The 71,786-nt window shown below is 35.1% G+C and overlaps 4 protein-coding genes and 1 long non-coding RNA gene across 37 annotated transcripts in view; 3 read left to right on the forward strand and 2 right to left on the reverse strand.

Moving 5' to 3' along the window:
* Positions 1-9,868: 9,868 nt before the first annotated feature.
* On the reverse strand, positions 9,869-29,122 carry LOC18442300 (Endosomal targeting BRO1-like domain-containing protein). Its single transcript, XM_006852523.3, has 8 exons — positions 28,286-29,122; positions 26,401-27,351; positions 25,498-25,587; positions 23,811-23,879; positions 22,454-22,594; positions 11,420-11,468; positions 10,797-10,900; positions 9,869-10,577 (listed from the first exon to the last, which is right to left on the reverse strand). Exons 1-8 carry the CDS (start codon positions 28,952-28,954, stop codon positions 10,074-10,076), a joined length of 2,577 nt encoding a protein of 858 aa, XP_006852585.1. The 5' UTR covers positions 28,955-29,122; the 3' UTR covers positions 9,869-10,073.
* Positions 29,123-34,730: 5,608 nt separating this feature from the next.
* LOC18442301 (uncharacterized) lies at positions 34,731-44,277 on the forward strand. 27 transcript variants are annotated; one of them, XR_016056840.1, is made up of 13 exons: positions 34,962-35,012; positions 35,137-35,299; positions 35,518-35,746; positions 35,849-35,929; positions 36,446-36,523; positions 37,211-37,308; positions 38,614-38,749; positions 38,899-39,006; positions 40,054-40,429; positions 41,026-41,180; positions 42,444-42,690; positions 43,171-43,289; positions 43,975-44,277. XR_016056840.1 is itself a non-coding variant. In XM_088868625.1 (12 exons), exons 2-12 carry the CDS (start codon positions 35,195-35,197, stop codon positions 44,164-44,166), a joined length of 1,677 nt encoding a protein of 558 aa, XP_088724751.1. In that variant the 5' UTR covers positions 34,731-34,890; positions 35,137-35,194; the 3' UTR covers positions 44,167-44,277. The 27 variants fall into 27 exon arrangements, 18 of the variants coding, with proteins under 18 accessions (XP_088724751.1, XP_088724762.1, XP_020527847.2 ...); XR_016056843.1 differs by having other exon boundaries at positions 38,902-39,006; XM_088868625.1 differs by lacking the exons at positions 34,962-35,012; positions 42,444-42,690 and adding an exon at positions 34,731-34,890.
* A 4,042-nt stretch (positions 44,278-48,319) lies between these two features.
* LOC18442303 (uncharacterized) lies at positions 48,320-54,164 on the forward strand. 4 transcript variants are annotated; one of them, XM_011627991.3, is made up of 3 exons: positions 48,320-48,462; positions 52,217-53,216; positions 53,512-54,164. In XM_011627991.3, the coding sequence occupies exons 2-3, from the start codon at positions 52,249-52,251 to the stop codon at positions 53,963-53,965; spliced, it is 1,422 nt and encodes a 473-aa protein (XP_011626293.1). In that variant the 5' UTR covers positions 48,320-48,462; positions 52,217-52,248; the 3' UTR covers positions 53,966-54,164. The 4 variants fall into 4 exon arrangements, with proteins under 4 accessions (XP_011626293.1, XP_011626294.1, XP_006852588.1 ...); XM_011627992.3 differs by having other exon boundaries at positions 52,227-53,216; XM_006852526.4 differs by having other exon boundaries at positions 52,235-53,216.
* Positions 54,165-59,629: 5,465 nt separating this feature from the next.
* Positions 59,630-71,786, forward strand: part of LOC18442304 (alpha/beta-Hydrolases superfamily protein) — a 12,196-nt gene continuing 39 nt past the window's right edge. The window contains exons 1-10 of one of the 4 annotated variants that reach the window (XM_088868721.1): positions 59,630-59,744; positions 60,015-60,252; positions 60,406-60,488; positions 60,635-60,740; positions 62,392-62,487; positions 66,679-66,732; positions 69,868-70,016; positions 70,242-70,359; positions 71,025-71,112; positions 71,218-71,786. The exon at positions 71,218-71,786 is cut by the window's right edge and continues 39 nt beyond it. In XM_088868721.1, the coding sequence (XP_088724847.1) occupies positions 60,645-60,740; positions 62,392-62,487; positions 66,679-66,732; positions 69,868-70,016; positions 70,242-70,359; positions 71,025-71,112; positions 71,218-71,336 (720 nt within the window). In that variant the 5' untranslated portion in view covers positions 59,630-59,744; positions 60,015-60,252; positions 60,406-60,488; positions 60,635-60,644 and the 3' untranslated portion in view covers positions 71,337-71,786. Of the gene's footprint in view, positions 59,745-60,014; positions 60,253-60,405; positions 60,489-60,634; positions 60,741-62,391; positions 62,488-66,678; positions 66,733-68,437; positions 70,017-70,241; positions 70,360-71,024; positions 71,113-71,217 lie in introns of all 4 variants that reach the window. The other 3 variants (XM_006852527.4, XR_016056864.1, XR_016056865.1) reach the window with 3 other exon arrangements.
* On the reverse strand, positions 61,298-62,142 carry LOC148783881 (uncharacterized). The gene is made up of 2 exons (XR_016056872.1): positions 61,792-62,142; positions 61,298-61,701 (listed from the first exon to the last, which is right to left on the reverse strand). It is a non-coding gene; the product is annotated as an uncharacterized LOC148783881 (long non-coding RNA).

Here is a 71,786-nt window from a genome sequence, read left to right on the forward strand (position 1 = left end):
TTTATGAAAATATACGCACACAGAAACTTATATTTAAAAAATCGATAATAGTTATTTTCCCAGATTTTAGGAGATGTTTCTAATGTACACAAAAATCAAAGTGTGTCACCATTACATGAACTATTATTTTAAGGGAAAAGTTTATATAGAGCCGAGGCTTAAAACAATCAAATTAGACCTTACCTCAAAAATTTAACTAGATGAGGTTATTTTGATACTCAAATATATTCAAATTGATCATCTTGATATCAAGATGCATGGGCATAAGAGAAAAATGGATTTCAGGTTTTAGAAATAGTGTATTTTGTAACGATTTTTGGACCGTCAATTTTCAAGATTTTAAGTTTTCATATATCTGTCAATCTACATTATTTTTAAACTTTTTAAATTAAAAATATATTTTCAGTATTGAAACCACATTTGTGGATACTATTTGAAGATAGGCTCTAATTTAATTGTTTAGTGCCTAAGCTCTATACAAACCGCACCCTTGTTTTAAGGGGTATGATGGTCGTAAGGAGAAAACGCGTGAGCATTTGTACTCTTTCTCATCGGCCGTGATTTTTGTATAAAGCGTCAATTTTAAAATAAGGTGTACTAACCAAATGATGTCAAAAAAATATTATTTTGGTAATATTTTGATGATCTGATTACCTATTTTTATTCTTAATTAAACAATTTAAAGCTTAAAAAATGATGCTGATAAATTAAATGCATAAACAGTTGAAAATTTAAAGAAGGAGTTATACAAATAGTACATTTAAAGATGCACTATTTTTTAACATGTAGTTTTCTTTTTCATATCCATAAATCTTGATGTTGAGATGATCAATTAGAGGGTTTTTTAACCAATATTAGACAAACTAACTGGGTCTAACTGGACTCAGCCTATGGTCAGGTTTGGTTGAAAAAAAATCACAAAAAATTACTAAAATTAAAAAAATAAGCAATTTATTTGAATGTGATTTTATATGTTTTCCATCATTTTAACAAAGATTAGAAGGTATTTGAGCCATAAATAATTATTTTTAAATTTTTCCATCTTTTTTAGGTTATTTTTTAAAATAAAAAGTTTATATAGAGTCTAGCCTCTAAACAATCAAATTAGAGCCCACCTCAAAAATTTCATTAGAAGAGATTGTTTTGATGTCCAAATATTGTCAAATTGATTATCTTGACATCAAGATGTATGAACATGAGAAAAAAAAAGAATGGTTTTTAAGTTTTGAAAATATTGCATCTTGTAATACATTTTTGGACCGTCCATTTTCAAGATTTTCAAGTTTTCATAGATATGCTCGATCTACACTATTTTTTTAAGATTTAAATTTTATAATTAAATATAAAATATATATTTTAAAGCTATCACAAAGATTTTAAGTATTGAAACCATATTTCTCGACACTATTTGAATGTTTACTTTGATTGTTTAGAGCCTCGGATCTATACAAACCGCACCCTTTCTAAAATACCCCTATTCACAAATTGATTTTTCAAAATCTATTTTTTCACTGCCTTTTTAACTTCATTTAGATATGTTTGGTTGAATTTTGCTTTAAACATATTTTTTATATTTTGGGCGTTTTTTTTTTATAAAAAAATTGTATATAATGAGATCATTTACTTTTGGTACAAGGAGGTCACAATTATTTACAACCATCCGATGTTAAATCTGATAGCTTGGGTGCGTCACAAATTTCGAAAAAAAATATTTTGAACTTTGGGCATGGTCAATTAAATAAATACAATCACTTAATGGTCAAGAATAATTATGACCACCTTGTATCAAAGATAAATGGTATCGTTATATACTTTCTCTATGTTAAAATCTTTTTTGCTTGGCCGGTACCTAGATGACCTGGGCCGGTTACCCGGATCAGTTTTGGGTTACCTAAACCCAGCTCACGGCCGGGTTCCTTTCCCGGGTCGAATTTTCCAACACTGTTTTCAACATCAAAAAACAACTTTTTTCAACAGTTTGTTTTGAGATGTACCTTATTTCACAATTATAAAACGTTGACACCTTATACAAACGTTTTCCTCTTCTAAAATAGCCATTCACAAAGTGTACCTGAGTTTGGAATGGGTCACGTGGATGTTCCATTTTAGTTGCTAGGGCATCCAAATATCTTAGTCATAAATGCATTTTTGGTGGTTTTCCTCTTTCTCGTCCATTATGAAATAATTATCATAAATGTGTTAAAATGATGAATTGACAATAATTTCAAACAATATATAAAAAAAAATAATCACCATCCAACCTAATAGCATTAACTTACTTACATAATCGTTGTCAATTCCATATCCGTTACTCTATCATTTGTCATACTAACATTTAGCGCTACTTTTAGGTAATTGCATGTTTCTTCTAAGGCTGAAATTAATAATTTTAATTACACGCATGATATTTTCGGCAATGTCCTCTATTGCGATAATAACGCAAAGCCTTAAATATCATAAAAATTTGATTTTACTAGAATATTAATAGAGTTATTATCAGCAATAGAACTTATCATGACAAAATAAAAATAATGTAGGTAATTGTCACTTACTCAGGTACCATGTGAACTCAAATTTTGATAAAAATGACAGCATTAATGCCATAAACACAATTTACGGAAAATTTATCAAAAAATACCTAAGAGATAAACTATTTAACATCTCAAGAATTATAGTTATGTAGATCGGGGATAGTCGATTCAAACAATCGGATGGCCGATCGCTACCTTGGTTGGTAATGTTGAAAGAAAAAATAAGTTTTGATTGGAATCCAACCAAAACCATTGTTTAAATGTAGGATGGGCATGGAATTGCTCGGTCGGACCCGAAAATTCGCCACCCCGTGCCGATTATATTAATCTTTAGGAAACTGTCTGCGTCTAGAAGAGAACCGGCGATTTGCTACAATAAAACGGTGTTTTTCTATAGTAAAAAAAGTATTTTTCTATAGCAAAAATGTCGCTTTGCTATAGTAAAAACGTTGATTCACCAATCCATACTAGTTCTTGGCTAATTCACTGTTTTTGCATACGTTTTTTCGACGGTTCACTATTTTTTCCACACAGTAAAATGGCGATTTGAACCGCCCATTCACCAATTCAGCACAGTTTTTGCAATGCCCAATCCTAGTCATTGATCCATTTTTTTAAATCACTAGTTTAGCTGAATTTGAAGTGTTGTCTAATAAGTTTTAGTGTGGTTTACATAAGGTGCCAACCTTATACAATAGAAGAAAGGTGCATCTACAAAAAAATTCAAATAACAGGTTTTTTTTGGTGCCTGAAACCTTTGTTAAAGATCAATAAATCTTTTTTTACCCAATTATGAAATGTAAAGTTCTAAATATGGTGCAGATCGAGTATAGTTATATACGCTTGAAAATCTTAAAAATTGATGGTCTAGATAATGCCTTACAAGATGCAATATTTTTAGAATTTGAAATCTATTTTGTTTTATACATTGTATATCTCAAGGACTAGATGATCAATTGCAGGGTCTTTTAACATCAAAACAACTTGGTGGATTTTGGAGGTGCATCTTATTTCCACATTACAAAATTGGGTTACCTTTTATAAACCTTTTCCAATAAATTTTAGAAAAAAATATAAAAAACCCTTTGACTTAACCTTCTTTACATTCTCCCCCAACCCCAAAACTAAATTTTATGGCAAAAAACCCCTAGTCAAAAAGTCACAGTTTGGGGGATGAAAATACAGTTGCCTATACATGAAGGTGCCACATTCTTGTAGACACTCAAGCACCAAAGACGATCCGACACATATTACTGCCGGACTGGAACCCATAACATTAACTGCCAGACCGCAGCAACAATCTGTCGGACCGCATGCAACTTATGCCAGACTGAGGCATCATAGTGCCGGATCGACAAAATATATTGCCCGACAGACAAAATATATTGCCAGACCATAGGCCTTACAAGAAACACTGCTAAACCATACGGGACATAATGCCGAACCGTATGGAAAATATTGTGCACAGTATGGCACACGTTGCCGAATCGCATTTACATGTGCCAGACCGACGGCATTCAACGACCAACTGCCGAAGAGAGGTGTGGACATTACTAAGGGGAGGGCATTTTGGTCCAAAAAACTATGATTTTTTTTATTTCAGAGGTATTTTCTATAAAGGTTTGTTTTGGAATAAAAGTTACAATATAAAAAAAATAAATAAATTAAATTGGTTGTAGAGGTTGTCTAGAAAATCCAATTTAGGGGTATATGTAATTTTTTCTAAATTTTATTCTTTAGATATAAGATGGGATACACAAAAGCTTCGCAAATCTCCTGTTACTATTGATCCACCACCCAAGGAAAGTCCTCTTTCTGGTGCATGGAATTTTGCGTGCAAGAGAGTTGGCGTAAAGTGATGCCCTTCTTGCTTTTAATTGATTGTTCCGTGCCCTTGCAAAAGTTGCAAAATTAATTGCCGTAAAATTGTGCCATCATCGATTCCGTATTATGAGATGCCAACCTTCCCATCTAATTAAATATCATTAATGCACAAGTCACTCATTTTCGAGAATCACCGAAATCATCAACATTCAACTAATTGGTTTCTACCAACAAATTGGTCTCAATCTTGAGATATATGAATAAGAAAAAAAAATGATTTTGTCATGAAAATTATGTATCTTGTAACATATTATTTTGTTCACCTATTTTTAAAATTTTTAGTTTTATTGATTTGCTTGATTTGCATCATTTTTTGAGCTTTAAATTTCATAATCAGGGATAACAATAGATTTTGATGCTATCATAGAACTTTCTAGCAATGAAACTTCATCTTTCAACACAATTTTGAGGTGCACCTTATTTTAATAATATAACATTCATACCTTATACAAATCTCGCATAAGGTTAAAACGTCCAACCATCCAAAATTCCATAAAAAAGCGACGAGTAATATGACTACTCCAAAAAAATTACGAGGGCATATTTCACAATAGGGCTAGGTTTGGCTCTTGTCAAGCCGTCTCCCATATGTTTAGTTAATACATGTTTGACAAAGGAAATTAGCTATCCTTCAAGTGTATACTTTTAAGAGGGTGCCTTGCTGCTTTCTCTTTAATTTTCAAAAAATAAAGGAAGAAGCAAATAATCCATGCCTCAATAGCATTCATCATTATCGTCATCTAAACCTTATCCCAACTATTTGGGATGAAGTACATAGATATTGTTTTATCATTCTGCTCTATCAAAGGTCACACCTTCAGTCAAATTAGGTTATCATATTTTTTCTTACTATTCTATCTATGTCCTTTTGGGCTTTTCTTTTTGTCTTTTTAGAGCTTTCCACTTGTACCGAATTATCCCTCTTTACCGTAGTTGTTCTAGGTTGACGTTTTATATGATCAAACCACCTAAGTCTACTTTATCTCATCCTATTGTCTATTCGACCCTTAAATTCTCTCGGATGTATTTACTCCAAATTCTATACTTTCTTATTTTGCCTCTCATCCATTTCAACATCATCATCTCACCTACACTCATTCTATGGATATATTATTTTTTGACCACCTAACATTGTATACCATAAAGCTTGGATAGTCTCATAGCCGTCTTATGGAATTTTCCCTTTAATTGCGTTGGTATGTGACAATCACATAAGACTCCAGAAGCACATCTCTGTTTTGTTCGCCCAGCTTTAAATCAATATTTGACATCCTCCTCAATCTTTCTAGTCTCATAGATTAACGACCTAAGATATAAAAAATAATCTCTTTTAGGTACTTCTTGGTCATCAGTTTTAATCAATTCTTCATTTCTACTCCTATTATTACTAAGTTTACATTTCATATATTTTGTCTTTGTCCGATTTTTAAAACTTTTAGAATGTAGACCATCCATCAAAAGCTAAAGCTTTGTATTAACACCATCTCTAGCCGCATTAATCAAAGCTATATCATCTGCAAACAATATACACCATTGTATCTTATCTTGTCAATGTCTAGTTAATACGTCCATAATCAAAACAAAGATATATGTGCTTAACATTGACTCCTAATTTAGGCCCATTGCAACCGAAAAACCATTTGTCTCTCCACTAATGGTCTTTACATTAGTTAGAGCTCCCTCATACATATCTTTCACTATGCCAATATATCCTCTAGAGGCTTATGTTTTATCAAACACCCACCAAATAAGCTCTCTAAGTACCCCAGCATATGTTTTCACTTTGTAAATAAAGACATATGGTGGTCTTTTCTCTTCTCCCTAAACTTCTCAATCAATTGCTTAAGTAGAAAATCAGTTTTATACTGCTTAAATTATAAATAAAATTTCAAAACTCAACTATAAGTGAAAAACCCAAATAGAATCCCCATTTAAAATACAAGGCCTTACTTAGAAATCCATGAAACCCTAATTCTAACAGAATTAGAAGTCCCAATTAAAATAAATTTCATAATGATGCTTATACCTTGGTAAAACAAATATTTAGTTTAGAACTAAAATGCTATTCCACACAACCCTTAAAATCATAAAAAAATTCTTAAATCCTTAAAAAAAAACTCTACTAACCTGAAAGTGTAACTCTAAAAAAAATCCAATAGATACATCCTTAAAATTCAACAAAAAAATTTCAAAAAATAAGACCCATCATATCTTCATCAGGAGAGGAGGTCTTCTCCCATTCCCAATTTTTGGGGCCTGGCAGAACCCTAAAATGATAACACGTCCCAAAATAGTATAAGAACCAAAATCCCAAATCCAAAGCAGGTCTGAGCCAGAGAACACTCAGAAAGTCTAGCATGTGAGAAAGGCTGAGGCCTAAATTGACTTGACCTGGACTTCTAATCCTTCAAATCTCACACCTCAAACCTTCAAGCTCAAACCCGCAAACTCTGACCCGGAATTGAAACCAATCCAATTCCATAAGCCTAGAAGAGCATTTAGAGCCACGGGCATCATGGGAATTCAACCAACCAAACTTCATTTGCAAAACTCTGACCACAGTTAAGCTGCACCAGCAAGATTAGCGTGGACCGCTCAACAAAAGAGCGCTCCAAATCCGGCCAAGTTGAAGTCCTCTTTGTCTTGATAGCATCACCTTCTGACAAAATTTAGAACTTGGTTGGAACCGGTTTCTATGCGGCCAAGCTCGCTTATGTAGAAATGCGGGTCTAGTAATAAATCAATTTTTGAGATGGATTTTTGTACTTAATCTATAACATGAGGTCATGAATATGAAAAAATAAGTAAATTTTTAAAAATAGAAACAATAATTCTTAGTGAGAAAACATTTGGACTATTAGTTTCCGTTGTTTTTAATTGGAACACCTACTTGCATCTATCCGGATAGATGCTTTACACTGTTTGGACTGCATATGTAGAAATGCAGTTCAGCCCGCATGAAACAATTGTCCAACTTAGTTTCTTTGAAAATTAGCACCATTATTAAGGTACACCGGCAGGACCAGCGTGGACCTCCCAAAAGCATGGGCCAAGTTAAGTCTTACGGATCTTAATAGAGGCACCCACTGATCGTTAGCGTTAGGCATTAAGCTCTTCTACTTTCTAATTATATCTTTTTATTATCTGGTGTCTCGAGTGTGTACTTCTTTGTCACTCGTGTCATTCAAAGTGTGCAATATGGGTGCAAAAAGGGACAAATAGGGACAACTGCTGGCATCCTATTTTGGCTAATACATACCCATAAACTCAAACTATAGGGTCTAAACCTAGTCACCTTCCCAAACCCATCCTTGAGCTAAAATTGAACTTTTGCCCGATCCAATTCTCTATTCCTAGCCTATTACTAGTGTACCATGACCCATACTCCATGCACCCTATGGGAATGTAGAAATTCCATAAAGGACCACTAAAAGAAAAATGAAAGGCCAACCTTCTATAGTCCATAATTTGACGGTTATCTACCTTTAACCAACATTGTTGAAGAGCTGTTGGGTTTGGTGATAGTCAAAATCACCACACCTCTATTTCATTCAAAAATTGAAGGTGTTATGGAAAAAAAAAAGGGGTCTTCTTTGGTTAACAAGAAAGAAGCCCAAGTGATATTTATAAAAGAGAGTCAATGAAGGCATAATACTCATCCTTTCGAAGGTCGCCCCTTTAGGGGTTATAGGAATGAATCTCCAAATATGGAGATTGATTTTCAAGAGAGAGACATGACCTCCGGGAGAGAGGTGGTATTCCCATGAATTTTGGGTTGGTAAGGCTTCAACTTCAGTTGCTCTCGAGGTTATCTTTCCCACTGTGGTATTGCGGTGGGAAAGAAGGTATTGATCATCGATGTTGCTTGGTAGGAAGAGCGAGTTTAGAAGGGAAGATCAGTGATGCTCTTTTACCGACGTTTAGAGAGAGATATATCTCTTGTAACCCAAAACTATAATTTTCATTGTGATAATGGATTTCTAGTTGTTGAGGCCGTGGATGTAGTGATGGTGTGTTTTTTTATGCTTACTTTATTTCACGCACTCGATTTATAGTTGTATTCATCTACTTCGCATTTAGCCAATCATGTATACAATCTTGAATAGGATCCTGCTATTTAGGATTCCCGATTCTGCAAGCAAGGGTTCCCGAGAACCCTTCAAGAGCAAACTTAGGTGGAGAGGTCTCGTGTCCCCTCGGCCCAGCTTTGGGTGTAAACACAATGAACTAGAAATTCCAGGTTCCAAGGAAGCCCCAGCTTCCACTTATTAAGAGTTTTTTCTTGCTTTTCAATTTCTTTGTCTTTTTTTTTGAATGCTTGGAATTTTTCCTAGATTTCTCTTAATTATTGATCTTTTGGAATACTATTTCGGGAGATGCTTTGCAAAGCGTGCATTTCTATTTATTCAAACATGATCTTCAAGAAACGGTTTGTCAAGAATTTCGCTTTGGGTAACATTAATCAAACACAATGTTTAAATATGTGGAAGGGTGGATGGAAACGAGGTCAACCGCCTGTCCGAGTTGAGTCACCAAGTTGGCCAATTGCGATATTTTAAAAAACCAAAAAAAAAAAAAAACAGAAATGGGAAAAAAATGCAAAAAAATAAACCAAAAAAAGAACATAGTGATGAATTCCAAACCACCTATTTGATTTCATCTAACAATAACTATAACAACAAAGTTTAAAGCAAAATGGAAAAAAATAGAAGACAAAATTAGCAAAACAAAAATCGATCATGAAGATTTTTTGTTTGGATTCAAGAAAGTTCATTCGGACTTTTGCACATCAACGTGGTAGGAAATTTTTGGGACAAATTTGAACAAATCTAGTGCGAAATAAAAAATTTTCAATTTAGGTTTCCAAAAACTCCGCAAATTTCAATTATAGATCTCTTTGAACTAAGGTTGTAATCCATCAAATTATTATATGTTTCCGTTTCAAAGGTTACAATCCAACAAATTATGATATGGTTTCGTTAACAGGGATTTCATTAAACAAAATAAAAACACTTTGGTGGGGAATGGAGAGAAAAATCAAAAGAAAAGCAGATATGGCCTCAAAAAATGGCAGGAAAAAAAACCAAATTTTGGTCTTAATATTTCATAGATTTGGGCTTTGGTAAGAAAAATATTTTTTTAAGGTTCTTGTAGATGAGCGAGATAGGAACAGGACAACTTTGATGAAGTGAAAAAACAATCAATACCATTGCATATTATGTTCATGACATAAGAAATAAGAAACGAAATATAGACCAAACTCCCACGAATTCCAGGAAACTTGGGCCAGTCCCACATCTGCCCCTGTTCAACTCAAGTGCGTCTGAGTCGAACGGCCACTTTTTATTTTGAATCCATGATCAAAGTTAAGGTTTTAAAACTTTCAGACAAACAAAACCTCATCAATGCCAAAAAAGAATGGATGCAAATCCTCAAAGAATCAAAGAACCGTGTAGCACCAAGATAATTCCAATTCTAAAATTATTAAAGCGCCTTCAAGAACAAGATATTTCCAATCTAATATATACAAAGAACATAAAACACACTATTGCAGCATACAATGGAGTCCACAAAGTGCATATATAAGTGTCTACAAAGAAGGAAAAAACTCAACAATAATTAGCACAGGTCCTCTTAATAATAAAGAGGTATTTCATTCTATTGGTGCTTGTAATAACCACCTTGTTGAGGAGGATAAGATGGTGGAATATGATACGGAGGTGGAGGGTGAGAACCAGGTTGTGGAGGAGTTGGAGCATAGTATGGAGCACGCCATGTTGGGTAAGGTGGCTGACCATAGTTTTGGTTTTCAGGTTGTTGAGGCATTGGAGCACCTGTTGGGTGGTGCGCGAAATGGGAAGGGGCTTGGGTATGGTGGTAAGGGGGCTGTTGAGGATACGTATGGGGTGGCGTACTGCTAGAGAAAGGTTGCGAGGGCTGAGAGGATGGAGGAAATCCAGGCATGGGTGGTGTACTCTGGGGGTCTGGAGTATGCTGCGTGGACCTCTGTCCTGGAGCAGGGTAGTTAGTGAACCTGGACTTAGAGTCGTTGAAGTTGAGACCTGCCATTTGCCTTTGAACATCCTCCATCATTTCTCGGCATTGGATGTTCCTGGTCATGATGAAGTCGCTGCACTGTTGTTTGATGTTGGTGATAGCATCCTGATTGAGAGAAAATAACAAAGTAGAGTTACCCCTGATATTGTCTCTCTCACACACGAACACAAATTTTGAAGTTGAGTTCTAGGAAGCTGATATTTATGAGAATCTACAACATCTCTCTCTCTCTCTCTCTCACAAACACACACACACTGAAATACATCTACAAAATGACAACTGTAAGTGTCTAGAACAAATAGAGCAAGTACAGACGGTCACTACCTGAAGGGTAACATAGAACTTCAGTCCCTCATTTATATTCTCCCTGATCTCACGATACTTCGTGATTGCTGCACTTATCTGCTTATAACTCTTCTCGCGAGCAGCTGAAAGAAATTTTGAAAAAGATCAATCACCAAATAGATACAACTCGAACGCCATTGTAGTGCTGCATGTAAGATACAATATATCCTGAACATTTGCCGTAAATGCAACAGCATTGAAGTTGATCAAAGTGCAAAACTCTGTAATGGAATGACGAATAAATACAATATTGATAATCTAAGAACACAATGCAACAGGATGTAGTCAGTAACGTGCTTAGCAAAATAAAATGACACCTGAAACTTCTCTTCATTTCCTATAAGGATCATCTAGATTTTATTTTCTTATATTATCTCAAAACTCACAACGTAACAGGTCAAGTATCTGTGAGTTTGCGAGAAGAATATAGACCTCAATGGGAATAAAAAAAGGGTACATAACATGGGATGTAAATACTCAAATACAACTTTGTGTATAGTGAAATAAACCAAAACTAACTAAAAGTCCCAATCGAACAAGCCAATTATTCCTTTAAATACTACATCCCTTAAAAGAACTAGGGACGAAGGTTTGAAACCGACCTTTGTAGTCTTCAAGATTAAAAACTGCTGCAAAATCATCATTTTGAGCCTGCAAACCAAAAAAAAAAGGGAGCTTGTTACCACAATTCAATCAATTTCAACAAGTATATACTAAATTCAATTGGAATCATAAAAAAGAACGTTACAAAAACAAAACAAAAATTACCAGATTATTTACAACATTTGGGATGAATTAGGTGACATCTTTCCATTTTCCATATAGAAATATGCCAATTTATAAGTCTCTCAGTGTATGGTGCATTTGCAAGACCTATCACAAAGCTCTATTCATTCTATCAATGTATATGGTTCATGGGAAGTTAGATATAAGAAAATAAATAAATAATTGGATGCTCGCATATTGACACAATGGATACAACAGGCCTTCTAGAATTAGCTTTACTATGTCCTAACCACTGCAAATATTCATCCGTTTATTTGGCAACAAATTTATTTCCCAATGTAAATCGACCTCAAAGTTATACAACAATCACGATGATTCAACTAATTGCAAGAGAAATTAACATAAGCCGATATTGAAACCCCAAGATCAATTAGATGGAGCCATTAAGCCCTTGACCCATGCAATTGCTGGAAAGTAGGAAGGAAGCTTTAGCTCAAAGCTCAGAGTTTATACAAAATACAACTTAAGCCAATAATATGAACACAATAAGCCCAAAATTCATTCCTCGCAACACAAAAAAGAAAGAGTACATATATATAGACCTTCGATGATCTTTCTAGACTTCCTCTGGACCTTTATAATTACTTTTTCTGTCCTAACATTAGCCCAAAATACTTGGACAAAAATTACATGAAATACTCTACAACACATTTCAAATTCACTTTGTCCGCAATTCATGCTTTGGACTTCACACTCTCATGGTAGAAAATCCTCATCTTGGTACTCTATACAACATCAAATTTTAACTTTTTAGTATATATGACGCAAAACTTCCCTTCACCCAAAAATTTCCCCAATATATTTCTTACTTATCCAAAACACCCCACCCCCCCTTCCAAAAGAGATTGTTTTTCATTTTGGTAATTCCCAACATAACTGTTGATTTTTGTAATGTTTCATACTTGGGGGCCTTTATAAAATGTTGACAACTAGGTCTGAGTCTTTGTATAAATTGTAAAGAAGTACGGCCTTCATTCCTTTGATCTCATATGAAATGAAACCAGGTGTCAATGTCTTTGCTTCTCTCATGAAAAGCCGGTGTTTTTTGGCAAGCCAATCAGCGTGTTTTTCTCAATATGAACTTCTATTGGAGTTTCATGAATATTTTGAAGTTACTTGAGAAGATTTTGTTGTCACAATGCATAATACTTGAGGTGGCAGTCACATACTTGACTTCACAAGTATAGAATGTTATAATACGTCGCTTTTCTAACTATCCAGTAAATGTTGAAGTCCCCATATAGAAACATAATGCAAGTACTTTGTTTGTCATCCAAGTCTCCAGCCCAATCACCATTTCTAGAACTTAAAATATCCAAAATCATAAGGACAAAAGTTACATCAAATGACCGTTTCAAGTGGGATAGCTTGGAGCCTCAAACACCAGCTAACCAAGCTGACTCCATATAGAATATCTGGTATTATACATGTCAACCAGCAAAGGCTACCCATAACTATTTTAAAGGATCGACCCTCTCACCATCACCTTCCTTTCTCAACTTTAGACCACTTCCTATATCTTAAACTTCTTAAGAATTCCTTTTCTACAGGCTTTTCGAGATATAGAAATTCCATAATCCATTTGTTTTATTCTAATACTAGAGATATAAGACATAAGCCCAATATCAGTCCTTCAAATTCCCTAATCATGGAATCCTTGAACACTTGAAACATGCCCAAATTATTTCCTATAAAAAACAGATCATAACTATACAAACAAAAAAGTAACATGCCTCCTTTTTTTGTGTATCTTTATGCATAAGGCATATCACACAGGCACCTACTAAAACCATTTTGAAAGAAATATTTATCAATTATACTATCCCATACCCTACGTATTTGCTACAAACCATATAATGCCCTTTTCAATTTGCAAACTCTAGTTTCAAGTGCCTCCTTATTCAAGAATATTATTCAAGAATTTGAAAAAACCTACAAGAATCAACTCCCTTAATTGAATTTTGAAGAATCAGAGTATTTAGAGGTTACGACCGTTTGATCAACTTTATGGATTCTCACAAGCTTACGAGCAAAGACTACTAAAGAAAGTCCAAGCACATTACATGGACTTCGAAACAAACTTATGGTGAAAGAAGATGATAAAAAATAAATAAAAAATAGAGGTAAAAAAACAAAAACAAAAACAAGAAAAAAAGAAGAAAAGAAAGAACTCATGGAGGAAGAGGCTGCAGAGGTCAAGGCAAAGGAACAAACTCTGGAGGTGAAAGAGGCCAAAACCCAAAAACTCAAAGAAGGCAAGGAACAAGCAACTTTGCAGGCCAGGTAATCACTCAGAATATGAAAAATCCAATGATCAATGTTACAATATCAAATATAGCCATTGCAGTTCTAACCATAGATACATATCTCCAAATGAAGTGCCCCAAAAAGCTAACTTTGTAAAAACGAAAACATAGAAGAACTTTAACTTTGGCCTACAAGGATACAATTGTGAATCCAACAAATACTTGGTATCTTGACACCGGTGAAACCAACCACACGTGGTAGAAAGGATTTGCTTGTGAAAGTGAATGAATCAACTAAAGGGTATGTGAACATTGGAGATTTATCTAAGAGATTGGGAAAAGGCAGAGGTAAACTTTTAATTTGAAATAAAATTATGCTCATCTATTAATTTATTGTCAGATATTAAAAATAACATTTTGAGTTATGGGCAACTCTTAGATAACGTGTATAACATCCTCATGAGAAATGGTAAACTTTTTATAAGAGATCAAATGAACAATTTGTTTGCAAAAATGATCATGTCTAAGAATAGAACGTTTTCCGTGAATATTCATATGCAAAATTTGAAATGAATCAAGTCTATTTTGAGTGACAAATCATAGTTATGGCACTTATTTTTTGGGCATCTAATTTTTGTGGCTTGAGGTTTTGGTCAAAGGTAAATGTGGTGAATGGATTTGCCCTGGATAAAGCAACCGGAATATATATGTGAAGGGTACATAGAGTGGAAAATCAAGAAAAGCATTAAAGAGTGCATAGAATGGAAAATCAAGAAAAGCATCAAAGCCTCTCCAACTCATGCATATAGATGTGTGTGGACCTCTTCAACCTGCGTCACTTGGGGGGGGGGGGGGGGGGGGGGGGGGGGGAAGATATTTTCTAACCTGTGTTGATGATTATAGTGGCAAAACATGGGCATATTTTATTAAAGAGAAACCAAAAGCTTTTCAAGTAATTTAGGACTTCAAGTCTTTTGTTGAGAAACAAACCGCCTTTAAATTAAAGTAATAAGATCTGATGGAGGTGGAGAGCACATTTGAAATATTTTTCAAAAGGATTTGCCATCAAATGGTAACCTCCTATGCACCACAACAAAATGGAATCGTAGAAAGAAAGAATAGAACCATTTTGAATATGGCAACATGCATCTCAAAAGAAAAAGGCATAAAAAAAGGAATTTTGGGCTGAGGCCGTTGTACAGTGTATTTATTGAATAGGTACCCAACCACAAATATGTGTTTCATGACACCTAAAGAAGCTTAGAGCTTCGACAAGCCAGAAATAGGGGCATCTAAGAATTTTTAGGCATATGGCCTGTGCCAAAATTTCCGAAGAGAGAAGGCAAAAGCTTGATCACAAAGGAGAAAATCTATTTTCTTAGCCAAAGGTTACAAATTGTACAAACACTTTACAATCAAAGTTATTTTTGAGCAGGGATATGTTTAATGGCAATTTACCAAAATACCCACAAGAGATCAACTACTAACCATTTTATCCATTTGGAACTATTCCAACTCAAGACCATGTATTGGTTTATGGGTATTTTGAAATTAAAACAAAAGCTACGGGTGAAGTGTTAAATTGTTCATCTCTTATGGGTAATTTGATAAATTTCCCTATGTTTAATGAAAATGTAGTTTAGGACTGGAAAATAAATCAAGAAAAGAAAACTTCAGCTATTGAGGAGGCGAAAGAAAAGGATGAAGTTGAACATAGAGAAGGCTCTCGGACTCCCATTCAAAACTCATCCTCCAATTTCCCATCTACTTTTCTAACAAGGAGCTCATCTCATGTCACCAAAACCAAAAAGCCTTCAAGAGATATATACATTAACTCATAGATATATGCATAAACTCATAGACTTAATGTTGAAAATCATGAGCTCAAGAGGTAGAAGAAATTAAGAATAACAGTTGGGAGCTTACAACATTACGAAAAGGCCACAAAGCTGTTGGAGTCAAGTGGGTCCACATGACAAAGAAGAAAGAAAAATGGGGAGGTCAAAAGGCACGAGGCCAGGTTGGTTACTAAAAGCTACAATCACCTCGAAAGTGGTTACAGTAATGTATTTGCACTAGTTGCCTGCTTAGAAACTGTTAGATTGATCACTTCTTTAGCGGCACAAAATAAATGGGAAAGTTTTCAAATGGATGTACGATCAACATTTATTAAAGAACAGTACATTGAACAACCTCTGGGCTATGTGAAAAAAGAGGTCCAAAACTAAAATTTACAAATTGAAAAAGGCATTTTATTGTTTAATGCAAGCACCTAGGGCATTGAAAAGTCGAACAGAACAATATTTCCTTAAAAATGATTTTTCTCAGTGCTTATACGAATAGGGCTTTTACATAAAGGTAAATACGAAACCAAGCATTTTACTTGTTTGTTTGTAAGTCGATGACTTAATTCTTAGTGGAAAAAATCCAGGCACATTTCAAGAGTCCAAGGAGTCCATGATTCAGAAAGTTGAAATGACAGATAACAGGCTCATGCCTTTTTTCTTTTGCACTTAAGGAAATCAAATGGATAGTGGAATTTTTCTACCTCAAAAAGACTATGCAAAGGAAATTCTTAAGTTTAAGATAGAGAGATGCAACCATGCAAATGTCTTATTTGCAAAGTTGAGGAAGGTGATGGCAAAAGGGTGGATCGCATTTTCCTTAAAAGCAATGTGCAGACCCTTCACTAAATATAATTCCCCTTTAAGACGGTAAAGAGAATTCTCAGGTACATCGACGGAAAGCATGATCATGGTTTATTCTTGTTCTAATGATTATTCATGTAGGTTTATAGGTAGCGATCGGGCAGGAGATTTGGATGATAGAAAAGCTATTTCCAGTTATGTTTTGTACATGGGGAGTATGGCGTTTACTTGGTGTTCAAAAAAGCAACTAGTTGGAACACTCTGTACTTGTGAAGCTGAGAATGTGTCAGCTCGAGTATTTCTCATGCATTGTGACAACAAAAACTTCTGAAAGAGCTTCAAAATCCTTAAGAAGCACCAACAAAGATCCATGTTGTTAACAAGTCAACGATTGCCTTGGTGACAACCTTGTCTTTCATGAAGAAGCAAGCATGTCAACACCCTGTTCCATTTCATTCATGACCAAGGAGAAGAAAATGGAACTTGTCTACACAAAAGTTTGAGACCAAGTTGCAAATATTCTTACAAAGCCTATCAAATATGAAGCATTTCAAAAGTTGAAAGATTATGATGGGGTTGACCAAAATGGAACGTTAAACATAAGGGAAGCATTGAAAAATAAGCTTGACTTGGGAAAAGGCATTTTGGTATTTACGAAATCTATTAGGAACATTTTTGGAAGTATTGTGTAGAATGTACTAGAAAGTTCAAATTTGAGTTTAAGAGCTTAAATTTCAATTTGTGTAAAGTACCAAGATGAGGATTTCCTAAATAAGAGCATGGAGTCCAACACATACAGTGCATGTAATTTTGTTTTTGAAGTGGGTTTTCTAGATTAATGCATATAATTTCATCCAAGTCTTTTGAGTACATGTTAAGAGAGAGAAACAGTAATTAGAAAGCTCAAAAGAGTCTGGAATGCCCTCAAAAGATCCATGCATTCATATACTTCGTCTTTATGATGTGACAAAGGAAATTTGAGTATATTGTGCTCATATTATTGGCCGAAATTGTGTTTTGCATAAACTTTGAGCTACAGCCTCATTCCTTTCTCCTTTCCAACAACTGGTCACAGAGCCTAGGGATATTTTAACGATAAACAAAAATGAGAAATTCATGGTTCCATATTCTGAATCTGGTTACGGTACTTCTAAAAATTATTCAAGTCCTATGAATGATTTTTAAAAAAAGAAAGAAAAGGAAAGAGAAAAAGAGCTCTTGAGCAAAGTATTTTTCACAAGGCTCTTTAAATTTAGATAAAATAAAAAGGGAAAAGTTTATACAAGGGTGATGCCCTAAACAATCAAATTAAGGTGTGGCTCAAAAATTCAGGGGAAGAGGTAGTTTTGATGCCCCAAAATCATCAAATTGATCATCTTGACCTCGAAAAGTATAGACGTGAGAAAAAAATGGATTTCAAGTCTTGAAAATAGTGCATCTTGTAATGCATTTTCTGGACTAATTTTAAAGATTTTCAAGTGTTTACAGATCTGCTCAATCTATACTATGTTTGAAGCTTTAAATTTTATACCTAAAAAGAAAAATAATTTTGCAGGCCATCACAAAGAGTTCCAGTACTAAAATAACATCTTTCGATACTATTTGAAGCCACGCCTTACTTTGATTGTTTAGGGCCTCAACGTTATACAAACCACACCCAAATAAAAAAGAAGGGAGTTTTATGATAAAGGGGGCTTGAACTTCTGAGACGTCATGCCATGCGAAGGCATGATGATGGATGCACAATCAACATGGTGAAATCTCTTTTAAAAAGCTTGAAAGTTTCTCTTTAAATGATTTAGAAAATGGTGTAGCAGTCACCGAAAAAAGAAAAATCTAAAAGCTTTTCATTTTGTAGGGAATAACTCATGTGAAGTATAACCAATAAAAGCAAACTTCATGAACTAACTCAGATTACAGAAAGGAAAACAAGTTTACAAAACATAAAAGGTGCCAACCATGATCCAACCTTCAAAATTGAAGTTGCAGGAGAACCAGATTCAATACTTTGCCAAGCGAACAATCATTGAGGCTGAACAAAGTGCAGGCTGTTTTGTATAATTCTTCTTTGAAAATATGGACCAGAGGATGAAAAAGAAGCTCCAAACGAATTTCCATACAAATACAAAGAGAATAAAAAGAAAGTTGAAGAGTGAAGGGGAGGCTTGGTGTTTGACAACGGAGAAGCAAGCTGAAGGAGATAGAGGCAAACAAGAGGAGCCCAAGAAGTTGACAAAGAGAAATAAAGGTTAAGTGAAAGCGACGCTTGGTGTCCGACGATTGAGAGGCGAGCTGAAGCACTAGAGGCGAAATTGGAGAAGCTCCAAAAGGTAATCAATATATTGGAAAACACTGTTCCAGAAAATGCCAGGTGGCACCTAGGCGGCAAAGGGAGCCAGGCCGCCCAGGTTGTTCAAAAGGGGGCAAGGCGTATCTAGTAATCCTGTTTTAGGTCCAGATTTTGTATGAAAAATACATATTCATGCATTTTTTATAACTAGGAGGGCACAGTCTCCTGCGCACTCGCCCAAGTACCCTGGCTGCCTGCCTCGGCAGGGTACTAGGTGGACCCCCCGGGCCAGCCTGCCCAGTTGGTCTGCACAAACGCCTCTAGCCCACCTACGCGGCTGCCTAGGCTCTAGGCAGACCGCTTTTTTAATCAAACACAATTACCGAGTACTATGTTGAAGGGATTGAAAAAGGAAAACTTAGGGAGGATGTTGAAATGGTAATTCAAAACTTTTAAAAGGGGTAGTTTGGTCTTTTAGTTTTCATGGTTTTCTAGTATTTTATAGAATTATTGGAAAAAGAAAAGAAACTTCTTGAAGGAGGCTGGAACCAAAGAGGTATTTTGGAAATATTTAAGATGCATTAAATAGGCATGTTGGTAATTGAAAGAACAAGCTCTATATAGAGTTGTTCTAATCAGAAAACTGAAAGGCAAAAAAAGGAGCGAGTATTGGGAAGAGAATAACTTATGAGCTCTTTGAGATAAACTTTTGGAGCTCTACTCTGGCCTTTTGGCCATAACATCTCTTTATTTATTTTGTTGTGTTTATCAGTATATAGCAAGTTTGTTTGTGTGATGTCTAGCAAGAGCATATATTAGAAAAAAGGATGCTTTATATCATGTAGGAATATAAGTTTGTTTGAAATAAAGGAGCTACACTACTTATAGGGAGACTTAGGCATTGAATAACTTAAGGGGACACGCATGCCACTTAGGTGGGAACTTTCTAGACATCATATGGACAACACAATGACTTAATATACTCAAGCTAAACATCACAGAAACAAACGTACTATATACTGATAAATATAAAATAATAAATAAACATCAAATAAGGGAGATGTTATGGCTAAAAGAACATAGCAAAGCTCTAGAATTTACATCAAAGGGTTCACACGTTCTTCTCTCTATAATACTCTTGGTTTTTTTGTTCCTACATTTTTTCCAACGTAGCTATTTAATGCATAGTTCAAATTTCCAAAATGCCCCTTCGGTTTGAGCTCCCCTTCAAGAACCTTCTTTTTTGTTACCAATAATTCCACAAAATAATAGAAAACCCTGGAAAAATTAAAAGATCATACTACTTTTAAATTAAATTACAAGCAACAACTATTTATATTCATACGGATGTTAGCCAAACTTTTCAGCTTGCACATTTGCCTCCTTGGGAGCCAAAGCAATTTGTCCAATACAAAAGCTCAATGAGATGTCATTTTACTTGCACAAAACCCATCAAGCTTCTATGGAATATGAGAACCTCACCTTGTCTAATAGATCAAATTAACGTAATGAACCTCGATTGTCTCTCGACCCACAACAACCTTTATCAATACTCATTGACCTTCTTGAGCTGATTGTGCATCCATGCACATACCATCTGAGTAACAAAGAGCCCTTATTAGAACATATTCTCCTTTGGTATTCCTTATGACCCTCTAAAACCTATAGGACCACTACTACCTTTTGTTGCTCCATCACCCCAAGAGCAAAGCCCACTCAATATGCAAATGGGATAAATCCCTAAATATGTCACCCCCTCCAAGACCAAGAGATTTCACATTATCCTCCAATGATCAAGAGGATTCCCATGAAAGATGTTAGGCCTCTTTGGATGCTTCAATGGCCATAGCAAAGACATTTCCCCACTTAAGGGAACACTGGAAAACTGCATTTGGTTTTTAGGGAATAAAGGCAAATCAAGCTTTCTTCTTTTTTTCAATCTTACAGGCATGTAGGCAGTGATCTATAAGATAAAAGGGGTTACAGAAATTAGGCTTCCCAGTAAATCGAGGTTTAAAAAATTTGATCAGCTTACCCAATCAGTCACAAGCTGGACCAGATCGGCAATTCCAATCTGGATCGACCGATTTGACAATGTCAATGAATACAGAAAGTAAAAAAGGGCACTAACTAAAATTTTGTGTATGCAAACACCTGGCCTTAACCTACTTACCCACCAACTAACCAGAAATAAACTCTGTTACCATCTCCATTCCTAAATCACGTCTTGTTCTCAAGATCTACTTCCCTCAAGCAGAGCTCACATAACCCCCAACATCCTAGGTAACCTCATTATTTCTCTAGACACCAACCATTTCTCTCGTGACAAATTTCTCCTCCAACACTCTAGTGCAAAGAGCTCTAGGGTCTTCCCAAAAATGCCAAAGCCATCTGCCTAAAGGTCTTGTTCCATGTCTTTCAGCGCCTTATCTCGAACGCTCCAACCTCATTGGCTCTTAAGCTTAAGAAAATCCTCCCCTAACCAAGTGATAGTTGTGACTCCCATTGCCACCTCACAGTTGATATTTACAACAAAAGTAGCCCTAATGAGAGTGGCTCCCCCTGCTAGAGAAAGAAATTGGCTCTATCATGGTGCAAAGCTCCACACAACTTCACCGTTACTTCCATCTGAAAGGTCCTTCCACAGCTTGGCAATACATGAGAGCCACCAAATTCTGGACAAACCAGCCTACTCGAATTATCCTCAACTGAAAAACAGCTTTTGACCATCTTAATCATCCTCAAGTGCTTAGCTTGTATGGATCTGCTTAGTGACGAAGCACCATGCCCAAATACCAACTAGAAGGCATGGGCAAGATGCAGTAAAATATAGTGATTCAAGACCTCCAATAAAATGATAAACAAAAAGGGAAGAAGTCCATTGACAGTGATTCCATTGATCATTCTCCAAAAGGAGTCCACGACATTCAAGTTATAATAATTTGAAGAGCAAGTTGCAAAAACAATTAGCAGCTTTATCATGAGGAATTGCACAATGGGGACTCAAGTTCGTTCACATAGTGAACTTCATGAACCTAAATTCTGATGGTTGGTCCAAAGGCCATTCAAACTTAATAAGTATTAGAGAAGTCATGCTGCAGTCCGAATCAGTGGGGATTGTGAATTCTATAATCACCAAAATGTGTAATTTATAACTTTAAGGGATGAGATCACACCGCAGAGACAAGTCGTTAAGGGCAATTCTAGTTATTAGGATAGCTGGTGTAGGTTCACTCTTGAAATGATGCCTTATTAATGTCTGGGAGAATTACGCTTTTGCAAGGATATTTTCAGAATGTCACGGCAAGAAACCTCAGTGGCACTAGTCCGTGTACAAGTGTAGGGGATTCGCTTTCTCATGGGTTGGACTCGTAATTATGAAGTAGGGCGATTGTAGTTACCTTGGGGGTTTGAGTTATTACTTCAGAAAAGGATCATGACTTACGATGAACTCCATATCTATGTAAATAAGCACAGACATACTAACCCAAGACAGAAATAGACCTTCAATTCAAAGTAACATAATAATGAAGCCAGTAATACCTACACTGGAAAAAATTTACAGTATCATAAAACATTAAAAAGAAAATGACATACTGACATTTCTAGAATATAAGATACAATGATCATGCAAGGATGTATAACTGAACAAGGATAATGACAGACCTGAATTTGCAGCAATAATTGCTCTTGTGCCTCAATATTTTGGGCAATTTCTTGGCAGATATTATCATATTTCGACAATTCCTTCTTGAAAAGATCCTCATATGATCCAGTGGTTGTCATCAACTTAGGAAGTATATCATCCTACAGCAATAGATATGAACATATGTTACTCAACAAATGTGTGTGTAAGAAAAGAAATTTCATAAGAATGGATAATAAAGGTGTTAAAAAATGACCCAAATCTCTAGTACAGATAACATGTTATTTTCTAATGTAAGGTTAGATCATACAATACTTCATACAAAACAAACAAAATATTTTCTAGGTTCATCCATTGCATGCATTACACTTCTTTTCATAAGTTAAATACACAGAATGAATAATGGTACCCAGAAACGATCATCATTAATAACTCAAGTGAACGTGTGACATAGCATGTTTCCTTGTCTTCCACATAGATGGAAAAATAAGTGTCCTACATCTAAAACTGACTGGATTTCTGCCACATAAAACTCCAGTGATCTGTTACTCCAATCCAACTTATAATTAGTGCATTGAGAAAGAAATGTGACAAGAGAGCTAAAATGGATAAATTTCAGTAAAATAAAGAGGAACTTACTGGTCTTCAAGTAACAAAACATCAAATAAATTATGCCTCAGATGGCTCAACCGAACAGCCTTTCCAAGGAAGTACAATAATCGAGAAATGTGGTGTTACAGAGTAGGAACTCTTCATCACCCAATCCTAAAATACAACTCTTGAAAACAGACACTTTAATAGCTGGGAGCCGGGGATCGTAATAGTTCAAAATTTGTGCAGAAACTCCTTGTGAATATCCCACAGAAGGGTCTGTTTAATGCCCCCCTAGAAGGGTCTATTCCTTTGTCCGAATATAACCTTGAAGGGAGCATGGATTCGTAGCTTTTTGGGTCCTCCTCAACTGTTCAAAGAACAGAGAGACTGAATGCAGCCTCACAGTTTTAGGTGTGGCAGCAACTGCAGCAACCCATTTCTCTCCCAGAAATTAAGATGCAACAGAATTTGCAGCATTCCCCTTTCCTTGAAATTTGGACCTCTAGATGTTTCAGTCAAAAAGGGAAGATAATAATTGGCCCCTCCCTATGACAATATATGGTAAAGATGTTTGCTTTCGTTTATTTCTTTGGAGCATTATTACTTAACATGAAGAACTCTTTAGATATGTAAGATCCATAACATTTAATTAAAAAACTTGAATTTCCAATAATTCCAATACATAACCTTTTATTATTTAGGTAACAGTTCTCATGTGGCCCTCAGACACATGAAAAGGAGTTCAGAAAAGTGCATTGCGGAGGACTTCATTATCACACATACCTTTCGTTTCATCTCCTTAAGCATGTCCTCAAGACCTGCCCTTTGTGCTCCGAGAGTCTCCAACTGCCTCTGAATATGGTTAAAGACATTCATCAGTTAAAGAAACCACTTTTTATTGAGATTAATTACAAAATTCATACAGAAAATAACACCAAATACTTATCCACATATAAGTGTTTGTATGAATGTATGTATAATAGGAACCAAGCTGAATGATTCCATATGGAGAAGGTATAGTTAAGACTACAAGATATCAAGAAAGAGAAAAAAACAAGGTGACGCTAAGGTCTGTCCATACAAAATTTTCCAGTCTATCTTGTTACACCAGTTTATTAAACTCAAATGTCATTCAGGATAGACTGATAGGGAATTCTTATATTACAAACAGTTCAACACATTCTTTTGATATAGAAAAATGGCATTTTCTCCTTCTTTTCCTTAATTTTGATAAGCACTAAGGACATCAGTGAAAAGAAATAAATGCATGCAAACTAGTATCGAGAGAATGATTATCTAGGAAATTGCCTCAATCCAGAACCCAACCTGAAGATAATTAGGTATCCACCAATAAAGTGTCCACTCTATTGAACTTTGGAAAAGCAAGTGTCCTTCCATATAAAGAAGAAACAAATAAACAGCTCGAAGTTTGCTCAGACTCCATCAAATGTGTCTTTCCAAGAAATTCATCAAAAAAAAAAAAACAGTGTATCCTTCTAAATAATAAAAAACAAATAAAGGTCAATAAGAATGGGCCGATCAAATGAAATAATGCAAGCATCATACTAGAGCCACACCGATCCACAAAGCTAAGTAATAGAGGTGCCAACCTTTCCTATTGCTAAGGATGGCCCAAAGCCCTATAATACCCCCAGAACTAGTATCAAATATCATTTCCCACAATCACATGCGTGCACTCACATGCGCATGCACATAGCTACTGGGATCTCCCAACTAACGTGATGATCCCGCTCAGGGATCATGATCCAGCATTCCTTTGTCAGGATCTCCATGGAATCTCAATCCCTAATATTAGGGATTTTATGCCAGACCTATTGCATCATCGACTACATAACAATGATTAAATAGAGCCATAAACTACATCTTGAAACTATGCTTCCATCAAGCCATAAACTACATGTCTACTTCATGAAACTATACTTCCATCAATATGTGCCTCATCAAAATATTAGTGAGATAATGAATTAATGATTGGATTTTCTAATTTTTAAAATTTCTATTTCTAATGACTTTTTATTCACCAATACTAATAATATAGAATGATTGGATTTTTTTAAACTTTTTATTAAATTCTATTTTTTAAAATTTATGCATTAATTAATAAATTGTACAATATGCACTACCAATATGCATGTGTCAATCCGTCACTCCCGCCCCCATCCCCACACCCTCTCCAAGCAACTATGTGCATACACGCACAGCCCAAGAGTCACCAAAAGACAACCAAATAGAAAGTAACGAAGAGAACACAATGGTAATCTATGTATGTGATCATGGGGATCTACATAAGTGAACAAGAAAGTATTAATTTCATAATTAATCAAGAAACAATATTCCAAATGATAGAATATTAAAAAAAAAAAAAAGAAGGAAGTGCAACTCTGCATTACATGCAACATAAAACTAAATTGTTTGGATGACCCATAGCCTCCTTTCAAAAAGACATTACCAGGCTTTGCTTCAACGCTCCCACGATAGCATCCTCATTGCCATCCAAAGACATTATTGGCCTTGCAAGACTAGGAAGAGCAGATTCTATCTGCAATTCAAAAGTAGTATCAAAAAGAAACATCAGCATCTTCTCAAGGATAAACCCATTAAAGAAATAATTGCTATCAACGCATACAAATTCCATCAAACGACAAATAATAAACATAGACCATAAAGTCACATAAAAAGCTCCAAAGAGAAACTAGCTCCTTTGTGACATCTAGATAAATGCGTCCAAGTACAATCACCTCCCCAACTTTCATTAAATATCCAAAATAAACAGTCAATGTTCAAAACTTCAAATAAAAATTAAAAGCACGCATCCGGTCAAGTTACATTTTCATATTAAAAAAGCAACACAACTCTAGGAAACATCAGATGGAGATCAAAGGCGAAATAATCTAGGACAGTTCTCAGATGACCACTGTAGCATTTGTATGTGTGATTCTACAAGGTATGTTCAGTTTAAAAGCCAATGCATATATGCAAGCCAACTCAGGCATCTACCCATTTGAAGGTACTTTTTCATGATTTCTTCCACAAATACTTTAAGCCAAAAAATACAATTTACAACAAGGAAATGAATAATTGATAGAAAGAAGTTCCCTTGATGAGCATTTACCCATATTATGAAGACATGATATGTCCCTAGCATGTTTTTTAAACTTTTTATTAAGTATATTTACTAGGCAGGGAAGATAACTATCACGTTCATCGAATAATGATAAGACAATCGGACAGTAGGCATTCAGATGAATAAAACCGCAGCAATAGATAAGTAACATACTAGCTATTAGAGCTAGAGATAGATAGAGATAGAGAGAGAGGGAAGGAGGGAGAGAGAGAGACTCAAGAAACATACTGGTCTGCAATCGAGGATTGACATGAGCGCCAAGTGATCTCTCACAGCTCGCTCAATACGCCCATCACTATCTGTCGCTTGTTTCAGGTTCCCAGCAAACCTATTCAGCCTATCCTGCAAATTCTTTGTCAAAGTTCCTGATTGAGGCCTAGTCCATCGTGTTCCAAATTGCATTCGAAATTGAGCATCCTCTCTTGCTTCCTTCTGCAAAAGCTCCTCAGTCTGGATCAAAAGCTCCTGGTTCACCCTCTTCAAATCTTTCAACTGCTGAAGCTCAGATTCCAAACCTGATGGACCACCTGAAATCTGAACAGCCTCCACTTCTTCCTTAAGGTCGGAGGGGATAGTGAGGTTCCCTTCTAGTGCAAGAATGGAATCAGGAAGGTCCATTTCTTTGAGCTTGACTCTGGTTATCTCACTGCCTTGCTGCAATTTCTCCGCTTGGGTTCGAATGATATCATCCACCATTTCAGTGTATCTCGAAAGGGCTTTGGCACTACTATCAGGAACTAGACTAGCAAACATCTTCACTTTGCTCGCATCTAAGATATCAACCATGGGCGTGGATTTGACCAATGAAGCAGCAGGAAGTGAGGGTAGGGAATTTGGGGCAGGGACTCTCATGAGATAAACTCTATCATTTTCTTTTATGGCCCTCTCTAGGTTACGATTCAAATTCGATTCCAACCTAGTTACCGAATCCAAGAGAAGCCCAACAGCACCTTTTGTTGATTTCTTAGCATCAGATAGCGCCGAAACCCCACTCTTAAGCCTTGCAATTTCCTCCGCAATCTCCTCTTTATCATGCAATTCTAAGGCCAGCCTGTAGCAAGCTTCTGCGTAGAATTGGGCAGCTTTTAACTGAACATGGGAGATCCAGGTCCGGTCAAAGTGCTGGTTGAAGGGTTGAATGTTCAGAGCTGCGAAAGTTTCCTCATAGTAAAGACTCACCTAAAACAAGACAACTTTTTGGGATTAAATCCATAAACAATTTTACCAGGAAAAATGAAACGGATAACTTACAATAAAATTTGTGTTATGGCTGTTCTCCCAGTTAATATAAATTTTTATTGTGGACAGGTAGTTCAGAATCACAACTTAATTTTCAAATTTCATGAACCGAAAAGCATGTAAAGTAGCACTCTTCTATTTCTAATAATTTAAAATGCATAAGAATGCATGGAACTATTACCAAAAAGCAGAATCAAATTTGAGCAATGAAATGAGCATATGCATATGGTAAACATTTCCCAATTTAAAATTAGAACAGGGAAAAGGATACATCTCAAAGCATCAAAGTTGCATTGCTAATAAAAACCTTCCAAAAGGAAAGTGACACAAAGTGAATCAGGGAACCAGAAAATAAAAATAAGAACTAGCAGTACCAATTGTTCCAAAATTATGGTGATAATCACATGACAAAACAGCAAAAGGGTAAAAGAAATTAAAAAATTTTCCATGCACGATCAGATTCCTCGATGATAATGTCTGTAAGAGACTAGCTATACCCATTTTGATACAATGGAAATCAATAATCACGATAAAAACAGAAGTCACAGATATGGATTAAAAATTAGCACGCATAATTCATTAAAAATTCTCGGGCTTCTTACATCTCAAAAGGAAATTAAAATTAGCGGTTTCTCGGTCTACCTGTGGCTAGGTCAGGTTGCCCGGACTAAATTCTCATGAGCGGATCGAACAAGACCTTAAATTAAAAACCCAATAGAGGCAGAGAGAGTGGGAAATGAATCTATGCATACCCCCCCCAATTCGAAATAAATTAATAAAAAAAGACAGATAAAGAACATAAGTTAATAGAAAATGAGAGAGAGAGAGAGAGAGAGAGAGAGAGAGAATCAAGAAAAATAGAGACAGGACCAACCTGCCTCGCCACCTTTGCACACAGCCCAGGCGGCTTCCCATCGGCAATCACCTTCTCAAAGAAGCACTCCTGCGCCTGGGCCAGCATCAGCCTCTCAAGCATTCCCACGCACTCCACAGACAAATCCACCGTGCACTGCCCCAATCCCGCCTTCATCGCCACATTATCCCTCAAATAAGCAAATGCCCCCGCCGCTCCCTGAAATGCGTTGCACGCAGTCTTCAACCCATTTGCCCCCGTCCTGTCAGCCCCCAAAGCAATCTGACTATAAATCGCCCCCAAATTAAACAACACCGCCGCCTTCTCCAGATGAATACTTTGCTGTGATGCCTTTCTATTGGATTTGAAGGCATCAGCCCATGTGAACGTGACATTAACGTGGTCCTTTTCAGGTGATATCGGGAATCGAGATTCAATCACCGAGAGGGAGCGAAAATAAGATTGGAGGAGGTCTCGCCGAGAATCGGGAGATGTGTTCGGAGAGGATTCGATGTCCGAGCGGAGTTGCTTTAGGGTTTCAAGGTCGTCTTCAAGGTTTATGGCTTGGCGTTCAGAGTAGTGGAGGGTGATGTAATTTCGAAGGGGGCGGTACAGGTCGATGGAGGTGGGCTTCTTCTCGTGAATGGCAAGCATCACGTTCACGGTGGTAGAGGATGGGGGCGCCGCCATGGTGCGCCCTGGCTCGAGCCTAGGGCTCGATCAAGCTTCAGAGAGAGAGAGGAAGGAGAGGAGTTGGGTTTCGTCGTGAGGAAGAAAATGAATGGGGGGTTAAAAGAGAGCTGGAAGACGAGTGAACGAGCCAAAAGACTTTCTTTCCGTGAAGCAGACGAGGAAGTCATCGAAGATTGGTTGTTGCGTAAACTACTAAAAACCGTCCTTCACCGTATTCTCAACTCCTCCAAAGCTCTTGCTTGTTTTAGTTTTCGAGCCACTTCTTGTCTTATGTTCTTTTTCTTCCTTTACATTGACGAATAGTAGAAAGAAGAATTTTTTAAATAAAGTTTATATAAGGTTGCAACCTTAAAATGTAAAATTAAATATGCACCTCAAATATCCATAGAAAATGGTTGTTTTTATGTTGAAAAACCCGCTAATTGATTATCTAAGATATATGAATATGAAAAAAATATATATATATTTTGAGTGTCATAGACAGCGCATCTTGCAACACATTATCTAGACCATCCATTTTCATATATTTATAGATCTACTTGGTTTTAACCATTTTTTTAGTTTAAAAGTTTATCACTAGATATTAAAATTAAAATAGATTTCCAAATAATCCTATGAATTTTTTTTACCCATCAATTTTCCAACAATTCAAGACAATATTATGGGTGAAATAAATGAGACCTCCTTGAAAGTCATGAACCATGATTTCACGAGAATCAAACGCTTCAACGGGCTGAATTTCAAGAAATGGCAAAAAAATGTTTTCTTTTTGCTTACCACTCTCAAGGTGGCTTACATAGTCACTGAGTCTATGCCTATACCGCCGCCTCCATCGACTCAATCGAGGAGCAACCTCAAGCCTATAAAAGATGGATAGAGGATGACTACATTTGCAGAGGTCACATCCACGATGCTTTGACATACTCCATTTATGACATGTATGCATCGGTGGCCACGGTGAGAGAGCTATGGAAACGACTTGAAACGAAGTACTTCACATAATAGTCCGATAACAAAAGGTTTCTCATTGCTAATTTTACAGATTTTAAATTCATTGAAAACAACCTAATTATTTCTCAAGTATATGAGTTACAGTTTGTAGTCAATGAACTTAAAGATTGTGGAATTTCATTAGACTAATTTCTCCAGTAGGTTCTATAATTCATAAGCTACCCCTATCTTTGAAAGAGTATCAAAATAAAATGAGGCAGAAGAAAGTGGACCTTGATTTTGTTTAACTTCAAATATCTCTTCAAATTGAATAAGATAATAGACTTAGGCAAAATAAATATGAAATAATTAATTTTCATTCTAAGGCAAACCTTGTTGATAAAAAATCAAGTGCTCCATATAACAAGAAGCATTTATTTCCCAATGTCCATAATGAAAATCATAAGGACAAATTTAATGCCAACAAAAATAAAAATAAAACATGTTGCTATGAATGTGGAAAATCGGGGCACTATTCAAGAGAATGCCGACACCGGAAGTACCTTAAAAGGCTTAGAGTTCAAGCAAACTTGACCACTGATGAGCAATTTGTAGCAATGGCAACTGAAGTAAACATGATCGATACAGATAACATATGGTGACTCAATACCAGCGCTACCATTCATGTTTCTAACAATTGTGACATGTTAAAGACCTTTGAACCAGCAGGTGATGGTAATTTGATTCAATTTGGAACCCAAATTGTGGCTAAAACAGTTGGAAATGGTACGTGGAACTAAAGTTAGTTCAGGCAAGGTTCTTACCTTGAAAAACATGTATTATGTATCTGATATAAGAATAAACCTTGTTTCGGGATGTATCTTGAACAATAATAGCTTTAAAATAGTCATTGGGTCTGATAAATTCATCGTGATAAAAAATTTTGTTTTTGTTGGCAAGGGATACTCTTGTGATGAGATTTTCAAATTTGATTTAGTGAATAGAAAAAATACGTGTTCTGCTTATTTTGTGACTTCTTATAAAATGTGACATGGTAGATTAGGACATGTTAATTATACTTCTATTAAATATTTGGTGAAATTATGATTGATATCTAATTGTGATGATTTATCTAAAGAAAAATGTGAAATATGTGCGCAAATAAAAATAACTAAAAAACAATTCCCTTCCATAGAAAAAATATAGTGAATTGGTAGGACTTATATATAGTAATATATGCGATTTAAATAATGTTTTAACTATAAATGGTAAGAGATGTTTCATTACATTTATTGATGACTTTTTTAGACATGCGTATGTTTATTTGCTTAGACATAAAATGAGGTTTTTGAAAATTTTAATGTTTTTAAAGCGGAAATTGAAAATCGACTTAGCAAGATAATTAAAATCATCAGAAGTGATAGGGGTGGAGAATATTTATCAAGTGATTTTAATAAATTTTGTAAAAATAATGACATTATTCATCAAGTGACTACTCTTATACCCCACAAGTAGAACTTTAGTTGAAATTGTAAGTGCTATGTTGATTTATTCTTCTTTACCATTAAATTTATGAGGTGAAGATTTATTATTTGCATGCTTTATATAAAACCTGTGATAAGACCCCTTATGAGTTTTTGTTTAATAGAAAACCTTCTTTAAATTTTCTAAAAGTGTGGGGTTGTCCTGCTCATATTAGACTTCTAGATCCTAAAAGAAATAAATTAGGTCCTAGAACCACTAAATATGTCTTTGAGGGATATTCACAAATAATAAATCATATAAGATTTTTTTATCTAAATTCTAATATAATAATGGAATCTAGAGATCCTGAATTTTTTTAAAAAAATCTAAAAATGTAAATTAGATAAAACAAGTGTTATACTAAGTGAAAATAATTATAAGAATGATCAAAATGTCGATGAATAACATGTATAAAATAATGATAATGACAAAATAGAATCAAGAAAAAATAAAAGAATAAGAGGTGATCCATGTTAGAACTTTATATTTATCTAGTTGAGAGTAATCAAAATAAGATATTAAATTCTTTGCATATAGTCTCAAATGTGGAGGTAGATCCTACATCACTGTGTGAAGCTTTGGCATCTCAAGATGCAATTTTTTGGAGAGAAGCTATAAATAGTGAAATGGAATCCATAGTGGCTAATAAAACTTGAAAATTAGTAGATGTTCCACCCAATTCTAAACTCATAGGTTGTAAATGGATATTTAAAATAAAAATGAATTTTGATGGTTCTATTAATAAATATAAAGCAATGTTAGTTTCAAAAGGATTTAAATAAAAAGAAAGCATTTATTATTTTGACACGTATGTACATGTGCTAAAAATTGCTATTATTAGATTGCTCGTAGCAATAACGTCTATTAGCCATCTAGTCATACATCAAATAAATGTAAAAACCATTTTCTTAAACGGTGACTTTAATGAAGATTTTTATATGGAACAACCCGAAGGGTTTGTGATGCCATGACTCGAGAACAAAGTTTGTAAATTAGTTAAATTTCTTTATGGACTTAAACAATAGCATAAGAAATCTGACAATGTGTTAATGTCAAATGGTTTTAAGAAACATGAGGTTGATAAATGTGTTTATAGTAAGAAATTAAATTCTCTGTGTGTTATTATTTGTCTATACGTAGATGACATGCGTATCTTTGGCACTAATCTATAAAAAGATTCCTCCGATATGAAGGACTTATGAGAGGTTGGTGTGATATTTGGTATCAAAATAATGAAAAAAGAGAATAAATTAATTTTCACTCGATCTCATTACATTGAAAAAATGCTTAAAACGTTTGAACATACTGATAGTATGTTAGTCTCTACCCCTATAGATCATCATATTAAGTTAAAGAAAAAATAGGTTGTAATGTTATAAAAATAGGTTGCAATGTTATAAAAATAGGTTAAAGAAAAAATAGGTTGTAATGTTAATAGAACATCATATTAAAAAAATACTTACAAACATATGCCTTGTGTGTAAATTTGACAAGGAGAAATGCAATCATTAGTTCATACAATATTTGATTGCCAATGAGATGTGGAAATGGGTGAAAAGTGTACCTAGAGTGGAGATGGAAATTCCCATGCAGGTTAATGAGTTATCTACACAAAGATGAAGGGTTGAAATATCAGGTGTGGGTGGAATGTACTTAAAATGGCCACATGAGTCATGGTTTGGAAGATTTGGAAACAAATAAATAGAAGTGCATTTGAAGGAAAAGTTTTGAGTGTTGGAGCATGAGAGAGTACATGAAGAGATGGGAATACAAGTGGCAAAGTTATCATCTATATGTAAAGAGTTTTGGGGAGTAGCTAGAGTGGATCTATATGCAAGTTACTAGTAAGAAGAGCCATGGGAGGTGGAATCCACCTGATCATGGTTGGGTCAGGCTTAATTTTGAGGGAAGCTCAATTCGGAACTTCGGGTAAGTAGGTGTAGATCGAATTGTAAGAACCCATGAAGATCAAATTGGACAGTAAACAAGGGAAGGAACAGTCAATTACATGGATTGAAGCAGGTAAAAGAGCTGGATGGCAATGTTATCATACAAGGAGATTCTTTGAATTTAATAAAATGGTGTTATGAGAAGATGAAAGTATGATGGAAGTTGAGAGATTTTTAGAGAGAAATTCAAGATATCTGTAAAGATAGAGTTGCAAGATTTGTTCACATATACATGGAAAGGACTAGGGAAGTAGATTATTTGGCTAGATAGGTGGGACAAGCTAATAAAATATGTACCTCTAAAATCAATTTCTAACATCAACAATAAAATTTTGAACCTAAAAAACTAGTACAGATCTTGCTGATATGTGAAAACTTATTTTTTTCAACCATAACGTTCAAGCCGAGATGATCGATGTAAATGTTTTTCAATGCTTGAATTGCAATTTTTGATGAGTTATGAAGGGATGATTTACTTATTTTGATAGCCATGCAGCTTTATGAAACCATTTTTCATAAAGATTGTCTATAAATAGACTATTTACCTTTTGTACAAAGAAGTCATAGCTATTCTTACCTATTAGATGTAAAATTTGATGGCTTGGGACGAGTCACTTAGTCCATTTTTGGAACTTTATGTCTAATCAATAACACTTTTACAACTACATATTTTGAAATTTAAAGGACAAAATGACTGTGACTTCTTTGTACAAAAAGCATACGGTCTCTTTATAGATAATCCCTTTTCCATACATCAAATATATGAAATAAAATATTAACTTTATAATAGCTATTTCATGTAACCCAACGGGCTAAACACTTTAGCTTAGACCCCCAAGTTCAAGGTTCAAACCCCCAACCCTGTCTTTCCTCATTTTTCTTTGGACATGGTTTCTATGAGGCCAAGCCCTCAATTTTTTTTAGACATGGTTTCTATGCTGCCAAGCCCGCATATGTAGAAATGCGGGAAAAATGCCCTCAATTTTCTTTGGACATGGTTTCTATGCTGCCAAGCCCGCATATGTAGAAATGCGGGAAAAACGCCCTCAATTTTCTTTGGACATGGTTTCTATGCGGCCGAGCCCGCATATGTAGAAATGCGGGAAAAACCAAGCCCGCATATGTAGCAATGCAGGAAAAACACCCCCAATTTTTTTTGGACACGGTTTCTATGCGGCCAAGCCCGCATACGTAGAAATGCTGGAAAAATATTTGGATCGTTAGTTTTTGTTGTTTTTTAAATGGAGTACCTACTTGCATCATCTTTAAGGTAGATAATTTATACCTTTTGGACTGCATACGTAGAAATGCGGTCAGCGCGCATGAAACAAGTTTCCTTTCTTTTTCTGTCTATTAGGCCTAACCTGGCCTAAAGCAAACAATGCCATTGCCAGGCCCGGCTTGGGCTAGGCCGAATAAGGACTAGAGCCAGGATAGGACAAGGCATGCTCGGCCCAGACCTATTGCCGACCTGACCAGCCCCCAATAATTTCGTGGTGTCCACTTTCCCTCTAAAACTTCAAACTTGAGGTCGTTTTCCTTTTCACGGCCCGCTCACTCTCGCGCGCGTGCGCATCGACACTTTCTCCCTCCTGAAACTCAAGGCCTTCTCCTTTGATTCCTCTCTCTCGCTCTCTGCCCTTTTCGTTCAGGCGTCCTCTCTCTCTCTCATCCAATCTACAATCCATTCGACAATCCATGATTTGTGACTGCATTTTCAGGCTTACAAACCCTGTGTCTCTTCTAATTCCACCCCTTAATTTCCATTTATTTCAGGAAGCCACAGTATTTCACTGCAACCTCGCTGCAACTCCCCCTCCTGAGCTAGAAATCCATGGGAGACGCGCAAAAATGGAACGTGACTTACACAAAGCACATGAAACAGCGAAGAAAAGTTTACCAGGATGGAGCATTAGAGCTAAATTCCTCAAAAAACAAGGTATTGTTACTTATCAATGACAATTTCATTTGTTCACACTTTATATCCTATATATGGTCTCAAAATCTGATCTGCGGTATCAAACCTCAATTTCCATAGAGATTACTGTTTTCCTATAGTTCTCTACCTATAATAATTGAGTTTTAATGAAACAAAACTATATAGCTTGTAATGCGATTGGATTTAATCAGTTTATGATCATTTTGTTGGACATGCAGATCATGCTTTACGATGATTGTGGAAATGTTGTGGCTAGTAGGTTCTTAAAGAACACTGAAGTGGTTAAATCTGGTAACACCCTAGAGTTTGATTCGTATCTAGTGGATGTTGGGGAATTTGAACAGAAGTGTAAGCCTCTAAGCAGTTCAAACGTTGAGGAACGAGGGAAAAAACCATTTCGAAAGACTCTGTTTCATGGGAATATTCCTAAACGTGATCCTTGTCCTGGTTAGAACCCTTGTTTTGTATCTTAAGTTTTTCTCGTATCACTGTGATCTCACTTTTAGTTTGCATTTTACATCATCTTTAACTTGAAACTCTTTCAATCAGAGAGTAAAGAGAGAGATCTGCATAAAAGTGGAACACAATTTGTACAGAATCTTTCATATTCAAGGCCAAATTTGTTGAAAGGTCAGGAAGATTACTGGTTATTTCCGATGACATTTATGAGTAGTTTATGCTTTTTGCTTGGATCAATCTGTTCTATTGTTCAGAATATAGAAAGAGAAAAATGTACATAATTGGAATGGAATTTGTGCAGAATCATTTCATTTCAATGCCAAATATGTTGAAAGGCTAGTAGTTTCTTAGGTACACGTGACAATATCTTATTGGGAAATTTATCCAAATACCCGTAAGAGATGAGCTATTTAACAATCTACAATTATCTTTTGGTTTAATTTTTATTGACTCATCAAAAGACACATGATTTTGACTGGGAATAGTTGCAAAAGTGTAAAATGATAAACAATTTAAATCATGGGTATTTTGATAAATTTTGCAAAAGGGTAAAAGGATAAACAGTTCAAATCATGGCTATTTTGATAAATTTCCCTAGATTATGTCATTTTCCCAATGTTTCTGATTACATTAATCTGATTCAATTGTTAGTTTATGTCGACTTTAATTTGAAGGTCTTTTGTTTAGAGAATAAAAACAGAGAAGTGCAAAAAACTGGAGCATCTTTGCAGAATATTTCAAATTCAACACCAAACGTGTCAAAGGGTTAGTAACTACTCATGTATGGTATTTGATTTCTCATGAAATTTGTGAGAAGGTTCTACATCCTTCCTTGGTAGAAGGTGTAAACCATCACTAACTGATTGAATTGGTAAGTCTTTAGTAGTTGCAAAAAGTAAAGTACAGATCTTTGTAATTAAAGTATTTTCTCCTACTATTCTAGTCAATTCCTTCAGTCATTTGATTCTCTTGATCGATGGAGGAGATGATACATGTGTTTGTGAGATTTTATTTTTCAGCTGGCTTATTTTGACTTGCCCAAAAAATAACTGGCTTATTTTGTGTGTTACCTCGAATGTGGCAAGTTTTGAATAAATTCACCTTGTAAACAAACCTGTATCCACTCATTTCCTTTTTTGGAATCTCTGCGAGTTCAAGATGAAATTGGTGCATGGCGAATTGAAGTTTGTCCATATTCCAATGAAAACTTACTAAAGGCCCAATTCCATATCTTTTAGTAAGTTCAATGGCAAAGTTATTCTCTTTTTCTATCTGGGTATCATCTTCTTCACGATGATTATCTGCCAAGAAATAAGTTTATATAATATAGGAAACCAATTTTCAAAAATGCAATAAGTGCAGTGTAACATTATAAACTGCCAATGCAAAGTTTGATTAATATATTTATTTGTCTAATATTCTCCATTGTGCACCTGCATTCTTGCCTCATAGAGTGGTGTGCATTGTATACTCAACAAAAAACTCAAAAGACCAAGAAGTATCAAGATGGCTTTGTCCGGCTCGACAATGTCGGCTCATTTAGGAAGCAGGTTAGTTACTCCATTCAAGGTATTAATCACATGTAAGTTTTACTTGCATTCGTTAGTTTGGTGTACATTTGGTCATCTGAATTCTAACTAATCTAGAAATGCCGAGCTTTATCTTTTTCAGTTGTAAGTAATACAAAGGTTTAGTTGCATAGAATTTTCCATCTCCTTTGTTTCTGACAAAACCATTAACCAAGAACTATCCGGCTTTCCATTTATGCAAATAGTAGCAAAGCCTTTGAATTGTGTGCATTCTAGGGGCTACAGACTATGACAAGCTTCAATTTCAAAGGTTGAATGCCATAGCATCATTCACATACAGTGAGAGGATTAAAAATGCTGTGTGTGGTGAAAGTCTTATCAGAGGATCCATCGTAATTGCTTGAAAGAAATCCTTTGTGCAATGTCTTGAAGTGTTTGCAATCATACATAGGTCGTATAATTAATGATTGTTTTCTATAAGTTTCCTGCCTTGTGTTCTCTAGAGGATAATTTCTTGTTGGATGGTGCGTGCCTCAAACATCCAAGATGCCCTTAATGATTTACTTATGAAATCCATGCCTCCAAGGAACATAAAAAATTAAGGTCATGTGCAGTGGGGCATACAATCACACAAGACGGGGTTCTTCCCCCCCTCTCCCTGCCCCCCATGCCCCCGCCCTCCCTTTTGTTTTTCTGGGGCGGGGTTTGTTTGTTGGGGGTTGGGCGGGAGTGGAGAAGGAAGTTTGGATGTGATGGAGATAAGGGATAGAGGGAGAGAGGCTGGAGAGAGAATTTTGTTTGAACAATTTTCATGGCTTCTATGAAACTATATTGGTTGGCTTTGTGGTATAGTGTGCATGATAGTTTGCAGGGGTGCAAGAAGAGGATCTTTAGTGCCAGAATTAATTTGATTCAGGTGAAACTTGGTTCTTGAATAAGTTTTTAAATAGCAATATGTTCACATGTACACACCTGTGCATCAAGGTATAAATCTCCTCTCGAATTGATCGACTTTCTTGTTTATTAGCTACTTAGATCTCTTCTTGAACTAATTGATTTTCCTGTTCGCTAATGACACTAAGGTTACTTAGATCTCTTCTTGAACTAATTGATTTTCCTGCTCGCTAATGACACTAAGGTCAAGCTTTATTTGTTTTCTATGGGCAAGCTGTATCCTTCTTTTTGAAGTTCACCTTTTGTGTTCTTTTTTTTGGGTAAATATTCACCTTTTGTGTTCTTTTCCTGTATATATGGTTTGGTTAAAGTCATATTTCATTCTGTATTCCACTTGTATTTCCACCTGATGAAATTGAATGTGGCTCATAGGTGATTTTGTTGAATGAAGAGGGAACTGTTTTAGAGAGTAAGTACGTCGCATTTTCTGAAAATGTTTGCACTGGAAGTACTTATGAATTTCCTAGATACATGGTGGAGCTTGGTGAGCCAAGAACTTCTCAAGCAGGTAGAGTTTCTCTTAGTTTTCTCCTGATTAATGTCTGAATTTTGTCCTGAGGTTGTGGTGGAAAGAGAAAGATTTTATGGATATTATTATATAATTTGGTTTCACGAAGATGGGATGATATATAGTCACTGGTCATTTTATTGTTTTAGCAGGAGAACCTCCCTCACAAAAAAAATCATGTTCACTTTCCATGGGTGCCAACGTTTACAAGTTCAAGAATAGTGAAGTAGTTTCTAACTGTAACATGGTTCGAGATGGTGCGTTCTAGTATTCTATGCATAAATGCCTCCGATCCTTGGAAAGTAATAAGTTATTTCATTTGAAATTTGGTAATTGAAGGTTTAAACTCTGAACTGTTCTTCTATGATCTTCAGAGATTATAGTTTGTGTGGTTGTGGATTTTCATTTTTTAGGTTGTATTATGTGGTTTATAATATATTCAGCAGCAGGATCTACTCGTTGCTCCTATTTTCTTGGTATACATCTTCATTTGGATTTTGATACAACTTTTTCTCTTGGGGCATGAGGGAAAATGATAATATCTAGCTTAACCCTGAACAGCTGGGACCCTTTTTAGAATAAGGAGCAGAATGTTATATCCAATATAGACAAGTTGTGTGACCACTTTTTGCAAGTACTCTGGGATTCATGTGCATTAATATTCTAGAAAGGATTTGGATTCCCAGAAATTGATTAAATCATGATCCACAGAAAATAGAACTTAGGACAGATAGTCTATTTTGTAGGTTGCCCTCTATCTGGCCTTACACTATATATATGAGTCTTCCCCTGCAAAACATTATGGATGACTGGATAAGCATGGTAAATGGGAATATTCTTTCCTCCTGTTTTGCTTCTTTTTGGAATATTAAATGAACGCATCTCTCTTTTGTTTTATGTGGCACTATTGTATGTGGTGTGTTTCTTGATTAGGTTTCCCCTCTAGCACAGTGCTGAGGCAATTTTGCTGAAATGGTCCTGTAGTATATTCTGTTCCACACAATTCTATACCATTTTCATTCAGTTAATGAAGGCATGGATTATGTATAAGTGCTGCTATATAGCTGGGTTCTGAGTTGGTTGTACCTCTGTTGACATGTTACTTCTATGCATTCAATGTCGCAGGATATTTGGGTGTTCATCATTTGAATACCAAGCTATTATTGAAATGAAACTAGATTCTATTATTTCCAATGATTATACACATACTTTTTAAAATTTTTAATCTTAACTGGAAATGTATTTTCTCCTAATTCATTTTTTATTCTTCTGATTAGTGATTTTTTTCTTCCAAAATTTTATAGCACATCAGATTTTATCTGTTCTTAAAAAGCCAGTGGATCAAGCGAACCATTCTAGGCTATCAGTGGAGCGAAATCTTTCCAATTGCGAGTCTTCCAGCTTGTCCCCATCTCTTGCACAGGAAAAATTACTCAAGCACGGAACACTAATATCATCATATCAAGAATGTGCAGAAAAAATCAACACCAATGGTTTACCAATATTAGAGGCAGGAGATGTAAACAAATGTGATATCTCTGGAAGCTACCAGTCCCCCAAACACTCTGAGGATCCTAAGAAATTTTCAAGCGTGAATTCTGTCAATTTAGTAGATGATAGCCTGGGAATCAGAGGAAGATTAGCAGATAACTCAGATATCATGTCTCGTAAACCGCCAAGGTATGTGTCAAATCACATGTCTAAAAAAATGAACTCCGAGAAAAATTGATATAACTTTGGCCAATTTTCCGATACTGTATTCTTCTATTTAGCAAGTAGGGTCGTTGATTATTGCTTTCTCCAAACAAAAGCCTTTATCTTCATTCTTCTTTTTTCCATTTGCTAGGAACCAAATCCGTGTCCACAAATTTTACTAACCTGATTTTATATGACACCTTCATCATGCAAAAATATGTTGAAATGGATCCCAAAGGAACTACTTCCTTAACTGTAACGAAAAGGAGAAATAGAGTGAGGAAATCCAAGTTTTAGACAATGGTTTATGAGGCATACAACTCGTACAAAACGTGTCAATATTCCACTTCCTTGGAGACCTTTAGAGAAATATCTGCTTAGATTGTAACTTTATCAGTGCTCCTGGAATGAGAGGTTGCATTTGGTTGTATATATCCTCTTTTTTCTGGTTGTTTTTGGATGTTGGATTACCAGTTTCATTCCTTTTAATATTTACCTGTGGTTATGTGCTCATTTTGTGCTATTGTTGGAAATAACCTTATAGAATAGTAGATTTTCACATTTGATATCTGTTCAAATAGTTCCACTTGTGTTCCATGGAGACTTGCATCAGCTGTAGAGGTGGGTGCCAACATCAAACAAGAAACAGTGTCCCACACAGGTCATGCCTCAGAAGTTATTGGCACCACCCATGAAAATAAAGTTCATGAATCAGGAGCACTGTTTGATTTGAAAGGTAAGGAAATATTTTGTTATATGGTTCTGCTTCTTGCATGCAACATCAGAGGAATTGCCTGTGATGAAGAAAATGATTAAATTTCCTTTATCATGTCTCCCTCCTAAAAACCGGAATTCACGAGAAACCTCCAATTTGTTTTCAGCGTCCCAATTTCCTTAAAACCTTCATCTAGCCCCTTCTGTACAACTACACTCATTTCCGCTTTATATTTTCAAAGCCCCTATGAATGTGATGATGACAGTCCAAAGCCCTTAACCCTCTCTCTCTCTCTCTCTCTCTATCTCTATCTCTCACAAATTCTCTCTCTGAGACCGTCTCCTCTTCTCTCCCTCTCATTCTTTCACCCAGTCTCTCTCTCTCGAAAATATAAAACAAATGAGACAGAATGCTTCATAAACAAAACAAATGAGTGAGATTTCTGCAATCTACCCCCCTACAAACCCCCTTATCTCCTTTCTCTTCTCATTCCCCTTTCTTTTCCTTCTTTCATTTAACATTTTTCCACATTGCCCTTGTCTCGTCTCCTTCACTTGTTGATGCCCACTTAGCTACTTTCTTCTTCTCCCTCTATGGTCAATTCTAGCCATTCAAAGGCATCGGCAATTGCAGAATATTCCTAACTTCTTTGCTTCAAATCCCCCCAAAACCCCTTTCTGTAGTAAACTTTCTCAAAGACTCTGGTTTCCATGAAACCAGCATTCATAATCTCATTAATGGTTGACATAAGCTTCTAAGTTCCAGTTTAGATAAAACCCCAAAACCCAAGTTCAAATTTTTCCAAGATTGTCAGGTCATTAATTAGGGTATTTCATATCTTCTTAGAGAAGCATGCTCGACCATCCATCCCTTATTCTCCTCCTTAAAATCTATTTCAATAAGAATGAAGAATTTTTAAGAGCTATAGAGCACTCTAGAGTCTAGAATGCTCTCGTGCTGGAAACTTGGTGAAAGGGTGGAAATTTGCTGAAACGGTGAAGCCCAACCTAGAGTTTTTGCAGAGCTACAGAATTATTAAGTCAGACCTGCAAAAATTTATGTTCAGGAGGCTAGGGTTTCTCTAACATAACACTAAGAGGCTCAAAGAATTGCAGAGGAAATTCGAGATGAGTTTTGACCTAAACTTGAAGATGTTTATCCATGCAGTTTTGTCATGAGTTATATTAAGCAAGAAGAACTGGAAGGCTAAGCTTGATTTTTCAAAAACAGAAAAAATGTTTTCTAACCTATGTTTATTAACCTATGTTTTTATGCCTTGACCAGACCGGCATCGAAGGAAAGTAATGGATTTTGAAAATGAGAGCTCATGAGAGGAGATAAGGAAAGCTCAGAAGGGAAGGATGTTTGAACATGAGTGGAGGCTGTCGATGGTGGACATAGAGAGAGGGAGATTGATGATTTAGAAGTCATATAGAAAGAGTAGAGGAGGATGACAGAGGTGAACCTTGTAGAGAAAAGAGATCAATTGCTCACGACCTTGTTCGAGAAGCTCATCCATTATGGGCTATGAGTAAGCAATGGGGAGGGTTCTTTTGCTTTTTTCGCTTTGTTTGGTATAGAGATTTACACGTTTGAGAGGGAGAGAAGGGGAAGGTATTAGACAAGGAGACACTACATGATAGAATGAGAGGGGGAGAAGAAAGGAGGCGGTTTCAGAAAGAGAACTTGCACCCATGTGTGTGAGAGAGAGAGAGAGAGAGAGATTAGACGCAGGGCTTAAGACTGCTATGCATCTAGCATATTCACATGCATGCTTTTTGAAGAGGGGAAGTGGGTGAAGTTGTGCGGAAGGGGGTAGATGAAGATTAAATTGGGATGGTACCTGAAATAAATACAAATGGGAGGTCTTTTGTGAAATCCTGATATTTAGGGAGGGTGATATATTTTAATTTTGTAATCTCTTTTAACTGCTGTTCAATACATTTTGTGGTTAGCAATTTCTGTAGAGTTTTTACTTCTACATTTATACCCTCCTTATGTATGTTTGTAGAGGCTTCGACCCCTGTAAATCATGTGCCAGCTGATGAGAGTCAAAGATTGGGTTCAAATGCATCTACGCTCAGTGGTCTGACATCTCTTAATTACATGAAAGAAGAAAACTCTGTCCAGGTAAAAGAATCCAGTTCTCCGTATGCTGTTCCATGAATTAGGAGAGTTACTTATGACTATGTTATGCATTTCTTTGCTAGATCATATCGACTTTGTGCTTTAGAACGCATGCTAGAAGAGCAACTATAGGCCTTAAGCAAAACATAAATTAAAATTGGAAAGTCCCTTTTTCCTTTTGCCAAATGAAAAGAAATAAATTCTTGAGAGAACACCTCGAGATTTGCCGTATATGAGCAATAAGTGTTTTCCATTGCTGCAAACGTTAATGTTTCTCTGATAGCCTTGGTCCGATGGTGTGGGAAGCTGGTTTATATGCAAGTGTTCAGGGATTTGAAGCTTCCACTGTAATATAGACCAGGCCTCTGTTCTTGAAAAAAAGAATAAATAAAGAGTTACTGTTCTATTCCATTGATGAGGTTTTTATTTATCTTCATATGCTATTGCATTTTGTTTCCTTTTCTGCTTTTTTTTTTTGGGGGTAATTCAGTGGTAGGATTCGAAATTGAGAGGTAGCATTGTTAATGTCAACTGCTAACCAGTCAAGCCCATGTCCAATTCCTATTTGCAATTCATTTTCCAAACTGTAGCGTTGCATTTTTGTCCTGGAATTTTGACCTCAGCTTCCATGCATATGCATATGACATGGATGCTAATTACTGATGCTAGTTACTGTGTATTTATGCAGCTTAATTGCACAGGCGATGCTAATTCACTTCCCAAAAGCCTTGCAAGTACTTGTTCTACAATATCGGAGATTCAATGTAAACCGCCTCTTCCAGTAGTTTCCAGTTTGGAAAGAGATGGCCCCAACAGGTTCAAGAGCTTATCTGAGAACATGGATATGGATGAATGCCCGAGTTTTGATCTCGGGCTTTAGAGATCAGTTTATGAATATTTGAGTAGTTGACCACGTACAGTTAGTTGGAAATGATGAATTTGTGGTTATGAAGACGATTTGGGATACAGTAGTGAAGCTGTTTTTCTTGAATGGCATTGTGAGATGAAGAGAGAGAATCTGTTTTTCTTGAATGGCATTGTGAGATGAAGAGAGAGATGGCAGCTATTTAGGGTACACGAATCAGTAGAATTATGCTTCATTTGCATGATTCCAGGTGTAAGTTCTTTTAACAAAAGGAGAACGGGCAAAAAGAATATGCGCTAATGGAAATATCTCTAGTTTCGATTAAAGCATACTCTCGTGTGTGTGTGAGAGAGAGGTGTCATATTTTAGCGGTTCAGTACACAGAAAGTGAGCATTCAGTTTGACCAGTAGGTTTAGTTTAGGTTGAAATGACAACGAGTTGGTTTGAATACTGCTAGACGATAGAACTGTGAAAAAAGAGTATTTCAAAAAAGTGAAGGACACGGTTTTGATAACTCAGCCGACTTATCGATTATGTTGGGTCCTTGTCCATAACATCCATCTGTAAAAAGATGTTGCATTCATTAAAAGTTAAAAGGGATGTTGAAGAAATGAATTTAAAAATAACATATATGTATAAAAAAACAAAAAAGATTTCAAATTCAGATCATTGTCATGGTTGAAATTGTTGAGCTTTAAAATTTTGGATTGAAAATATATTTTTAATGAATTGGCCTATTCACCAAACCCAATTCCAAAAGTAAAACTGTAAAAAAGAATACAGAAATCTCGTAAAAAGCCTTTTAACGGATACGAGTGTATATTTTTCCCTTATATAAAAGCTTTAATTGCCTTTGGAAATTGCATTAAGATCCATCTTTTTAATGTAATTTTTTGAAGCCATTTTAAGCACCCTTTAACAAATCAAGTCTTAAAAACTTTTTCAAAGCGGCTCTCTTGTTACCGGCTTTTTATTCAAGCTAGTGGTAGACAAACTGGCTGGGTTGAACCGGACCTGGCCAGGTTACTCAGAACCGGCCCATGGGGGGTTGTGTTAAACTTGGTTTTGGTTGAAAAAGATTCATGAAAAATATTAAAAAATTTAAAAGAATAATAAATTTATTTGTAATGTGTTTCTATATATTTTCTATCATATTGGTAAATTATTGGAAAGTATTTTGGCTATAAATGTTTAGTTTTATATTTTTTATTCTTTTTTTGGATTATGTTTAAAATACCCTTGGTTACAAATTGATTTTTCAAAATCTATTTGTTTACTACTTTTGTTTTTACCTTATTTAGTTGTATTTTATTTAATTTTACTTTAAATACACTGGAAAAATATAAAGAGACTTTTTACTTTTTATACAAGAAAGTCATAATTATTTTGTTTCTTGGATTTCAAATTACATGGTTGTAAGACTGTCATCGAAAAGACTCGAAATTGAAAAAAGAATTTCTAGAACTTTATAACTAGCTCGAGCCATCCAATTTGACATCTAATTAATATGAGTGATTGTAACCTTTTTGTAAAAAAAATAAATGGTTGTATATAATCCCATATAATTTTTATATTTTTTTGGACTTCTTATATTCGTTTATTTGTTTGATACTTTTTTACCTAGCCAGTACCTGTTCGACTCAGGCTGGTTACCCCAACCCAGCCCATGGGAGGGTTCCTCGCTCTGTTCGTGCAATCCTTTACTGATTGAAGCTTCTACATGCTTTACTATTTCATAGTCTGTTTCGATTGCAAACTTTTTAACATTCCTGTTTTACTGAGAAAGATTCCAAAATTTACCTCTATTCCATTAATGGTCTGGTATTCTCCAGTTTGCTTATGGCTTACTTTTGGTTGCTTTTTCGTGCCACATATGTTTTAGACTGTTGCTTTTGGATTAGAAATAAACTATTATTTTTTACATCACAATACTGCTGTCTTTTGGATTTTATATTGAAAGTTTCTTTTTCCCCTTAGTGTGAGATGAGATTAACCGCTGACACCAAGCACATAACTCCCTAGGACACCTAATTACTCAACCACCGAGACGTCTTGTCTTAATCAAAATTCTCGAGTTTTTACGCATTAATGGATTTTTAAGGAGCATTTAACACTTCCTCATAGCTTGGTGGGGTTTGCCGAAACTGTTGTGTTAGGAGCATATACTATACATCTACTCCCTCAGGCAGGCAGATGACCTATTTTAAAATTTTTTTAGTCTGAAATTTTGGTAACCACCTAAAAATTTATACATAATTACTTTCAAAAGAGAGAAAAAAAATTGGTTTTAGGTTTTTTAACATTTAGATTTGGAAAAAGTTAATATAAGGTTGTAACGATTAAAATGTCGAATTAATGTACACTTCAAAAATCCATTGGAAAAGGTTGTTTTAAATTTTGAGAAGCCCTCAAATTGATTATCTCGACATCAATATTTATGAATATATATAAAAAAAGAAGAAGAGATTTTGAGTCTAAAAAATAGTACATCTTGTAATACATTATTTGAACTGTTTATTTTTAAGATTTTCATATGTTTATAGATCTATTTGATTTGAAGCATTTTTAGAGTTTAAAATTTTATAATTAGAGATGAAAACACTTTTTTAGACAATCCTAAGAATTTTTAATACCGAAATAACAAAATTTGGAGGTGCCCCTTAAATTTGATTGTTTAAGGTTGTAACCTTATGCAAACCACACCCTTTCGATCTCATCCTAAAAAAACAAAGGGAAGGTCATTCCTCAATTTTGAGAATTTTTTTTTTTTTTTTAAGTGGACAAATAGTGTAATTTTGGAGATTTTTTTAATTTGAGATTATCCATGGGATGAAGAGGTTACAGCTCCAAAATTTGGAGTACCTGAGGGAGTAAATAAATAGACAGGATGCTCTTATAGGACCATTAGATCTTTTGGGTTTTCTCACTCATTTATCTACGTGTATTTCGCTTATCCGATGAGATCCACGCAAAGTACAGTGACATCTTGATTTTATTTTTTTTGTTCTGTTTTTGTCTCTTCGCATGTACATGACCGAATTGCGCAATACAATCTTTAAAATTCCCAAAGGACGCAGCATGTTTAACGTGAGGGTAATTTATGCTTATGGTTAACTCTACAAAGTTATTATAATATATTTATAACACCAATCTTTGTTTACATTTTTTTTTCAACTTCTAATTTTAAAGGTTCTTCAAATCTTGAAGATCTAAATTTTTTTTTTTTGAAGCAATGACTTTGGATTTTCGCAATCTAACTTAAGATCAAAATTGAAAACTTTATATGACTCTAGACCTTGAAGATCTGAATTGTAAATTTATCTCAAAAGATATTATGTCTTGAAGGTTTGAATGCAAAAACTTCAAAAACTGTCTTGGCCAAAGAGTTGGCCACCTTGCATAAGAGGAGGGTGTGGTTAGAGTTTTAGGATATTGTCTATGAGCATAAAAACAATAAATGTGTCGAAGCCAATAATTTTTATCTTTTGATAAAGAAAGTTTTCGCTTCATATATTTAAGGTCAAAGCTAAGAGATGCTTTCGATGGCTTGAAGTTATCACTAAAAAAAAAAAAAAAAATTTATTTTGGATCTTAGAATCTAAATTTATCACATGAATTCTGATTTTAGACTTTGGATCCTAAAGGTCTAAAATATGAATTATTCAAAAATAAAATAACAACTTTAAAATACAAAATTTAGAAGGGATTTCTACAATAACATAAATTAAGGGGGAGGGAGGGTATATAAATTCATGATAATAACAAGAATTCAAAAGACATGAAATTAAATTTATCTCACGCTCGCCGAGGTGAATTATTGAGAGTCCAGAATTCGACCCTAGGGGCACGCTTATCATTCGCGCCGGCCCACGGAATATAACTAATAACGCCCGCGGATTTACAGGATGAAGATTCGCGGCAAAGTTAAGCGGAAATTCCCCATTCTAGAAAATTTATAAAATTTTGAAATTTAGAGGATTTCTTGTGTCATGAGGATGTAAATTTAAATTTAAATTTAAACGTGTTTGGAGGACGGAGCTCGTTTTCCTTACTTTTTCGTGCCAGTTACCACATGTAGCAGTTAGATCGTGGAAGGGTATTTTGGTCATGGTTTACAGCTTCTGCATTTTAGAGGAAAACAAGGGGAGGGGCGCCCAAAGCCCCTCTCTGTCATTGCCGCGACGGATCAGATAATGGCGTCAGAGAAATCTTGGCCGTGAGGCTCCGCGTTTCACACCCTTATTTCTCCCTCTCTCTCTCTCTCTCTGTTGTTATTACTGTCTGAAACCCTAGACATGAGCAGGAGCAAGGTAGAGTCCTCTGCCCTATTTATCTCCGTGTCTGCAAATTTGATTACGTTTTAAATATTGCTTTGGATTAGAAGGTTAAACGCTCGGTTATTCCTAAATACTTGCCTCATTTTTTTTTTTAATTCGGTGATTGTTTTTTCTGTTGAACTTGATGGATTTAATTGATGCTGCTGTGCTTTTACGGAATTTAATGGACGCGGTTTGGAGAGTTATGAGGTTTTCGAAGAAAATTTGGGAGATTTTGAGTGTGATTCTTTGTAGTAAGTTTATAGAGCGTAAAATTTTGTTAACTATAGAGTTTGTATGGTACGAGTGATTTCTGGATCTGGGGATTCTGGTAAATTTTCTTAGGGAGGAGGAGATTGGTTATGAACCATTTTTTGGATAAAAAGATCAGTTATGAACTCTAGTACCAGATAATTATGAGCTCTGAGATGAAATTTCGTGTTTTTTCTGCTTGATCGTTTAGATCAGACTTCTTAGTGTGGCACAAAGCCAGGGTTTGGTTCTAGCTGGAAATGAGTTATTATGTTGAGTAACTATTGTAAGTTTAATTGTTATTGTCGTCATCATCATCATCATTTGGGTTTATGGCAAATGAGGTTTTGTTTTGATTTTAATCCTGACATAGCTTGTCTGATCATGTTAATTTCAGTTTTCAAGTGGAATATGATTCTCTCTTAATTTTGAACTTCATCGCATGTTTCTTGTTTTGTGTTGGAAGGGAATTTGAGATGAAATTTCCCAGTTTTTAACCGATAGCTCATTTACTGAGGGATATTTGCTATCAGGTTTCTGCAATACATGTAAACTGAATTGCTATGGTAAAATTTCATCCTGATCTTGGTTCAATGGAACAGGTGGCCACATGTGAACCGGTCCAATTTTGCGGTATTTTTAGCTTCTAAGTTTGATGAGAATTTCAATCAGCGCTTTTTTTTCTCGAGCTTTATTTAATTTACAAGTAGATTGTGGAGTGGATATTGATCAGGCAAAACTAGATAGTGCACATGTAACCAAATTTTCACTGTTACAGTAACTTTGAGGGAATAAGAATAATTTTCACTTTAAGTTATAGCGGTGTGTGCACAGACACACACACACAGAGATGCATGATTTTAGTCACAGACTTTGATATACAAGTTTGCTTCATACTTATTAAATGTGAAGTGCATAGGGGATGTAATAGATGCAGCGCAGACACAGACACACAGATGCATGATTTTAGTCACAGACTTTGATATACAAGTTTGCTTCATACTTATTAAATGTGAAGTGCATAGAGGATGTAATAGACGCACCTATCAAGATTTTCTTGACAATGCATGTGCATAAGTAGTGCACTCGTAGGGCACGTTTCATAACTGGAACTCCCCAAGGAGGTTCACGTATCCTGTTTTCTAGGAGGTTTGCTTATCGCCTTCTTTTTTGCTTCTTGGGTCTTTTCTCTCTCTCTTTCTCTAACTGTCTCTAAAACCTTTCTTTATCTATCCATGCCATTTCTCTGTCTAAATCCTCTATCTCTAAAACCATGCATTCCCTATCTTGAACTCCTCTCCCCCTCTCTAATTGTGCTCTTTCTCTTTCTAACTGATATCTTTCTAAATGCATCATTTTTCTATCCAATACCTTTCTTGCTGTAACTCCTCCCGCCCTAACCATGCCCTTTTTCTCTCTAACTCTCACTAACCATACCTTTTTTTCGCTCTAGTTGGCTCTTTCTTTCCCTAAATCCTCTCTATCTCTCTCTAATTGTGCCTCCAACTCTTTCTAACTCCTTTCTTTCTCTAATCATGCCTTTTATGTCTCTAACTGCTCTCTCTAACAATTCACTTTCCCTCTCTAAGTTCTCTCTCTACTCATACCCTTTCTCTCTCTGTATATTCTTTCTCTAAATTTGCCCATTCTCTCTCAAGACTCCTCACGTTTTATTGCTGGAGACCTGATATCTGAATGGATGCTGCTGCCTTAAAGAACTATGATTCAAGGTGATCCTTGGGCAATTGGTGCTAGATCGTTGGATGACCATCTAAAGATTTTGAATTTGATTGCAATTCTCATGCTAACCAAAAATTATAAGTGGTGTGTATATGATTAGTGCATTGGCAGAACTTTTAAAGCCTTTGGAAGGCTTGTGAGTATTCCTGGTACATTGGAAGCAAAATTGAGGGCCTTGATGACGGTTAAGAGTTATTTTTTATTTGTTCTCGGGTATCCTAATTGCTGAAGGCATTTCATTTGATGTCACCTAGTTTGTGAGAAAAAGGACTTACCCTGGAGAAGGACTTACCCTGGAGATTAGCAAAGAATCATATAGGAAACATTTGAGAGACAAAAGAGTCTGTTTCTTTACCTCGATGTGCTTAGAAACGCTAATTGTGAGGTGGCTGCTCTTTGCTAGCAGTAGGGCACGACCCTCTCTTGGTTAAGGACTCATTTCATCCCAATGGCCCTTTTCTCAGTATTCATTTTCCTGTCGTCGTTTTTCATCTTGTTTTGTCCATTGTTTTGCTTTTCTCTTTTCACATTACATTCGGTAGTTCCATATAACGGATGCAACATTTATAAAAGAAAGGAACAGGTGGGTTTCACCTATGCATTCTCTGATACTGTGTTAATCCAAAATTTATGTGCAATTAAATTCATCAAATTATTCAGTTAAGAAAAGAAATAATTCATCAAATCATTAAATGGGCCAACTTGGTTTATATAAAAATTTCTGGTCATCAATGAGTTGAAATGACTAAGATGAGCTTGATGCATATGCGCAAATTATTATGACACCCATACATGTAGAATTTTTATTCTGGAAATATAGAATATTAACACTATAGCATTATACATTTCAGTAAATATGTATTGTTATCTATATGTAAGGTTTTACTACTTCCCAGTTTGGGTAGTTACAAACCTCATACGTCAAATTTTCTTCAAATAAAAAATGAGCATCGCACTTATTTGAAGGCTAAATCACTGGGTTGATGCTTGGAGTCTCTGAGTTTACAAATGATGAATATGAGTTCAGTTTCTCTGTAGCTAATATTGAGTGGACGCAAATAATGTGGGTCCTTTTGTACTTGAACTTCCATTATTTGTTTGTTCTTATGCGATGATTCTTAAGAGTATGACCGAACTGTGGACATTCTTTTTAGTATTTGAATTCATTCACTTGCATTTCCAGTTTCTCCTTTGATATATATATATATATATATATATATATATATATATATATATAGAAAAAGCTGGGATTAGCCCTCTAGCTCATATGAATATATGAGCCTGATCTGACGGTCACGGATGTCCAGTAGTGTTTGAATTTTAATTTTTTTTCTACAAATCCAAATCACTTGAAATTTTAGGAGTGTGTTCATCAAAAATAGTTTAATCTTCGAAAAATATCAAGAAACTATTTTACATGAAATAAATTGATCAAAATACCCCCGAAAAGTTTTCGGGGTATTTTGGTCATTTATTTCGAGAATAATTTTTTTCTTATATTTTTATTAGGTGCACCTTGATGAGAAGAACACACGTCTAAAATTTCAAGTGATTTGGATTTGTAGAAAAAAATTAAACTTCAAACACGAAATGAGGTCGTGACCGTCAGATCAGCCCAAATTCAAATCTGGGCCGTTAAGCTCATATGTTCATATGAGCTAGTGGGCTAATCTCCGCTTTTTCCTATATATATATATATATATATATTCTTTTTTTAATGATTTCCTGAACAGAAACCATGAAAATCCTTATTTAGTTCTTTGAAGAACTGTAGCAAATGAAGTTGTGATGGCTACGGCAGAAGCGAGGGCTGTGTGGCAGCGAACGGCAAATCGTTACTTTGTTCAAGAAGATGCCAAGAGAGCTCCAAAGTTAGCATGTTGCCCTTCACCATCATGCTCAAAGACTCAATCTGAAACCGGCCATGGTGATCATGGAAACGGGCCAGACCATTCTTCTGCAATTCCTGTACCCCTTAATTGGAATCCCACCAACATGAATCTTTCCCCTGAATCTAAGTGGTGGCTTCAGCTGCAACCCAACTTTGGAAATCATAAGGACTTCACGTATGAACAAATCAAAGCCTTGGAGGCTGAGCTCGACGTCATAGAAACTGGGCATGATACCCCAAGTTCCAAACTTGATGATGAGACACAGGAAACTGAAGATGGTCATGGTGGGCTGTATAAGAAACCTCACTATTCTTTGGAAACGACTTTTAGGGTTTCAACTGCCTGTTTGAAGCATGATTGTGAGCTAAGAATGGAAGAACTCAAAGCAGTTCATATGAAACAGTTGCTGAAGAATGAAGTGGAGGCTGGTGGCTATCTTAAATCTGAATTTGGTGATTATTGGTATGGCGACTCAAAGGTTATGGATATGGAGCCAAGTGACCTACTTACTTCAGAGAGATCAGAGAAGGTGTCAGCTGATTATGGGGCACCTTGGATGTGTGAGAAAACAGGACCATGGTGGCATATTACTGATAAACATGAATTGGAGACCTTGGTAGAGCAGAAGACATCTCAACATGTTGAGAATTGTGATCTTCCACGACCACATCCCATGCAAATAAAGAAGGGCCCATTTTCTGGTTTTGAAAGTTCTGAGCATGAGGAGATAGCGTCCACATTGTTTGAGCATAAATTTTCTTCTTCTGATTGCTACCCTACAGAGCTTTCTCAGTTTGATTCTGCTAGTGGAAGCTTGGGCAGGACTCAACAAGGCCCACTCCATGATTCTATGAAGACATTCAGGTAATGTTCTAAAAAGTATCCCAAGTGGTAATACATGGTAATACATGGTTAAGGAATAAAAAAGCACAAATCAGTGACCCTTGTTTCTTGGACTGGTGATTATCAAAGTGTATTGCCTTACAGAAGGCGTACTGCTTGTATTTTGTACAACCTGTAAGAATACATTCAGAAAAAGAAAATGATATAGGACATGATATCTAATGCCTTCTCTGACTGGTTTTCTTCATCTTTGGTTTTACAGCATGTCCTTTTTTGCTTGGTATTTGTCAATAAAAGCACCTTTTTCATTTTTCAGTTGTGAGAACAATAAGAAGGAAACATATGAAATTAGCCGACTCAGCTTTGAGAGTGAAGCAAGCAAGGCCCAACTCTTAGAAGCTCTTTGCCACTCTCAAACCCGGGCAAGAGAAGCTGAGAAAGCTGCCCAGAAAGCCAATTCTGAGAAGGAACACATTATAAAGCTCTTCTTTAAACAAGCATCTCACCTGTTTGCTTACAAGCAATGGCTTCAGCTCTTACAGTTAGAGACCCTTTACTTGCAACTCAAGGCAAAGGAGCAGCTTCTTCCTGTCTTGCCATGGAAGCCTAAAGAAGACAAGCAGTGGAGGCAGAAGAAGAAAAAGAGAAAGATTGGTCATCACATATATGATGCGAGCACATTAGCTTTTGCAGTTGCTGTTGGGTTGAGCCTTGCAGGTGCCGGATTGTTTTTGGGCTGGACCATGGGTTGGTTGCTCCCTACTTTTTAATCATTATTTGCAATATGTATGTATATATATGTATGTATGCATGCATGTGTATATGTGTATATATATATATGTCTCTAATGTGTTTCTCTGGTTTCTGTTTGATGTATGGGTTGTGGGTTGTGTATATTAATTTTCGGATTTGTATATATTTGGATGGGAGCCCATGGAATTGGATTGAAGTGGTAGGATTATTTGATGATGACGGCTTTTTGTGAGGAGGGCAACACAGCGATTGCATTATGTGTTCTTTGATTTTTCATGAGATTCATGTGCGATTGATTTGCATGTCTTTGGCTCCAATTAGTGAAATTTGTTTGATTCTAGAAAGATAATTGAGGGAAACCCCAAAATCAGAATATATATTTTTTGTGTGGTAGTTCCATTTGGAATTAAGTTGACATTATCTGCTACTGTCATGGAAAGTCCAGTAAAATTCATAGGGAAAATGGCCTGTTAATTAGGGAGGACATTATGGCTATGCCTCACTAGTCAGCACATTTGTCCAATCACATTTGTCCAGCGAGAATTGGATGGTGGAGATTGGACTCATAGAGGCAGACGGCAGATATCAGCTCCCAGCCTTTCACAATGCGGGGTGCTTCCTACTAATCACATTATGATTAGTACTCCCAAAATGATAAGGTTTATAATGTCAGGTGCCTAAATAGTGGCCGATTATGTGATTAATTTATACCAGGGTCGAAAATTACAGAATCAGGATTCAGGATGCCGATTTGGATGGCCAATCTGGTGAATATGCTTTTTTTTAATTCCCCGAGAAAATGGCTCTAACCCGTTTAGAATTGTAATGTTTTGGAAGATAATAGTTATTTGTGTTTAAAGTTTAAACTTTAAAGTATAGATTAAAACGATTTGTTAACTGATTGATTCAAACATGAAGGGATTTGATCCTAAAAGTTTGTAGTAGGGAGCTTGTAGATCAACGAGCGTAGATTAAAAAGCAACAAATTTAGGAGAAAATAGAAGAAAACGAGGGTGATAAAAATGGCAGAATAGGTTTTGAAGAAAGAGAAAATAACCCAAATTTTGAGCTTTGGGTTCTGAGATTAGGGGGTTTGATCCAAAATTTTATGTTTTGAGTAGTTTAAATCAATGAGAGAAAAGCAAAATGAGAATTCTTTTTTTTAAAAAAATCAGATGTGAAACTGGAGGGAAATCTAGCTTTGTTATAAAAAAATGGACAAAAAGAACTCCAAATTTGATATTGAAATTTAAAAGAACTTATGCAAAAATATTTGTTAGGATTGCCGTTGATAATAAAGATATGAACAATTTGAAGCAAACTTGATGGAATTTGATGAAAGTAAAACTGGTTCTCAGTTTTGTAAAGGAGCCAGAATGGTAAATGAGCAACCTTGGGTCAAACAGGATGATTCCCAACCGACATGTTCCGGCATTTATAACGACAAAATGGCGTTATGCTACTATTGAATATTTATTTGCTGCTAAAATATCTGGTTTCAGATATTCTTATTTTGTGTCCTTGAATAATTAGCCGAATAAACAAGCAGATGTTTGATTATAGATAAATGACTATCAGGGCTGGCATTTAGTTTTTATTCAAATTGAATCAGAGTCCAAGTGAGAGTTTGCCAGCAGCCTTTTGTTTCGATTTGAAGTCCTTTTGGATCACACTTATTATCCTGTTCCTTATGAAGTCAAGATGTTGTGATACATTGGGACGCCCCTTCTTATCCTGGTACTATAGTTTGTGTCCCACATAAAGGATTGGATTTCTTCAACTTTGGACAAAATTTCAGGAAGAAATCACATCCATAATTCAGAGAAATGTACGCTAAGACAGAAAATCAAAGAGAGGGGAAATCTCGATCTAAATGGGATTATATACCTGAGAGCATTTATATTTGTAACGAAGTCATTTTCTTTTAATGTAACAATGAGGTCACCATTGTTTGCCGTGGTCGCTACTCAGCAACATTGTTGAAAAAATACAACTCGGACATGCTTGAGTTACTCGGGCTCTAGCAGCCTGCTGAAACGCCCTTTTGCTTGCCTGGGGTACTGTTCCCAACTGTCGTGAGCTTGGCTAAACGTGTCAAGTTCGTGATACTCTTTGTTGGGATCCATGTAGGAAAAATCGAACCAGAATGGTTAACTGGGTATGAGGCTGGAAGCGGTTCAACTAGCCTAACCAGGCAAGTCCCGGGCAATAAAAAACGTGGTAAAAAATATTAAATAAAATAAAATATAAAATATATATTTAAAGTATGGTTAAGCAAAGCACATCCAAATGAAATTGAAAATTAATCAAAAAATAGATTTTAAACATTCAATATATACCCAGGTGTATTTTTGAAATTTTTAAAATGGGAAAAATGTTAAAATAAGTATTAATGGGGCCAAAACAATTTTCAATATTTTTGAAAATAAATGAAAAACATTAAAAAAATACATTACAAACAAAATCCCTTATTTTTTTGGATTTTATATAGCTTTTTTTAATGTTTTTTTTAATGTTTTTTTGGGATTTTATATAGTTTTTTTTAATGTTTTTTTTTAAATATCCCAATGGTTCACCAAAACCAGAACCGGCTAGTTCCAATATAACCAAATGGCTAAAATTTGATCCGGCCAATTCCAATATAACCAAACGGATAAAATTTGAACCGCCCTATTTCCCTACTATGGTTGGGATACAAAACCGGGTAATAAAGGGACGCGCTATAAATCGAAACCCTTTTTTTTTTTTTTTCCATTTAGCCATCGACTACGCTCCCAATTGGTCTGACTTTTGAGATCTAGGGGTTGTGTTTTTACTCTCTTACTGCTTAAAACGATCGGAAAAAATGTAGTATTTCGGATTTTGAGTTCATGATTTTCAAACTAGGGTATCGCCGAATATTGAAAACTTGCTGTTCGCGACCGTAGCTTGGTCTTTTTTAAAATTGGTTCTCTAAGCCTATTTTGAGTACTCTTATCGAATCATAGGCATAGTTTAACCACTCAAATTTTTGCATTAGTGGGATTTTGAACACTATTATTTTATTGAAAATTTCATGAAGACCGAAGAGATCCAAACTCGAATATGAAATCTAGTTTAGGCCTAGTTTGGATATCAAAGAAAAAAATATTCACATTGAAAAAAAAATACAAATTTTTCCTCCTCAATTGAGAAATATTATTGTTTTATTTTATTATGTTGGTTTATTATGTTGGTAGACTTTTTGGATGTCCATTAAAATATGAGAATAAAATTTTATTTACTAAATATGTCTGTTTGGATGCGTTGCAATAAATTCTAAATTCATATTTTTATTTTTCTTTTTCTCATTACATAAATTTTTTTTGACCAACCTAAAATAGCATGCATTTTGTATGCCTTTGACTAGAATCACATGCCTTTAAACATTATAAAACAGTGAAATAATGTGCTTGAGATCGCATGGTTTCAACATGTAAGACTTTAGAATTGCATGTTTTAATTATGATCAACCTTTTCTTTTATTGTGCTATTAAAACCTTCCAAATATACTTTCACATAACTTCCAATAAATATCAAATTTGGAAACCAATTTCAAAAACTAAAAAAAAAAAAGTTGAAGAAACCATTGAAAAAGATATATTAAGCTATTGGAGGAGATTGAAGACATTAAATCAAGCACTATTTTTATTAGACTACTATTGTGGTTAAATTGTATAATTTTATTGTTTAAAATTTATTATTTTTTGGATTTTATACTACATTTTTCGTGATAGTTGGATTGTATTTCTTTAGTTATTTCGATTTTTGGTATTTGATGAACTTTTCCCAAATGTTGGAGTTGTCGATTTGCAAGAAGTAGAAAGATTGTAGGATCAACTTCGATAATTAAATTATCAAATAATTTTAGCATGTCTATGCCCATACAAACACATTTTTGTATGTTTTATCAATTTTTAAGTCCTTTTTTAAAAATTCTTGAGTTTTTAATTATTATAATTTGTATTATTTTTATTTAATAATTTTCTAGCAACTTGTTTAACTAGAGTTGGACTTGGCGAGTCTTTTGGAGTTGGTTAGAAAGTAAGAATTATATATTCTAATTAGAGAATGGTATACTAATAGTATTAAGTTATAGGTGTAAACCAGATTTGAAATATTCAATTTTATATTAAAAAATACATATAAATTAAATAAAGTAAATAAGTATTAAATGAATGTATAAATATAAAAGAAAGGAAAGTCTATTTGAAGTGAAATTTTTGAATGAGGGTAAGAAATAAGAAGAGAATGGAAGTACAAATATAGCTTTAATTGATCCAAATTCATAAAAATCTAAAGAGGGAGGAGATGAAGAAAAGATACATATTCAATCTTAATAAAAAAAAAACACTTTTTACTTTCATATGAACTCTATTCTTTTACTTTTAAGTCCTGGATTGAGTTTGAACTTTTACCACTCCATGAAACCATCTCGCCCTTTTCTCTCCCTATCCACAAACAACAAGAGTTTATCCGTTCTCTATTAAAAGTCCAATGGTCTCCCTCCTGTCCCCATTGAGACACAAGGATGCCCACATTTGTCATCTAGGGTATTGGTACCCATAGGGCTAGCCCCGAACGGGTCAAAAAGGTAGCCCCGAACGGGTCAAAAAGGATTGAGATGGTTAAATATAAAGAAAATTGTTTTGTACCGGTTGGATCGTATTTTTATAATATGTGATCTTTAAATATAAAGCATTTATGAATGTAAATTGGTGATGCATCAAAAAAACAATTGAAATTAACTGTCTAAATGTTTTTTTTCATAAAATCATTATATATTCATGATATGTATGTTAGAGATTACATATCCTTATAAATTGGAGCCGATAATCTTATCTCAAAAATAGATTTTTAATAGTAGACTTATTTCTACCTGGCCGTATAGAAATTGTGTCCTAAATATAATCCTAAAAGAAAAAGTAAAAAAAAGAGCAGGTCTGATTCAAGTTAGCCCTATTATGGCCCTTGGCCCAATCTCAGCATGACCTAACCCTCAAACCTGGCCTAGCCTAGCCTAGCTCTCCGGTCCTTACTGCCCTAGGCCTAGGGCGACTTGGCTCGTTTCGTTCCCTGCATATGCAACCGTTCACTCGACATTACATCATGAAGAATTAAAAAGTCGAAAAAAAAGTGCACCTTTCACCGACGACGCTAATTGAATCATAGCATAGCGGTCAAAGCTTTTATTGCACCTCATGTTTTGTCACATGACATTAAATTTAAAGTTTACTTCAAATGAGAAAAGGAAAGTCAACAATTCCCGTCCTCCCCCGTTGCTAATCCATCCCAAGTTCTGGTCCGTCACCTACGTGTAATTTGAGGCCATTCCTTATCACGTGCCAATAATTAACCAATAGCCTAATAGGCACGTGGACGTCTGAGAGCCCCGACCAGTTCGGAGTCGTCCTTTCTCATGGCCAGACCCCCTCCCTCTTTCTGCTTCTCTTCCCTCTCTCATATCTCCATTTGTGTAGGTTGGATTACTCTCCTTTCTTTCCCTCTAAACTCCTCTGTATATTTACTCTCCTTTCTTTCCCTCTAAACTCCTCTGTATATTTACTCTCCTTTCTTTCCCTCTAAACTCCTCTGTATATTTACTCTCCTTTCTCTCTCTCTCAATTCCTCTGTATATTTGGCTTGGGCGTGAGGGATAGAAGGGGAATAGAGAGATGCCTTATTGTGAGGTTCGGAAATGCAAAAGGAAAGATGAGGTTGTGAAGCTATTTTATACGACGTATGGACATGGCAATAGAAAAGTCCTATTTATTATAGGTATTGAATGTTCTTTCACATCTCTCGCACCGATTTTCATCTCTCTTTTTATTCCCTAATCTTCATCATTCTCATTATCTTCCCTGCGTCTCTCTCATTTCATTTTTAGAATCCCCGAACGAATTTTGGGGAGAATCTTTTCTTTTAAGAATGTAAAAGGAATTTTGGGAATCATTTTAGAATTTTTTGTTTAAAGAATCTCAAAGAATTTTGGGAACCATTTCAGAATCTTTTATTTGTTATATTTAATTATGTATAAATGATTTGCAGGTTTAGCAGGAACCCATGAATCATGGGGTCCTCAAATCAGAGGGCTTACCAATAGTGATATGTCTCATCAAAAAGATGAGGAAGAGGATGTTCGTGCTTTAGCCACTTTGGCTATGGGTCAAGAAAGCATAGACAAAGATGAGATTGATGATAATGGTGAAAGTGGCATTCAGGTCTGTGCTTTTGATAATCGTGGCATGGGTCGAAGCTCTGTGCCTAAGAAGAAATCAGAATATACGTGAGTTGTTTCTTTCTCTCGTAACATATTAAGAAATGGATCGAGCTCTATTTGTGATTTTTTGAACTGTTATAAAATGATTTTATGATAAGGATGTTCTAAGATTTAGCAGAGCAATTGATATCCCCATAATTTTCAAATTATTGGTGTCAGGACAACAATCATGGCAAAGGATGCCTTAGCTGTAATGGATTCTTTAGGTTGGCAAAGAGCTCATATATTCGGGCACTCAATGGGTGAGCAAGAATAGTCTGTTGTTGTGTTAATAGCTACATATGCTAGAGCTAGAGGGAGTGGTTTCGATTGTGATCCTTCTAATTGATTTTTCAACATCTTTCTACTTTCCTGCCTTTATATTTTTCTTGATTTTGAATGGCGTCAGAACAGGGGCTATGATAGCATGTAAACTGGCATCTATTGCACCCAACCGAGTATTGTCACTCGCATTACTTAATGCAACTGGAGGCGGCTATGAATGTTTCCCCAAGGTATCCTCACCTATTTGTGTTTCAGATCATTTACTTTTGTTGGACTCTTTCTCTCGCTAGATTTTATGTTTCAGATCATTTACTTTTGTTAGACTCTTTCTCTCACTAGATTTTATGTTCCCGCTTTTTAAGTGTACATGCATCTGGCACATTGCACTTGGTTAAGTAGTTCTTAGTTTTGGATTGCATTTGAGTTCCTGGTTCTGTTAGAACGTAATGCCTCATGAGCACCGATTTGCTCATTTTCCTAATCCCTTTCCTTATGGTTCAGTTTGAGTTGTTCACATAAGTTACATCTAATCCAAACTAGGTCATATTAAGATGCTTCTTTAAATTGGACTTTGAACTGCACTAATTAGAGCTTCGATGCATATGGACTTTGAACATGCACTAAGTAGAGCTTTGATGCATAATGGAGTGATTTTATTTGAATTAGGAAAGTTGGGAGCTTTCATAATATGCATCACGGAGAAAGAGCTAAAGACCTGCATAAGGTCTGTATTGAAGTATAAATTCTTTTGGGAGAAAATTAGTATAATTCTTTTGGGAGAAAATTATTAATCAACGCATTTTTTATTTTTATTGTTTTTTGTTTTGAAGAAACAAATTATTTAAGTTAATAGGATTCCCTAATTCTTCAGGTTATCTCTGTATCCCAAAGGGGTCTTCCATTTGCGATTTTTATTGCACTTCCTCCTTTTACAATTTTGTATTTCATTGACTCGGTGATGCAGAATAACATCCCACACTTTAAAACATTGCTGCCATTGGTAGAGTTTTGCTTTCGATAATGTGAAAGTCCCTGAACAACTTGTGCTGGTCTTTTTCATTAACAACCAAAACATTATTGTCTTGTTGCAACTTCATAAGGAACTTCTCTCTCGAACTCGTCGGCATCCTAATCTATTGTAAGAGCAGGTAAAACATTTAAATGGCAGCTGAATTTTCTCAACCTGCAGATCTGAACAGAGCTACATTAATAAAATATTTAAGATCAAATAAACAAGGTAGTAACCACTATTTATTAAGGCTTGGAAAACCATCTTCGAACCTCAAATCGAAGAGCATCTGCTGCTTTTGTCTCCCCATAAGATCAATGGGCTTCTATTTTTAAGAATTGGTCCACCTCCATAATTCTTAGTAATTCTTCACAACCTCCCCTGGTGCTAGACCTTGCTTTCAAGTTATCCAACGCTGTCATAATGATGTCACATCCGCCTTCAAGAAAATATAACCATCCACCTTGCCAATCAATGTTGAAGCAAGAATGAATGGAAATATGAAGCATCCAACAAACACTGGAATGGCCTTGAGAATATCACTAAATAGGATACAAGGAAACTTGGTGATAACTTTTGACATACATCCGTTTGATTCTCACCGCTGGAAGAAATGGTGACCTGTATGAAATCTAAGTGATTACCTTTTGAAAAAAGTATTACTTTCATCTTCCGAGATTATTCGTCCATTTGAGATATCCGGCAACAAATAACCTTGTGTTACATATTTTATTGATGTGCACTAAAAATATTTATGTTTTCTATTACATGTTAGGAGTTGCTTGGTGATTTGTCTTATCTATTGCAATTTTTCATCGAAAGGATCCATTAAAAATATTTAAACCATCTTGTTTTTAATGTTGCTTATGTAGATTGATCGCCAAACAATATCATTAGCAATTCGTTTCTTAAGGGCAAAAACACCAGAAGAAAGAGCAGCTGTTGACTTGGATACTCATTACTCAAAGGTTTGTTGTGACTAATTCACATTTGAAATTCACTTGTTTGCTGAAATAATGAAATATCTGCAATAGCTATTCATTTTTCTATGTTTCTCTCTGAGTCGAATAGTAGACATTTATGAATCTAATAATACATGAAAAAAAGCTTCATATGGATTAACTAATTAAGAACACAAAATTTCTATAAATGTTTTCTTATTTGCAATCATTAATAAAAAAAAAGTGTGTATAGGAGGTATAAACGTGTCTAATCAGAAAGGTTTGCCATCTTTACATTCTTTCCCAGGGAAATATTTGATTACCAAATTCTGTAGAATGTATCCCTCATGGAAAATGCTACATGATAGTGGTCATCTACTAATTAACCTACTAGAACAAAATAACATATTGGTGCTTGCAGCAGCATGTACTCAAATGATTGACTTCTCACAACTAGTAGAATCATGTATGTTGCATGTAGAAATGAAATAAGCAATCACATAAATAATTGCGTAAATATGCAATCAGGAGTATGTAGATATGTGACAAGCATTTATGTAAGAAAAAAATTTATGCAGAGCCGAGGCTCTAAACAATCAAATTAGAGCCCACCTCAAAAATTTTACTAGAAGAGGTTGTTTTGATGTTCAGATATCCTCAAATTGATCATCTTGACATCAAGATGCATGGATATGAGAAAAAAATGGATTTCTAGTTTTGGAAATAGTGCATCTTGTAAACGCATTTTTGGATCATCAATTTTCAAGATTTTCAAGTTTTCATAGATCTGCTCTATCTAAACTCTTTTTGAAGCTTTAAATTTTATGATTAAAGATGAAAATATATTTTAAGGCTATCACAAAGATTTCTAGTATTGAAACCACATTTCTCGACTCTATTTGAAGGTGCGTTTTACTTTGGTTGTTTAGAGCTTCGGCTCTATACAAACTGCACCCTTTATGTAAATAATTTCGTAAATATGCAATGGAATAGTATATTGATATGCATTTAAGCGATCCATTAAATAGTTGCATGATTTTCCAATGGGAAAGTGCATTACATGTAACTTATTCATAATATTTGTCTATGATTCTAATTATATTTACATAATTATTTTAATATTTATTATAATATTACGATCATATTATTAATGTTGATTCTAATATTTCTATAATAAAACAGTTAATTATAATAATTTATTATAATAATTTAAATCGTTATCTTATATTATAGCATGAATTACTATATTAATATTAATAAAATTGTAGTAAGTATAAGTACATATTGGAATATTTATAATTAGAAACATACAATTATGATATTCATGAAAATATCATAATTACTTGGTTATTACTTTATTAGTAATATGTTATAACTACTAAAGACACCCTCAGGTCAAATTGGTTGTTAATTCTTTTTATTTTAAATTATAAATTTTAATATAGTTATATATTTAATATCACATGTAGTTTTAAAGAATTTGAGTTTTTAAAAGTATGGTCATAAAATTTCTTTCGTTTGAAATAAATATTAAAAAATAACATGCATGTGGCATTTTATTTTGTAGAAGATTGTTTTTCTATTACATACTTTATTTATATGTGATTAGGCACCATGCTTTGAATGTGAATAGTCCTTCATAGATGCGCCATATAAATGCTTTATTCTAAATACCATTTGAAGTTCAAGAACCATTTGAACTTGGATGAGAATGTTCAAGAATCATTTGAACTTGGATAGGAATTAATTGTAATATTTTTCCTTTCAAATTAGAAAATTGGAAGAGATTTTAAAGAAAGAGAGTGTAAGGATTTAGAGATTGCCATTAGTTTTAACTTCAACATGAAATATTGGATGATACTTAATTCTAAGTATACTTGATTCTAAGTATACTTGAAATCATATGGTAAAAAAAAACTACAATTTATCCTCTTTAATATCTTATCGCATAAACCTAGTTCGTATCCCCTCTTTTTCTCTCCCACCTGTCAATATCCTCCCTTCCTCCTCTCTATTCTTTCCCATTTATGTTATATTTTTGTTTTATGTTGTATGTCAAAAGCAAATATTTCATATCCTCCTCTCTATTCTTTCCCATTTATACTCTCTATTCTTTTCCATTTATATTATATTTATGTTATATGTCAAAAGCAAAGATTTCATATCCATCTTTCATTTTTCCATTGATAAAACTAAACCTACTCCATAGGCCCTTTTTCTCTCTTTTTCTATCCTGAACTCTCTTCTTAGCCTATATTCTTTAAGAATTTTCTCTCTCGCACCTTCCCTCCCCGTGATTAATATTAAATTAAAACCTAACCTAGTGTATATCCCCTCTTACTCCCTTAATTCTCTTGTTCTATCTATTCTCGCTCTCCTTTTACTCCCTTAACTCTTGTTCGCTCTTTCACCCTTTTGACTCTCTTGTTCTATCTATTCTCTCTTTCTTCCTTAACTGTATGTTACTCCTTTAACTCTCTTGTTTTATCTGTTCTCAACGTAGGAATTTAGAATTTAGGGAGAGAAAAACTAAATAGGCATTTTCAGCTTTCAAATTTTATAAATAGCTATTTCAATTTTTTTATTTTTATCAATCTTAATTCAGATTTTATAAATAGGTATTTCAAACTTTTTATTTTTATCATTGTTAATTTGAACCTTTCAAAGTCTATGTGAATTCTAACCTTTCACAACTCTGGAAGGTTGAAAAATAAAAAATTGAATAAAAGATCTCTAGATGGCGAGGAGATGCAATGTGTCATTTACCATTACCTATTTCGACATGTGTCTACTCTTTAATTATATGGCAAGGAGATGCCAGGATTTTACTGTTACCTAATCTTTATTTCCATAAATCTTGTGCTTGTTTCTAAAACTGCTCGCGCCAATATTCTAGTAGTTATCTTGATTTATCTCGAATTCTTAATATAGCCATCTCTCCCCCTAATAGTTATCTCGATTTTATCCAACGATGCTCACCTTAACTCCTCACTTGCCCTACATTGTCTCTTCCTCACTTGCCCTACATTGTCTCTAGGAATAGGTTCCTTTTTTATTTTTTCGAGATGTGTCCACCCTTGAACTGTGGCTTAATAATGTTAGTATAGGTAGTTCTAGATGAACATCATAGAAGAACTTGTGTTTCTTGGTATCAGGAAATTAATCACTATTAAAAAGTAACAAGTGAAACTGCTAAGGGTATCTCCTAATAATTAATTGCAAACCCTTAATGAGAAGATTAAACGGATAAATCAGTTTCATCTGTTCTAGCTCCTACGAATTCTTTGACAAGTCCCTATGAATTCAATTCGATGTAGTAAACCTTTGCAAACAATGTATGCTATTCTATCAGAAACTTAGAGAGATGGAAGCTGTTATTGCATCCTTCAAAGGAATTCATAGATACTTAGAAGCCAATTTTCACTAGCTCATATAGACTCTAGATTCATCATATTTATCTGGTTACATGATGGTGAGTTGAATATAATAATCTAGGGCGGATAACTCCCCTGGAATAAGAATATGCATAGACTCTCTCAAAAAAAAAAGGGAAATTTGTCAAAATACGCCTAGGGGGTTAACTATTTAACATTTTACCCATATATTTTGATTTAATTTCTGAATGCCCATCAAATACACATATTTTTGATTGGAATAATAGAAATAAGTACAAAATGTTAAATAGTTGAAAGGTGAGATGTAATTTGATAAATTTTCCCCAAGAAAAAAAGAAAAAGAAAATAATATGTATATCTAGTTTGGCTTATCTGAATTTTGAATGCAATAAACTTCATTTGTTCTTATATAGGCCAAGGGTTTCACTGCAAAAAAAATAGTTTCACTTCATGTGGCCCTTGGCATCATGTTCGTTGGTGGCGTGAGTTATGGTATTTATGTCTCTGCTGACTTACTGACATCTCTTTAGCTAATTATTGGAATGCTACCCTGGAGAATCTCCATGCTGTTTACATGTTGTTATTATACATAATAAATATGCGGCATTGCTTTCCATCCTTCCCCTTTTGTCTCTTTATTTCCATTTCATGCACTTTTTAAGGAAGAATCGCATCTCACGAATGGGAAAATTTTTAGCGAAATACTATACTATTCTTATATTCATTGTGAATCAAAACAATGTCGTGTAAGTTTTTCTCCTAAATGTCTTTTTAATCTTATTAGGTTCCTAAGTGATTGTTTATTTTATCTTGTACTGTGCAGGAATATCTGGATGAATGTATCGGATCTAATACAAGAAGAAGAATTCTTTATCAAGTAAGAGACTTGATACCCTTTAACCAAACACAAGCTTGCGTGATAGCTATTTTTTTGAGAATGTTAATTGTTGCATGAGAGCTATTTGCCTTGTAGATAATGAGGTGCATGAGAGCTATTTGCCTTGTTAGTGAGGATTTCTATTTTTGAATGTTTATATGTCGAGGTTTTTCAATCTCTTGATTCACGAAGGATGTAATTAGTTTATATAATTTTGAAAGAAGTTTTTGAGGTAGCACAATGATAGAGGTTGGAGGATAACTTTGATAACTTTGGTGTGCGATCCTCTTTCACTTTTGGATACTTGCAATTTGGATTGTTATCCCAATCTAATATGTTTTGTTGGTGATTATAACATTTTTGTCATAATGCAGCATCAATACTGCCAATGTATTCATTTTCAGGAGAGCTGCATTAGTCATATACATCACCCTTGAAGAGTTACTAGTGTCATAGAAATGCATTATGCATGGTAATGTTGCTGTTTGCAATGTATTATATTTTTTATGCATGATCTGATAATAAACCTCAATAACTTTGCTTATACTTCATATTTCATAATATTATTGACATTTGATATGCAGAAAGCAATTGTCCTTTTCTCAAGATCAACCTCATAACTGAAATAAAATTCTGGTAATATTACCATACAGAATGAAACTTCTTTTACGGTAATATATCATATATGGGTAAGCCCAAATGCTTGCGCTGGCTTTATTTTACTCCTTGCCTCACCTCAAGCCAACTGGGATCTTGCTTGGCTTTGCTTTCAATGACATTGGTTGGAACTGTACGTCACCAGCCTCTTTTCTTTTTGGCTTTATAAAAGTCTTCTTCTGCCACTTGTCTTTGTATGCTTGTTTTAACCAAATTGAATATGCAGGAAGTTGAAATTTGTTAGTATTGTATGGCAGGCATTGCCTGCTCTGCTTGTGGGACTGCAAGTTGCCCTTAATCACTTATTGTGAAATCACGTTCAAGTCTCAAGAAATGCAATTTTATTGGAATTACTAATGTAAAGGAATGAATTAAAGAGAAGCAAAGTTTCCCAAACCTAAGTGATTTTATTATAGACTTCCCAAAATTAGAAAGATTTTCAGTCAGTCTTGAATATGTGCTTTAAATTATCTCTAAGCACATCAAACATTCACTACTTGGGAGTCCATACCTTACGGCTCTAGTAAACCTATATGGTATGATAGGGAATCTATGTCAGTTAATGATTCAATCACAGTTTGAAGGCCTTCTACGAGTTTATGTTAAAATTGGATATAACCATGCTATGTACTTGGAGGTGACATTTATCCATCCTAGGAGAGTTGATTGCACATAACTTATCTTAAAGTCGCATGCTTCACGCTAGTAATTCTTTCAGAAGAACCTTTAAGGATTGTAACAAATAAATTGCATAAGAAGTTATTGAAAAACTCCCCAATCTTTTATCCACACCAGTGCCTTAAGGAGGATTAATAAACATTTATGAAGCGTGGCCTCTAGCTCTTTATCAGATGTTTTCGATCATAGTAATGATATGCATTGATTGCAACACCTATGGGTTAGTTGAAACCTGTAGCTTTCGTTCCTAGTGTGATTCTATGATTGGCTTATAAGATTATTTGATGCACTTCTTGACAATCCAACTCTGCGTTATGGAAATCCTATGTCCACTCCTCACAATTTTCATTTCTTTTCCTTGGGAGAGCAGGGAAGCTGCCACTTCCGTTTTCATTTTCTTACACTATTTGGAAGCTGTGGGAAGTGGCAGCCTCCAAAACAATGTAGCACTTGCAGCTATCAAACATGGGAAGTGCTACAGTTTCGTGAGGACGTGGATTCCCATTATCAAACATGCGCAAAATTCCAATTGGTTTCTACCCTGCACTGCCTGCCTCAACAAATATTCTATGTTGGAGACTAATTTTTTCAGTGGTGCAAGAGATCTTTAGCATGGATTTTCCCAGAACGTATCTTTGGGAATTCCTGAAAGTGTATAAGGCATACCCAGGCCTCTAACATCTATGATAACCATGAACAGTTGAATGAAAAGAGCCAGGAAACTAGGCCATTGCAACTGGAGACCATTGAAAAGAGAAAAAAAATTGGGAACCACTTACTGGGTTTTAGAATTAGAAACTTAAGAGCATTCGTGTGACCAATGAAGCATCTGACCTCTGTGTTGGGTACACCAGGACGATGATTAGGCTCACGCATTCTCCCGTATCGCCTCCTCTCCTTGAATTGATTATAAGCTCCCCTTCTGATCCCTATATTATTCTGCTTTACAATGTCTTAATTCCTCTGCCTCCTTTCACCCCTTGTCTTTCGTGATTCACAAGTACTCTTCTCCTGTCTCATGCTTTGAATTTGACTCAAAGCTGCAAAGAGAGCCACCCCACCCTCTTATTGCTTCAAAAAATGAATTTATAGAATAATCTACTTTATGGGGGTTTCATTAACTCTGGTGTTGTCTTAATTAACCCCAATGGTTTTTTTTTGAGAAAGATGACTTATCTGAGCATTTCAACTTGTTAGCGTGCACCGAAACGGTGCCAAGAAGCAAAAGCCTGAAATACTGAACCTCTAGAGGGGAATTCAATGTGCATTATACAATGTTGGGATTTAGATGACATAATGAAGACTGCAGGGTGGAGAATTATTGGTTTAATGGAGTAGAAATGATGCTTACCATGATAACATATCATACGGCGCCAAGAAGCATTACTGTTTGTGAAATTTTTCAGTTGAGCAAAGGGAAGTCTTTGTGAGATGAAGTCTATATTCAATTCAATCTTCTTCTTCTTCTTTTTTTAAAAGAACATGATCTTGAATTTCGAGTGGTCATTCATTACTGTGTTTGTTAAAAAGAAATAAGCATCCTATATCCAATTGCAGATTGCAGGACATTGGTTTGCCTTACCAAATATATATATTTTTTTCATACATATGTATTAAGCCCATTTGGACACAAAATCTTGGTTAATTTCATCAGAAAGTGACACATTGAAAAATATCACACAAAATACCATTCAGGGTTTTAAACATGTTTAATGTACCTAACAAATGGCGCTTACCAATTTAAAACTTATTCTAGATGGTTATCTGATGCTGAATTTCCTGTTTCTGTTTTTCTGGCAGGAGTATGTTAAGGCTATCTCATCTACCGGTATGCAATCCAACCACGGGTTTGAAGGACAGGTAAATGCATGTTGGACTCACAAAATGACGTCCAAGGATTATGACGTGATCCGTTCCTCTGGATTGCTTATTTCTGTCATTCATGGGAGGTAGGGTATCCGAAATCTCAACACTTATTGAGAGTTTTTTTCCTAATCTTGTCCAATTTTTGAGCCATGCAACATTCATATCAAATTAGTTATAGTATTAGATGAGAATGTCTAAATGTTTGATAAATTAGTAGATGCCTTAGGCCTACTGGTACCGAACTGAAAAGGGTACACGAAAAATTCATACATCACCTCAATTTCTAGTATGTTTTGATTTTATGGTAGGTATGATGTTATTGCTCAAATAAATCATGCAAGGAGGATTGCACAGAAGTTGTACCCATCTGCAAGGATGGTAGAATTACATGGTGGCCATCTTGTGAGCCATGAAAGGCCTGATGAGGTACGCATGAATTTTGTGCAAACATTCTATAGAAAATCATAGGCATTTTGCTGTCCCTAGGCAGAATTAGTTTCTCCCAACAAATAAATTCTATTTAAAAAAAAAGAACTGAAGTAACGCATTGAAATTGGGACACTAGGAAACAACTTGAGTTAGTGAGTTAGTTGAAAATCGGGAAATCATATTGATGATTTTTTTATTTTTGTTAATTCTATGAAGAGGCCAATAAAATAATAATAAAATAATAAAAAGGATATAAAATTCTATTTCATTATATTTAACCTTACAAACATATATGAGCACATTATAGCTGCAAGCCTCCATTCAGGCAACACAAAGAACCAAACTGACTTTCAAATATACAATAAATTAAGAGAATATATACTTTGAGACTGCTTACATTTGTTACAAAGAGGTCACAATTAATCTTAGCCATTAGATGTCAAATTGAATGGTTTGGGGTGTGATACAAAGTTCGAGAAATGTTTTTTTGAACTTTAAGTCTAGTTAATGATACACTCACAACCACCTGATTTGATATATGAAGGACAAGTGATTACGACGTCGTTATATTAAATATAAATGGTCTCTTTGTATACTTTTTCATAAATTAATTATTGTTTGTGACCATAGGTTATATCATTGGTTTTCCTCACATTTTGCAGGTCAATCAAGCTTTGATGGAGCTAATTGAGGCTTCAGAGACTAAGCTAGATGCACTTGAATGGTCCAATCTGCCTAAATATGGAACTGGTGAGCAATCCATTGTAGAAAATTCTCCAGCAATCTTCTATGTTTTTATGCATGAATTTTTTTAGGTGCTTTGATATCTAAAGCAAGATGGTTCTTTCTGATCAGGATCTCCAGAGCATCGAATATCACCTACTCTAGAGCTTAGCTTGTTGTATGTCATTGGATTATTAGTAATGCTTTTTCAACGCTCTCGAAGACTTCTTAGGAGTTTGGGGCTTCATTGACGGCATAAGGTGATTATCCTAGTTGGAGGAGAAAACCCTGTTGGGGAGATAACCCTACGTAAGAACCATATAATGATATACCCTTCTGTTGGGCTTGAATATCATGATACAGTTATGTCTACTATGAGACTTCTAATGAAGTTGGGATAAGGATGATGTCTGGAACTATACTGCTAGGCCCAAATATCATGATAGAGTCTCCTATGAGACTTCTAATGAAGTTGGGATAAGGATGTCTGGAACTATGCTGCTAGTGATCCCTTTATGCGCAAGAGATGATGCACTGATCAAGATGAATCCAGCCATAGAAATGGAGATTAATTGTGATAAATAAGAGCGTTCACCAAGAATCAATGCATTTCCTTTTGTTTACAAGTGTATCATTATATATCTTCTGTATAAGAAAAAAAATGTAATGTGAAGATAGATCCAATAATGGCTAGCCAAACG

The sequence above is a fragment of the Amborella trichopoda genome, chromosome 1 (assembly GCF_054954075.1).
Source record: "Amborella trichopoda isolate Santa Cruz 75 chromosome 1, AtrichopodaSantaCruz75HAP2 v2.0, whole genome shotgun sequence".
In the NCBI taxonomy this organism is placed as follows: domain Eukaryota; kingdom Viridiplantae; phylum Streptophyta; class Magnoliopsida; order Amborellales; family Amborellaceae; genus Amborella; species Amborella trichopoda.

Bases quoted from the DNA above. Each gene is read 5' to 3' on its own strand.
- LOC18442301 (XM_088868625.1), top strand. From the start codon at position 35,195: ATGGGAGACGCGCAAAAATGGAACGTGACTTACACAAAGCACATGAAA. The intron at 35,747-35,848 runs GTTAGAACCCTT...TCTTTCAATCAG, and splicing joins TAAACGTGATCCTTGTCCTG to AGAGTAAAGAGAGAGATCTG. The intron at 40,430-41,025 runs GTATGTGTCAAA...CTGTTCAAATAG, and splicing joins ATGTCTCGTAAACCGCCAAG to TTCCACTTGTGTTCCATGGA.
- LOC18442303 (XM_011627991.3), top strand. From the start codon at position 52,249: ATGGCTACGGCAGAAGCGAGGGCTGTGTGGCAGCGAACGGCAAATCGT. The intron at 53,217-53,511 runs GTAATGTTCTAA...TTCATTTTTCAG, and splicing joins GATTCTATGAAGACATTCAG to TTGTGAGAACAATAAGAAGG.
- LOC18442300 (XM_006852523.3), bottom strand. From the start codon at position 28,954: ATGGCGGCGCCCCCATCCTCTACCACCGTGAACGTGATGCTTGCCATT. The intron at 22,595-23,810 runs GTATGTGTGATA...CTATTGCTGTAG, and splicing joins TTAAGGAGATGAAACGAAAG to GATGATATACTTCCTAAGTT. The intron at 10,901-11,419 runs GTCGGTTTCAAA...AATTTCTTTCAG, and splicing joins TAATCTTGAAGACTACAAAG to CTGCTCGCGAGAAGAGTTAT.